The 60948-nt window shown below is 37.2% G+C and overlaps 1 protein-coding gene across 1 annotated transcript; it reads right to left on the reverse strand.

Annotated features, from left to right (window-relative positions):
• Nucleotides 1–31496: 31496 nt before the first annotated feature.
• CENPW (centromere protein W) lies at nucleotides 31497–39198 on the reverse strand. The gene is made up of 3 exons (XM_014876735.2): nucleotides 38975–39198; nucleotides 34168–34281; nucleotides 31497–32542 (listed from the first exon to the last, which is right to left on the reverse strand). The coding sequence occupies exons 1-3, from the start codon at nucleotides 39062–39064 to the stop codon at nucleotides 32516–32518; spliced, it is 231 nt and encodes a 76-aa protein (XP_014732221.1). The 5' UTR covers nucleotides 39065–39198; the 3' UTR covers nucleotides 31497–32515.
• Between the last annotated feature and the right edge of the window lie 21750 nt (nucleotides 39199–60948).

The following is a 60948-nucleotide window of genomic DNA, read 5'->3' on the forward strand; positions in this document are numbered from 1 at the left end:
GAAGTGCACTACTTCAGAAGAATAATTTTCCTCTCAGTCAGAAGTAGTATTTCATTGGTGACTTGAACCTAGTCAGCAGTAAGACAGGGCTATAAAGCAATAACAGGGACTCACATCATCTGCTGATGAGAAGGTGTAAACCCAAGGCATTTTCAGGAAGAGAAGAAATCAGAGGGGGAACCTGCAATACTCCAGTTTTTGACCCATAGCAAGGACACCATGATGAAAGCTGCTGGTCACCAGTGAGAATAAAACCACTTAGCCCTAAACATAGGTTCTGGCTTAAGAACTGAATATTGGAATCCTAGCATGTCTATAAAAACAGCAATATATTAGCACAACATCAGGTTTTCTTTTGTTTCATGGCTAAGAGGTTAGTGCTTACAAGGTCACACCTGTCAAACAACTGGACGTTAGCACAGAACAGAGATTAAAAGAAATATAATCTGCTGAAAAGAGGATTTTTAAAAGCTCTACAGTCTACCATCAAAATAAAAAAATATGCAATGTACATCTGCTACAGACATGTCATTACTTTTCTTTTTTAATCCCAGTAACTTTCACATCCTCTGCATCCCATCTGAGCAGAGGGAGGCACAAACTGTGTACCCAGAGATGGTAATACACTTATCACCACCTGCAATGTGAGACATACAAAGTACTGCATTTCAAACTGATGCATTTTTTTCAGAAGAGAAGCCCTCAAAACACACAAAATTTAATTAGTATTTGAACAAAATCTGGGAGGATGATTAAAATGAGAATCAAAAGGTTATAAAGTTAAATGCTTTTTCAGAGCCAATGGTTGTCATAGTAACCACTTGTACAACTTTTTTTTCTTGGAAACACAGAGTAAACACTCATTAAAATGGGCCTCAGTGATACAGTAAATACATGAATTTATTAGTATTTGAAGTCAAAGCTGGGTGAAGAAATCCAGGAGACATCATTTCAGAATTTGTTTTCCTTCTCAAACCAAAGGTCCAATGATGCAAAGTTGTTCAAGTGACCAGGGAGACAGAGATGCATGTTTATTTTCTGTTTTGGCCCATCATGGGGGCCCCAAGGCTGCAGCTAAGAAATCACCCTTATCTGGGTTAAACACGAAGACACAGATAGTGCACATAAGGCTATCATGTTGTGAAGAGTATGGCATGATACACAGCTGGCATAGCAAATTTTATTTAAAGAAACACAGTTTCTAATTGGTTTAGTTTTTTTCTGTACTAATTAGGTTGTGGTTTTGTTTGCAGTCAAGTTGTATGAGTAAAAAGTCTACTGGAAAGAATAACACATGATACAGGCTGGATACTCTCCAGGCTTTAGCTGGATGGGAGAAATCAGCATCCTGTTAAACAAGATAACATTAAAATTATATATAAAGTACTTCAAGGTGAATGGTTTGGGTGTGTTAAACCCAATGCTCTGGGCATTTACACTTTAAACTTTCAACATATTGGGTGCTTTGGATCTCTCCAAAAGAAGAAAAAGAGAGGATGTGCAGTCTCATGGCAAATTTATTCGATAAATACACATGCAAATAGCAAATTTTTGATTGCATGTGAAAACACAGCCTAATTAAGTAATACGAAGAATTAATGCTGATTTTAAAATTAAAACAAAAATTAAAACCTGCTAATAAATAATTCTTCTAAAAGTTTTAAAAGTATTTCAGTATTTTAAAAAATAAATTTGAAATGTCTATGACATCCACACTTTCTTTGTTAAACAGCAGCACTTGATTATAACTTTGGATACAGACACTCAGCATCGACCTTATCCCAACGTGAATAAGGAAAACAAAGGCAACTGATAAGCAGATAAGCAGGGGTGAAGTTTTGAACTCCTAGCCGTATTTATTAGAAAAATATTGCTGATATAAACTATTTAGGCGTGACACTGGATCTACCAAAGTCAGCATCCTCATGGTAAATAACAAAAAGCTGAACAGCTCTTCTCTGGAAGCACCACAAAGCCTGCTATGGCTAAGAGGGTTTGGATACTTAACTGCATCCCACTTTCCTAGGTTTTTCTTCAGTAAAATGAAGATGGACACAGCTTCCCATCCAACTCATAGCCAGAGTTACAAAGGTAGTGGAGGTAAGAGAAACTCCTACATTCAAAGTCTGTTTAAGGGGAATGAGACATGCGTTTCTGTCTTGCATCCCCATGACTGCAAGAAACAGAGGGATGATGTTGGAAGCAAGACCTGGAACATCAGTCTTCCCATCACATACTGATTTTTTTCTTCACTAGGCTGCAGGTCAGCCTTCTGCCTATGTATCTTTATGTTCTCTTTAGATGGAACAAATTCTCTGCGCTGAGATGCTACTCTAAAGAAACAAAAATTGATGATGACTGCCTCAGCTTCAGCATCTCAATTTCTTCCCCCAAAGGCTGTTTTGAGGTTTGCCTTGGGTTGTAGCATTTTGGGAACACAGACTGGTATTCCCTTAGGAATTCAGTCAGGAGGCAGCTAAGTATTTTACACCAGGATAAGGTAGGGGAGAGGGGAAAATGGAGAATTATGGACGGGCATAAAGTGTCAACGATAACTTCATTTTCTGAAAATCCCAACTTTGGAAAGTGTTTAGTCTTCTCAACAACACCTACTAAACTAAGCCTCTCTGGGAGACAGAGAAAACACATTGGCTACATATATACTAGTAAATCAAATGAGTGTGGGACTGTTTTCTGTCACTGAGTCCAACTGGCATGGAGCAGCATCCATGCTCCTAAAGTCTCATCTTTCAAAACATGCTAGAAGCAGCCAAATTGCCTGTGATCTCTGAATAACCTTTGGCCTCTGGAAATCCTTACTGTACTCAGCAATTGTTTAGGATAGTACGAGCTGGTCCAGGTCAAAATCATACTAGGAACCCTTCTAACAATTTAACAGTTAGATGACCGAGTTATTGCATCCAACATTCCCAACACAGTATTTATTAACATAGATGTAGCAATATTCATTCTTCCCCCAAAAAAGGCACAGATGTGAGTAAGGCATCAAACAGGCTGTCAGGATGGGTATAGATTTGGGAATGTAGACAATTAAAGTCAATCAAATTTTCGATTTGCAAGACAGACATTTGGATTTTGACATTCAGACTTCATCTAAAACTTCACGTAGGAATATGGTATTATCTTGAACTGACTTCATAGTTCTAATAAAGCAAGCACTTTCTGAATGACCAAATGAAAGCTTCTAGGCTCACTTTCCTTCATACAACAGCATGATTTCCCTCTCTTGAAACAAACAGCTGAACAGATGTTTCTCAGCTGCATGAAACTTAATACAAAATGTCTTCAGGAAAACATAATTTGTTCTGGTTTTTCACTCTGCACTAATTTTTCTACACAGCTCTATTTAGGACAAAATTTTAGTTTAAAGTACTTGTTTTCCATTTATTGTTGACTTGTGATCTTATAATCTATAGCTCTTTGCAGTATTCCTTTCACTATTCGTTCAGATTTTAAATGTCTGAAAAATAAACTGTAAAGTTCAGCCTGTATCATGATTGGTTGAAAAGGACTCCCAATAATATTTGCTAGATTTCTGATAAATCTACTGATTTATTGATGCAATGCCAACTGCACATACAGAAGTACAGAGCCTTGGGGTAGGTGTCATAAATCCAGAAGTGGCTGATGCAGAAATATGTTATAATTTTTCAGTTTTGACTTGAACAGGAAGACAAGTAGTCTTCCTACGTACTGTGAGGAAAGGGAATAATACCTAATACCTAATACCTAATTCTTTTGGAGCATCACAGCAGAGAAAACTGGTCCATTCTTACCACAGATCTCCTTCAGGACACGTCTGGTTGCTTTGTAATTGGACACAGAAACCTTCCAGCTCATTTCACAGAATGACAGTCCTATGTAGTAGGTTGTGATGCTTACTCTGCTGAGAGACTGTAAAAGCAGCAGGGTGCAAAATGCTTATTTCCCTCCATTTCCAAGGCTTTTTCCTGCTTTAAAATGTGAGCTATACATAATTTTAGGGATTTTAAAGCAGCCAAAAAAGTATTGGCCAAGTTCTTTTTGCACGGAATCAGGGACCAAAATACACTTTGAAGCAGAAACAAAGCCCAAGCATCTCCATAAAAATAATAGGAAGTGACAGGGAAGACAGGAAGGAACTGAGTCATCTGAATAAGAGGGAATCAGTGAAAGGTAAAAATTTAGATTATCGATCTCCCCTCTCAATATATATCACAGTTATCTAAGCAAGTGGAAGCTTATGAAGTTTGATTCTCACTTTCTTCCAGTGCCACAAACAGCAGTAGATTGTGTATTTTCTTAGTTCAAAGGATTAGCCTGATTCCTTCAGTACTCAGTGCACAAAAATAAGAAATAAGTAGTGTCTCTTTATCAATTAGAGAGAAGTCATCATCTGTACTCTTCCTTGTGCAGCTGAAGTAAAATCAACTTGGCAAGAACCATGGGATAAATTAGAGCTTAGAAAAGAATCCAGACCCTCAAATTAAAGCAAGTCAGGATATTTTTGTTTTACAATTTTTATGTGCACATATTGAAACATGCTACTTTAGCTAAATCTAAGTTTTCAGCACAAACATCATAATTTGAATTCTTTTTTAATGAAAGATTCTCACCTGTTGAACAGTATTCCAAATGTAGATAAAGAAAGAGAGGAACAAACCTAACTTCAGAGAAGCAAAGATCTATTTCATGTTCCCATACAGAAACAGGCAAAACTAAGTTTCTACATCTCAGATGAGTGCCCTAAGTCCAGGTCTAGTCTAGACTGTCAGTTATGCTACTGTCCATGAACCATTTAAAAAATTTCTGGGTTTTCCTTGGGGTGGAAAAAGTCCTTTGATTAAAATACTTTTTGCAAGATAAAAAAGCCTTTTTCCTACCCAGCTCTACTTTTGATTTTCACCCATTACACTGAACATTGCTACAACTGCCTGGAAAGCAAATCTTGACCACAGAGAGGCAAATCATTGCTGTGGCCTAGAGCTGATCAGTGAAGGAGAGAAAGGGAGAAATTAGGAAGATTTGGTTACGACTGTTTGATTCTTTGCCAGCACTGGCCACAGAGACAGAGTGTGTTAGAGCAACACTCAGGCTGGTCCAACTTACACAAGATGACAATGGTCTCAAGGCAGCCAGATGGAATTTTTCTGGAGTATAGTAGCACTCAGGTCCCATCCCCTCCAACCTCGGCTTTCTTATTTTATGGGCTGTGACTGTTAAGATTCAGGACCATGCCAATCTAATGTCTACTGAACACTCTCTTCTGCTGGGAAATTTTCATTTGGCCAGATACAACTGAATTCCTGAGGCACAGAGAGGCCAGCATATGGAACTGAATCTGTCCCAGGGTATTTTTGGTCTATCATCTTGTTAACTCATCAGTTAAGAAAATCTTCTCAGCTTAAAAGAGCCCTGCTGTGGTGTCACACTGTGGTGATCCCACAGCTTTATAGTACACTTTGCACTGGAACTCAATGTCACTGGCACATCTCAAAGTGAGAGGTCACAGTAAGGAGCACATCAGCCAAGAAATCTGACAAGATACAGATTTCTTGGTGCTAGTGGAGCCAAAGTTCGCAAAAAAAAAGGGCTGATTGTGAGGACTAAAAGATAGCAACATTGCTGGTGATAACCACGATCTCTTACACAATTGCTGCCATGGTTACAGAATAAAACGTAGCAAAAGGAAACAGGGAGTTAAATCAAGATTTTATAAATACATGTGTACGTGTAGGTGTGTTTACAAAATGACACAGTGAAAGTCTTTTACCCAAAAAATATTCCCCCTCCAAAACTTGTTAAAATAAAACCTTTAAAAAAAGACAAAAAACCCTCCTATTTCTAGTCAATATAAATGGTAGTTCAGATAAGAAGGAAGTAAGAACTATAAACTAACTAAAATTAGCACAAGATTGCCAAAAGTCCTTTCCTTGTAAGAAGAAATAGCTTTGATTACTAAACTTATCATTTAAGCTCTCAGTAATGTTGAATTTTAAAGGTTATGCTTCTTTGTAATGAGCTTATCTATGGTTCTTATCACTGGTATCTGCCCCCTAAATTGCTAGGAGAGAATTTACTTCCATGCAACTGAGTCATAGATGTAAAAGAAAACTAGCCATCAGTTTTTGGTGTAAAAATTAAGACTTTACTGGCCAATTTTTTCAATATATTAAGTATTGCGTAAGTCTTTATAAGTTGAAAGCACAGGGATCAAAGATTCCAATGACGCATATGAGGATTCAACTTTTCTGCAAATTAGAGCTTATGCTCTTCTGCCTAGCATGGAGAAAATGAGTCATGCATATGCAGTAACTACATGTAAAAGACTGGGGATAAATGAAACCTTCACCACCCTTTGCAGCAGATGCAAAAAATCCAATTCTTTATTGCCGCTTACACCATAATAATGTGAATGTGTTTATAAATAAAATAATAAAATAAAATAATTAATTAAATAATTAAATAATGAAATAATTAAATATGTTTAGCCCTTTCTACCTTCTGCTGAGATTGGGACTTTTAGGTAATCCCTATCAAGCCTGATTGATTTCCAGAGCTGCTTCACTCCGTGTATTGAACTGACAGTGATCTTCTGGAAAAAGGACGAAAGACAGAGGTAGATTAAGTGAATGGAGTAACTTGGAGAAATAGAAGGCTGCTCTAGTCTGTGAGAAAGTGCCTTTAGTCATGAATGAGAAGAACACTTTGCATTCAGCAGATATAATTGAAATTTCATGGCACAGTGTAGTAACAGAACCTACTGAAGTGCTAGACCTGCATGGTCATGCACATCACTCAGCCTTGGGCAGCTAACCCAGTCAGCAACTCCTTTCTAGTCAACTAAGGAAATTAGGCTCAGAGGTTTATTCAAAAATAAGAAAGGGCCTTAAGAGATCCCCTAGCTTGCTTCTTATCCTAAAACAAGATCAGCCATTACTTGTGCAGTTTTACCACCAAAATCTGTCATTGAAGGTGAAAGCTTCACGACCTCCCCAGGCAACCAAGTAGTTCATGGTTTTTAGTGCCAAAAAGTTTTCCTATCTTTACCTGCATTGCCATCAGTCCAACTAAAGTCTCTTTTTAAACCATCATTTGTGCCCTACTCACAGTGGTCGTAAGTAAAAGACTCTTTTGGAGTGTGATTCAGAAGAAGAGTGAGAACAGAGAGTTTAGAGAGATGTGCTCAGGAGTGTGGCCAGCTCAGGTCCATGCCTAGCTATAAAGACAGACCTCATCAGTCCTTCCCACTGGAACTATTCTAGTCTATTCTAGTCTAGTGTCGTCTAGTCTAATTATTTTTTAACAGTTGTATTTCCATTTAGAACAGAACTGGTTCCTTGTCATGGCAAGAATGAGAAAAAACCTCTGTGTTTTTCAGCTCTGAAATATATAAAACCCATGACCAGCTGAAAAGTAAAGAGCAAAGGGAAGTGAAAAAGGAAAGAAAAGCCAGTGGCACACAATGTTTTAATTAATAATAGAATGCTGGAACTGGAAATCATGAGAAAAGTCAATATCCTTTACCTCATAATAAAAATGGTCTTAAAACCTTTTAATATTATTAAACTAACAGTTTCAAATGCTTTAAAATTCTATTCCCCACTAGGCTGGAGATGTGAAAGCTCATGGAGTCTCTTTCAATAGCGGGCTGGCTGATGTGACAAAGAGCATAACTCTCTCTTTTTAATTCTTGACTTAAGTTTTTAGTTGATTTTCCTTTATTTGAAGTCATGGGAAATGAGATGCTTATAGCCTTGGGGAGAATTTGCTCACACCCTTCAGCAAGAGTACTTTCTAATTTAAATGAAATATATTAAGTGTGACCAAAATGATCTCAATACATACTGCAAAAAATGAAAATATTTCATGAATAGTGGCATGCTGGGACCACTGCCTCATGGGGCTTTGGGAAAACCTTGGTGGTCTTCTCACTTTTGCAGAGGAGATTCAGGCCCAAATCTTTGGAGATGCTGCACTCTAACACAAAGCCAAGGAAGGAAAAAACGGCTGTACCACCTAATTGTGGTAGAACTTTAAAATCCAAGTATCTGAAGACCTTTTATGCCAAATCAATAAATCTTATTATGCCTTTAATCTCATTGCAAAAAAAAAAAATGAAAAAAAAGTTAAAGGGGCTTTAGATTTCCAAAGCACTTGCAGTAACCATAATTTTCCTAATATTCATATCTCACCCTCATCACCAGTTCCCCACAAAAGAGCCAATGATATATTTATTCTGATGATGTTTTCTAAGGCCAGCTTTTCCTTCATTTAATTTTTCTCGTGGGGAAAAAAATGAGATCATTATCACTAGAAACAGCCTTTGGTAAGTTTAAGACTTGCTCTGATCTCATCCTTTTACACAGTGGCTATCCTCTGTGATGTCTAGACTGTTAAGTGATGTTTAGACTTTTAAGCAGTCCAAATACTGCTAAAATTCTTGAGGGCTTTCCACTTCTGTTAAGAGAGAGACAAATACCTTAAGATCTTATTCCAAAAGTCCTTTATATCTGTATTTCAAAAGTCCCTTTTTCAGCTCATAAAGTTAATTTTTCAGAGATCACCTTTTCGTTTGGTTACCATTAGGAAACAAAAAGCATCATTTCATTGGGCAAAGGGGAAAAAATATGCACTCAAGTAACAGTCGATGAATACACTGCTAAAAATAAGTTGCATTTGTTTTCAGTTGGGGACAATTTTGTGGTGTAGAAATATTTTTTCAAGTTTTCTCTTCTCACCAGGGAATAGATTTATTGACAATCAATTAGTGCTTTCAGATAAATCTCTCATGTTTGCAGCAATATTTCTGCCTCACTTATTTTTTAACTGTTTAGTTTTTTGTTCTCATAGATTTGTGAAAATTAGTTATTGAAAAAGCCATTTCTTCATCTTTTCCTTCTTGAAGGTCAGTGCCAGAGTCCTGCTTATTTTATGGTTTGAGAGCTTTGTTCAGGCTCTTTTTATACATCCCAAAGGATGGGTATTCTACCACTTTCCTTGGAAAACTTTCTACAGCCTAATAGACTTCATTATTAGCAAAAAAATCCCATAAATCAGCCTAATTTTCCTATGCCACATTTAAAAGTGTTTTTCTTGTTAGTTACAGTGTCCTGGCTCACTGCACAATCCTACATCCTTCCTTTCTTTTTAACATCTTTCAAAATTCTTGGCTTAGTTTTCTCCCTTATTAACTGTTGTTACTCGTTCCTTGGGATCAAACTCTTTTCTTGTCGGGAGGCACGCAGATAATGCTGGGGACATGCTGTCTACAGATATTTGAAAACGTCTTCCAGCAGTTTTTAGTTGTTTTAAAAGCTACATAACATCACCTAATGATATACTGTGGTAATTGGGAATAGACACACCCAGGCGTGCAGAATGCCTGCCTAGTAAAATGTGCTTTAGTACCATTTACTTCTGCTAAGGTGCCTGTGTTTGTTTAACCAGACTATAAAAACTGATAAAAAGCTGAGAGGCAACACCTTTCTCTACTCTTCCCCTCAGGATCTTCCTCTGTCAACTCTCAAAACACAAAACTGAACATCCTGCGGAAGACAGTGAAGCACAATTTTATTTCATAGAATCATAGTACGGTTTGGGTTGGAAGAGACCTTAAAGATCATCTAGTTTCAACCTCAATGTTATGGGCAGGGACGTCTTTCACTAGACCCGGTTGCTCAAAGCCCCATCCAGCTTGCCCTTGAACACTTCCAGAGATGGAGCATCCCCAGCTTCTCTGGGAAACCTGTTACAGTGCCTCACAGTCTCACAGTAAACAGTTTCTTCCTAATATCTAACATAAGCCAGCCGCCTTTCAGAGTCAATCCATTATTCCTTGTCCTATTACTACATGCCCTTGCACAAAGCCCCTCTCCAGCTCTCCTGTAGCCCCCTGTATGTACTGCTCAGTATTTCTGGTACTGAACAAACTTTCAGTTGTTTCACGTTTCTGTTCATGATGTGTGCTTGCAAGGTTTGAACAGATGCTGTTTAAAACCCTCAGCAGCGCTGCCACTGAGCAGCTAGAGAGGTGCTTATGGAACATGAGGCAGGACTGTCAAGACATTGTTTTTCCTTTCATCAGCAAAGCTGCTTCAGTGAGCAGAAAGGTAAATTAAACTAGTCTCTTCCCCTAGAGCTCAATATTGCTAGATAAATATAAGATCAATACATCACTACACTTTTGTGTACCTCCCAAGGCCAGTGCAATCCAACTCATGATACTTTAGCTTTGTCCAGTTTCAGTAGGAAAGGTAACTTTGCAAAAACAAAGGCAATTAAATTATTATGTGAAATGTATTGGTTTGAAAGAGTAAACATCAATGTTGTCAGATACCTCTTAAAAGACAGGTTAGAGCAAGCAGTTGGAAAGCTTCTACAGAAAATCTATTGCTGGAGGAATAGGAAATGTATCTGGTGGTGAGATATAGGAGCAAGGGGGGAAGAAAGCAGGGTCTTCAGCAGGAGTTTAACAACTAACATGTTCACTGGCTAATGAGAACAAATGCATTTGGAAAGATCTCTAATGCACTGGAAAATAAACTTTTAATAGGAGGCAGGGCGTGGGGAGGATGAAATCACAAGTTTATTTGGTATAAATAGTTTCTAAGATAATCAATTTTTTATATGGACCTTGCTATTCCACAAACCTTAAGAGGTTTAGCCATTTTCTCTGAGAAAGCACTAACTTTGTCCAGCTTTTCCTCAGATCAAAATTACCTTTTTTCTGTCTTCTCAAACATGAAAAACCTCCAAGACAAATGATGATACCAACTTTTTTTGTCTTGCAAATGCTGTTTGAGTAAGTGAGATAAATCTGTTGCCTATAAGATAATTTGGGGGAAAATCTTGTGATGAGACTCCATAGAACTTTATTACATATTCATATAACTGGGCCTTTATCCAACACTTATCATGGTGTTTTTCCTATAAACCCTCACGTGAAGATGATGACTGCAGAGATACAGCATTTGAATGGAAAAACGGAGCAACAAAGTTCTATAATAACCTGGAAACAATTCTTCAACGTGCTATTCCTTCCAATAACACCACTTATCTACAGTGCACTGTGACAAAGATTCCAGATTATGATTCGGTTGAAAGTCTGGCTTCCTGTATAGTTTTAAAACAAGGAGTTCTCTGGGACTTTAAAACAGAAGTACAAACTGAAGGTAATAAAAGACTTGTCTTTTATTACTTCCAGTTTATACTGGAGGTAATAAAAGACAAATTTCACTTGTCTCACCAAGTTCTTGGTTACACATTTTTTTTGCCAGGTTAGCAAACATTTATAGTTTATGAATATATCCAAGTGTAGCTGTAGAGTTTGCAATGCATGTCTGCTGAGGATATTTAATACTCAGGAAGTTTAAGTGTTTAGGTTCAGATCTTCCATGATACACGGGTGTCTGCATTCCTACTTACACATTTAAGTTACGTTTTGGCTTCTTTTATGTTCTTCAGCTACTTAACTGCCACTTAATCCAGGGAGGATCTAAATTTCTCCTGGTGTGTATATGTGCAGATGAACCACATCTGGTGAGCTGCTTGAAGCCCCTGCCATGCTCCAAGTGGAACATGAACTTGATCCCAAGATGCCTGGTCCCAGCTGAGAGAATTAACTGTTTGGGTAGCAGCCACTGAGGAGTGGATCCTTCTTGTTCTCTCCTGACAAATTTTTTCCATTTGTAGAAACAAATTTCTGGGCAGAGGGATGGAGTTCTGGCTCCACACTACTAATACAAAAAGACAGTTTTCCTCAGTTTTTATTCACAGTAAAATTGCCTTTCTGCTCGTCCAGCTACACAAGAGGCTTAAAATTCCCTGGAGGACGATTTTCACCTTTGTCCTCTCCATCCATCTTCTGGACATAGGACACTCCCTGCTTGTTTCCCAAGAGTAGTTTCTTGGGTGTCTAGCTGTGCCACAATGATTATAAAGTCTGGACAATTCACCTAGGACTGAAACTTCTACAACATGCAGTCCACTTGAGGGATAGGCAGTGTTTCACTAAATACTCCTTTACCTAGGTACTTTAGAGACTTGTCATAAACTCCTAAACCCATTAAATTCAAAGACAAAACCCTTTCAATATCTTTGAAAGCTCCAGTATCTGTGAGATAAGCAGTAAACCACTTAAATATTTAGTTTTAAAAGCAGTCTCTGAAAATAGATGCAAGAAAGGTCAGCAGAGCGACCTGTCACAGCTCATCATGCAGATCACAGCACTGCCTGGCATTTACCATCAGACACGTGGCTGTAAATTCAGTTGGTAAAAGGAGTGGTAGTGACAGCACCGCTCACTATTTTCAGCTCTTAGCAGAACCCTTCTGTCAAATTCCTGATTGTCAAGGGCAAACTGATCCTACTGAATTTTCTAGCTGAACCCATACAGCTCCAGAGCAGTGGATGAGAACTTTGCCGGCTCAGGATCAGTAGCACTGAATAAGCGAGCACACTGCCATGGACATGCTTTCATCTCCCTCTAAACCCAAGTAATAAAAGCAATAGGCATATGTTTTAAACACTTCCTTTTTTTTGTTTCTCACAGCTCTGCAGAGCACCTAAACTGTCTGGAAACACCAATAAGGGACCATTGCTCCTTTGAGACTAAGAGGCAGACTTCTCCAATATCCCAAAGGAATATTTCTGGTAACGTTTGAGCAAGCTCCTTTACATGACCACAAATGAGTACAACAGGTACATTACTGGCTGTCTTTCACTCCCTCATCTTTTATGGAAAAATTAGACCAGATTTTGTGTCTGAACATATTTTCATAGAATTTATTTTGGTTTATCCATCAAAATTAAAAGGAAAAAAAGAGTCAAGTATCAGGTTTGTGCTGGAGTCATGTTCTGACATGCCAAGTCCACCTGAATTCAGTGAGGGACAATTGAGACCTATTCTTCTCTTGAAATATATGGCATTTAAATAAATTATTACTCAGAATTCTCAAGCAAAAGAATTATTTTTTTCCGAAATTGAAGGTTCGGTATCTTCATAAATGTGTGCTTATAGCATTGCACTATGAATGTTAATTTGGATATCCAAAGAGATGTCAGTAATGCCATTATACAAAAGTTCACTATATACACCTTTCATTCCTCTATTATTGCCATTTCACCTAGTTTTACTCTGTTGAGTTCTTCAGAATTTGTAATTCACTAATGTTCAGTTCTTTCTCTAATATTAAAAAAAGAAAGAATTTTTTTCAAAAATAAATATTTTTGGATGAAAGTTTTACTGTATTTTTTTGCCCTCCTAGCAGTAAGTTCTAACCACTTGCCTACAAATCTACCAGCTCAAAATGCTCACATATAATAATAACACATAACTTCAGCTTTCAGCAGAGGATGTCCTATTGTTAAACACTGAAAATTAGCAGACAAAAGAATATTTTGTAGGAGAAGGCAAAACTCGTATTACTTCATTGTACTTTAGGAGTCAAACTTTTAGAAATACAAACATAAGAGTACCATATAAATAATTTAGAATAAAACATTAATTAATATTTGATATCTACCTATTAATTAGGCAAATCATCTCTGTCTTTTTTCCCTCATTATAGGCTTAACCTTTTCTACAGGGACAATAACTCAGCCTCAGTCCCTCTCCCTACAAACGTTAAACCAAAGCAGAAGGGTGGAGACTTGCTTTTAGAGATTGCAAAGTAACAGAACTTCCTACTATTTTTTTCCAAGCAATATGTAATTCTTTCCTTGGTTTCACCATGGCTACAACCTTTATAAACATACCATAAGATTTACTAAAGTCATACTGGGGCTTGGTTTCTAAACTTACTGGATTCCCATCCGTCATATCCTGCTTGATGGCAGCAGTGAGACTGTTCGCCTCTGGAGTGTTAGTCAGCAATTGATGGTAGAAAAATCCATTCCATCATTATAGAATGTATGGTTCTATGTACAGAGAACCTTATGTGCATCCTGTGTGGTCCAATCATCATCTTTCAAGGCACCATATAAATTAGTTCAGTAAATGTTTACTTTCACTGTTTTTAATGCAAAATGTGTAAAGAGTTATCAGTAAAAGAAGCTTTTTTTTTTTTTTTTATGAGCTATAATGCTGTGCCATGGGTTTAGCTAATTTGCACAGAGTATATATACTCATCCCATGCTTCTCCATAGCTGGAGAACTGGATATGATAAAGTCATAAACCTCAGTACTAAAAAGGACACAAATCCTTGCAAAAAGCTGACAGGAATTTCTCTGTCTTTACCTGCAAGTGATCAGTAAGGCTGAGACTTTTCAGCTACTACGCAGTGATGCCCATTGCAACATTCAAACTCTCTGCTCAAAAGATACCTCATGTGCCAATAGAAACAACATAAAATTAGCACAGGACTTCACTATGGTTAATTCATTGTTCTTTTGCCACTGTGTGTTCACAAGTTTCAGCAGCAGTGCTAGTTGAAGCAGTTTTTCTCCAATTTCTTTCCTAATCATACAAGTCCTTTTGATCTTTGCACTGCATTTACTACAGCAAATCAGATATCTGATCAGATTCAAAATAAACTAAAAAGGAAAAACTTCCCAAATAGAAATGGACCCTATGGTTTACCATTGTACAAGCGTCCTCTCCATGTCACTGCATTATCACACCAGGATAGACTACCAGGCTTCCTCATTTGTAGATGGCAGGAGGTGTTTTGGGCTCTGATGTAATCAAACTAGAAAGAAACTACAAGAAACCATACTTTTTTTTCCTTACATTCTGAAGAATAAATTTTTGCTTACATTCGGAAGAATAATAATTCAATTCAAGTTGCCAGGTGATTTGCAATTTTCAGTGGAACTTCAGAAAAATCTTGACATCATGTGATGCACAGTGAAGCTTTTCAAAAGCAGGGATGGAGTGTTTTTTTGTTGATTTTTTTTGCCCCTGGAAGTTCATGGAAGTCCCTAGGTAGAAGAATTTCCCACATTTTATTCTTCAGTCAAAAAACAATTCATCAGCAAATCTTTACTGCACAGCAAATTAAATCCTACTTGTTCCTTTTCTATTAGAAGAAAAATATTATCATTTTGCTCATCTACAGAAGGAAGCTCATCTTATAACTCGATGGATAAAATGTATGGAGGAAACAGCAGCTTAAATACTCTCTTGCTGATGAAATGACATCATCAGGATGAAATGTTTATGTGGTCTCCTCGAATAGGTGTGCACCCGGCCACTCTGACTCTTGCCATTTCCTCAAATTGACCCAAAAGGCTCACATTGTTATGTCTGTGCTAATCTGCATGATCCATCCTAGCACACTGACTTTGCAAGGACAGCTGTATTGCTGCAATCAGTTGAAATGCCTCTTTTGAAAGTGTGGTCATTCAATACATGTTTTTTAATGAGGTATTACTATAAGGGCTGCACTGTGTAGTCCCTTTAAGGATAAATTTACTCCAGATGAAAAGGATCATTTAGTTTAAAATGGTTAAGTTTGATTTTTTTTTCTGATTTACTTGCAGCTAAATATAACAGGAGGAAAGATGTGTAACCTTTCAAACACAGGGCCAGATCCTGCAGTCTGCACATTCTGATTGAAAGCCTTACATTTACCCAATAAATAAATATTTGTGAACTGTACCCACAAATTCGGGAAAGATAGACTGAAAGTTATAACTAAAATTTTGGAGATCTCTCAAGTCAGGGCCCTACAAGACGTTGTTGACTCACACCACACCTATTAGACCCATTGAAGCCTGTAATATATGAAGAAAATATCAAAGGAAAGGATCTCATATAAGATTTCCATACAAAACACCACATAATGCCATCACAGCAGTATTATCATATGCCTACTTTTGTCAGGAAGCAGAAGTGGTAATTTCAATTAAATGACATATAATGGTCAAAATAACCCTCTCATCTGAATTGGTATTTCTCATAACAAATCAATAATCTCTTCAAATGTTGTACAAAAATGGAAGTGAGGTTCCCCCTCATCAACTGCTTCCTTTGCCACACTCATTCCTCCCTCCTCTGAACTTCTGTAAAACCTATGGCATTAATTCACAGCAGCTTTCTCTTTCTGCTTTTCTGCTCTAAAACTCCCTTAAGAAAGACTCAGGACTGGGCCAGTTTCTTTTACTCTTTTGTTTATATTAATATACTGCTTCTGGAACCAAAACATAATTCTCATCCTTTGTTACTTTTTCCCATACCATTAATTCCTGAAACGTATTTTGAAACTTTTACTAGTTGCTTGATTGTTCTTCCACTATAGAAGAGCTGAATATTTCTGCAAAGAGAAGATTTATATAACATAAATAATGCAGTGTGTGGGCGACCCAATTATTTTCTTACATTTGTTTGGCAGAAAGTTTTCATTGTATTTGAAAGCTAATGTATAACCAAAATATTTCCCTTCTTGATGGGGAAAAAAAAACCAACAAAACATGCGCAGTGCATTATAAAGATACCTTCTTTTTTGACCTTCTTCAGGAAAACTGCGTTTGATTCAATTATGGAACCTTCCCACAGGTGAGTAGGTTAAAAAAAATTTTCCATCTGCATTTATATGATCACAGTTCCTGTTTCAGATGTTTAAATAATTCTAAAAGTACAAAAATAATGATCTGAATTATTTAAAAAAAACCCAAAACTGTAACGATAGCTACCTCCTGCCATGTTATAATCATTTTTTTCTGTATGCACACTGAGAAGTAATGCCAATGTCACTTCTTTAGAAAATAACATTATCTTCTGTTTGCTTCCAGCAAAGTTTTTAATGCATCTGCTCATGCTATATCTAACGTATTTAGTTACAGTAGCCATGAAAACCTCCAAATTAGTATAAGGCTTTGCAGCTTCGACATATCACAAATTTAGAAATCGCTGGGAATGATGAGCCAGCTACCTAAGTTTTACAATAGAATCCCACTGGAGTAAACATAGACATACAAGCTTAAACTCAAAAGCAAAACATTTTTTCAGCAGATTAAAAGCTAAACTAATCTCTTCTGACTTCACATCTGTCTCAATATCTAGCTCTGATTAAAAGCTTTCAAGTATTCTAGCAGAGCCCAAAAATGCAGATGTTTTAGAAAAGCAAGATCTGGAGCTCCAGTGCTAAGAACATCCAGCTACCTATCTCTTGCATAGCATAGAATCACAAGATGGTTTGGGTTGAAAGGGACATTCATCTAGTTCCAGCCCTCAGGCTGTGAGCAGAGACACTTTCCACTCAACCAGCTTGCTCAGGGCTCCATCCAACCTGGCCTTGAACACTTGCACAAAAGGGGTATTCACAGCTTCTCTGGGAAGTCTGTTCCAGGGCCTCACCACCCTCACAGTAAAGAATTTCTTCCTCATATCCAATCTAAACTTACTCTCTTTTCAGTTTGAAGCCATTTCTCCTTGTCCTGTCACTACATGTTCTTGTAAATAGTCTCACCCCATCTTCCATGAGGATTCCCTTCAGGTACTGGAAGGCTGCAATTTGGTCACCCCAAAGCCTTCTCTTCTCCAGGCTGAACAAACCCAATTGTCTCAGCTTTCCCTCTTAGGAGAGGTGCACCATCTTTCTAATAATTTTGGTGGCCTCCTCTGGACTTGCTCTAACAGCTCCATGTCCTTCCTGTGCTGGGCCCCCAGAGCTGGATGCAGGGTTCCAGGTGGGCTCTCACCAGAGCAGAGCAGAGGGACAGAATCCCCTCCCTGGCCCTGCTGGCCACTTTGCTTTGGATGCAGCCCAGGATACAACTGGATTTCTAGGCTGTGAGTGCACATGGCTGGGTCATGTCCAGCCTCTCACCCACCAGCACCTCCAAGACTTTCTTGGCAGGACATGCCCCCGTTTGCATTGATAACAATATCTTAGAAGAAAGAAAAGAGAGAGTGAGAGAGAAAGGGAAAGAACCATTACACACTGAGATTTACTGAATATTTTTTCTTTTTAAGTTTTATTTCATTAAAACACTCTTGCAATTTCTTTTTGTTTTGCTCTCGTCTCATTCCCCTGTCTTTATTGAGGAAAAAGAAAGTCATAAAATGAAAGGAATAAAACAAGAAGTTTTTGCCACACTCCAAATGGATTGTCAAATAAAATTTGAAAAACTCTGGGTGAACAAACCTACCAGTTCACCTGAGATGAAACGGAAATTGATAAAAAATTCAGGCCAATGAAAAAACCTTCCTTTTGCTTTGAAACAATCTTACCTAATAAAACTAATGTGTGGAAGTATAAGATTGCATGATTTTTTTAAAGAGAGATTTAAACTCAACAAAACAAACTAGAACAGGAAAATATTTTTAAAAGGGTAGAATTCATGCAAGTTTTTAAACTGGCTTAATGCTACAAGCTACAGTGTGAGATCGATCAAAATAACAGAAATGTAAATTGCATCACATTTACAGTAAGATGAAGAAATTCATAACAGAGCTTGCTCCATTGTAATTAATGTTTTGCTATGTCTGGACCAGCCTTCCATCATTTCTTTTCTGTACACCATGAATATTTTACTTAAACAACTGTAGTCTAGGCCCATCTTTAAAATGCCATGTTTGGGAAAATTCCACTTAATGTAACCAGAAGGTGACTTATGCACTTCACTGTTTTAGGAGCTGAGACTTAAAAGGACTGGCCTTTGAACCTAGATTCTCAATACATGTAGGACAAGCTCCTCATACATCTTCTCACAACAGACAATGTTCTTAGCCTTTCTAATATCTAGAAAGTGGGAAGAAAAAGAACAAGCTCTGTAACATAAACATTTAGAGAACCAGGTTTAAATATGAAACATTGAACAGCAAGATCTTCAAATGAACCAACCTAAAATTAAATATATGATTGAAACCTGGAACATTCAGTATAGCAATCTGGTAAAAATGAGTCTGATAGAAAATAAAGAAATACTGCTTTAGTCAGTTCATCTTTACAGAATCCTAAGATTTCCCCAGATGTTCTAGATATACAATGAAATAGGACGTGGACAGCATGCAACTATTATTTAATAGAGACGACTTAAAATAAAATTCGCCTGTACGTATTTGAACATAAGACAGTTTCCAGCACCTCTTATTGAAACCAATAAATTTTTTCTTTCTTGGCTCCACAACAGCAGCTGTGGTCCCCATAGTTAGCACAATTAAGTCATATTCCACAGAGGAAGGATGAGAAATCCTCTCTTCTAGACCATATCTTGCTTTGATTATGATTCAATTCAAAATAACATATCCAAGTAACATATCCTGGCAAACAAAGATATTTTACTCACTACCAATGACTGTAAAATCTTCTGGCACTCAAAAAATTCACTTGTATCAGGAGATGAAAAGTTGGAAGTATGGGAGTCAGGGTAAAGTCAGTCATCCTTTCCACAGAGTTTCTAATGATTCTAACTTGGATATATGCCAGATTTCCTTAATAATATCAAATAATAACATGGAGCAGCACTTCACTCCTTGCAAATGGCCAGTCATCACAGACCAAAATTTAGAAAATCCAATAAACCAGATCAAGACTTTTTTGGAACAAAAGTAGACAAAATGTCTACTGTTTCGCCTGAAAAAAGGTGAGGAAGGAAAGGGGACCTCTGGAGAATGTCCAGCCCAATATTTCTGAGGCAGGTAGGGAAATTTTGAAATAGTTCTACCATAGTCTGGATGTCAATAGTCTCAAAACATCATTCAGCAGTTGAGAATAACTACATCAACAGCAGCTCATACCTCACCCTATGCTAGGACTTTTAAGTGGGAAAGTAAAACCAGATGGCACAGATCTGGCTGTCCCAATGACCAGATTTAATTCTTTTTGTTCATGGAGTGACATACAAGGACCTCAGTGAACTAGAGAAACAGATCAAATATCTTTCACCTTGTTGTGTACAGCAGAAAGACTCTGGGACTCTGTGTTCTGCTTTTGAATTCAATATTCTGCATTTGCAATCTTGCTTTTTTTAGCTCAGAAGATGTTTACAGTTCTCAGCTATGAGAACAAAAACACAGGACTAGGATCTGAGGCTGTCTTGCCAGGACTGACATTCGATGGGATGATTCTTCATGCAGAAGAGTACCCACACATAGATGTGTCAGCATGTACATGTGAACTCAAGAAAACTTCACTTCCTCTCACGCGCAGGTTACAATATTTATGCATTTAATTCTGTCCTGGAAGAACTCTTCAGCAATGTTTCTTGGTAAGAGCAATTCTCTAAATACTTTGCTCTTGAAATTTTATTGACTTAAGGGTTATTTTTTTAGGACACATAAAGACCAAATTGGTTGAAAATGTTATGCACTAAGCCCTTAGCAAATCAAGGATATATGCTGCTGCAAAATTGATTATATAAGATCCTAAGAAATTCAAAATAAGTTTTTTCTTTTTAACATTAAATAGATGATTTTATATGGCTTGTGATACACTCCCATAACATACAATAAGTAATTAAAATGCATTTTTTTTGCTTTACATAAGAGAACTGTGTGATCTGAGACAAAATAATTGGTGTAAAACACTTAATGATTTATGCATTTTGATAGAATCCACAAAACAAGTGTATGTTTGTAGAATATGTGATTTCCAATTTATTTTTTAACAAGCAGGAAGCAAGAGAAAAAGCATTATATGTTCTCCTTCTACCAGCCTCTTGCAGGAAGGCAAACTCCCAAACTGGCTGGAAATGATCCAGAAGAGGAGTTGAGTTTTGTGTCTCTGAATTTGGGATGAGGCAACTGGCAGGGCTCTGTGCCAAAAAGGTGCTGGCTGCCATCATGGCTGTACCCGCTGTGGATTTAGAACAGGAAAGTGTTTCTATTTATTTTTAGTTGTTTTTGTACTCCTTCTTCTTTTGAAGAAATTCTTATAAAAACTTTTATCTTGTCATCATGTCTAAATTATAAAGTATATTTTCAGTATTAAAGGGTTATGTCCACCCCACTGTGGGTTATATATCAAGATTCCTGCAGCTGTTCTGAAGCGTACTTTACTCTGAAAATACTCCAAAGTTCTGGTCGACTTGAATTTGGACTAAGGGCTTTGCCATCATATGCTTTATGAAAGGGAGACTGGTAAATGTCTGGACCTTGGAACTGACTTTGTGATAGTTGGACTGTGAGTACACATCATGTGGTGAATTAGCATGTGGTGTTCTTATGCAAACAATAAAAACAAACAAAGCAAGAATTAAAAGTGCATTTAAGAAAATTAGTTTCAGCATACGATTAAAACAATCCCATAATAGCAACAACTTTGCGGTAAAGGTACATACTTGCCAAAAATATCTGCTAGTGTGGAAGCTGAGCATTTAAAACCCTCAATTTAGCAGCACTGCAGATGCTGTTACTTAGTTAACATTGAATATCACAGAAAAATTAGGCTCAGTCTGGAAACTGCTTCAGAGCAAGACAAAGCAGTCAAAAGTATTGGGGGAAAAACCTTGCTCCCATTCTCAGCAATATTGATCACTGTATGACTTTGATTTTACACCAAGCCAATGGGTAAAATTTGGCCCAGAATGTATCTACAGACAGACAGACACACACACACACAAAAGCTAACAACCTTAAAAAGAAAAAGAAATTAAAATCCTAAAAAGTAAAAATTATGGAAATTTCAAAATCTTCTCCTAAAAAGTTCTCTGTCTCACCCTATTGGTAATGTCTCTTCAGCAACTGCAATGCCCATCCAGCTGAGCCCCTAAGAAAATCTAATGCTTAAAGGCAGATTATTTATCCTGATTGAACATATGTAATAATATAGTGACAATAATGGCTCTCATTACTGGAAACAAGATACACAATTCTGCATTTTCTCTTAATGCTGATCTCTTAAATGTTCAAAACTTCTGTTATTTACCTCAGATGAACTGAGATTTGGATCCTGCTGCAGAGCAGATAGCAGATAAACAGAGAAAATAGATTGTCTCCCTAAATCATAACTGAGGACATAGTAATGCAAAGTTATTGTCTTCAAAATTTTAGTAGTTGGTTTTCATTCAAATCAAAAGGCTTCAGTTCTTAGAACTTCTTATATTGGAGGTTACATCTGTTCTTCCTGGATTTTTTGTAAGGGGAAGAGTTTTTCCCAATACAAATCTCTCATCTACTACGTATGTTCTGTACAAATACATTATTCCACTTCAACAACGAAAACATAGAGTATTTGGACTTCAACAAGGCTCTACTATTTACTACACTTATACATTTCTGCAGCTAAAACCAATCAACTACTGTGAAATATTTTCCAAAAGCATTAATTCAGATTTTTAAGAAGAGACATATATTTTAGCTCAGCTTTTCCAAAGTTAATGAAATTAAGTTTATCATCAGGAATATGGATTTAAGCAATTTAGGCACACTTCAGAAAGTGTTTACTGAAAGGCATGTTTATATCTGTCTTTTGCAAGCTTCCAGCTTAGAATTATTACATATGTTCAATCAGGATGAAGAAACACAACATGCAAACTAACTGGTTGATTACAAACTTTTGCCTTTCAAATGGCAGTCAGTGAAAACAGATGGCTGCTCAGTGAGCTAAAAACCAAGATTTACTAAGAATCACAGAATGGGTAGGGTTGGAAGGGACAGCTGGAGGTCCAATCTCCCTGCTCAAGCAGGGTCCCCTAGAATATTCAACAGAATATACCACAAACCATTCTGAATGGTGAATAAACTTGAATAAACTGAATTATACTTCGATAGTTCATGATAAAGAAGAAAAATTTTGTGTATTATTTGCTCAACGGTATTTTAGAGTACTGTTGAAGACAATTTTCAAATAAGATACACTTGCTGTTGAAAAGAAATATAATTGAAAATTATTGTAAATGATGAGAATTTCAGAGATGCTATAAAATTTGATCAATCAGCACCCAAGAGTTATAGGGTAACAATATCTAATTCCTCAGCAGATCAATTGAAAAAGATAACCTGAAATTGAAAAATATGAAAACTACTTTTTAGTTGCTTAAGATGCTTTCTGTTCTCTTGCTCTTCTGAAACTCAAGGAATATATTGCAATGTAGATGAGCCAACAATTCGAGCATGTTTCAATAAATAGACTACTGTGATCTAATAATTTAAACAATTTCTTGGAAGTCTCCATAGATTCAGTGTTATGTTCTTTTTTCTCTTAATACTAAGGAAAGTAAAGAAGGATTTATGCACAAATTTGCAACAGGGTTCCCAAACCCAATGATTTAGAAACCACATTATTTGCAAAATTTAAGCATGGCTAATCAAACTTTAGGCTGACTCATTTACATGAGCTCTTCATTGCTAGGAAACTATATTTACAGATTTTGGTAAATTTTTCAAATTTATCACCAATCATTGCGTTAGGATAAAAAAATAGACAACACACAGAAAAACATATATTAAGATAGTACATATGCTTTAAGTTACAGCAAATCTATTATAGGGCTGCATATTGTGGATGGGCAGAACTGCATCTTATTTACTAGAGTTCAAATCATGGTGATTCATTTCACAACTGGCTCCATACAAGCTCAGCAAAACTGGAGAAATAATACATTAAACTAGTGTAAAGGTACAGTTTCAAACCAGTTTAGGAAATTCCAAGGAAAAAAAAATGCTTCCCTCTTTATCAGTTATCTCCTGCAATGTTGACAAGGTAGGGAGAACACTGAATCTTACTAGAAGGAAAATACCAGGAAAAAACCTCACCCCAAATTCACTATTTCTTAAAAAGCAGACTTTTATCAATTCTGCCTCATCCTGAAAATGTGGGGTCTGGGTAGATATATGAATAGAAAACACTGTAAACAGAGAATAAATTTGACACTGCAATTCATTCGCATGCTGGCTGCTCCGCTTACATGCTGAATAACTCTCAGAGAAAATGTTTTGATGTGTTTCTTTATATTCTCAAGAATGTCCTGCTCCAAGAGCTTACAGGTCTCTGGTGTAGATTAGTTATGGATTTTTCATGCTGATGAGGTAATCCCCTTAATGTACTATACACCATAGGATATCCTCCTCCTCTGTTTCATGTTCTGACAATGCTAAAGGTCAGGAAAGTGTTTCATGTAGTGATAGGCTCCATTTAAAAGGGAAACTACAAGAACAGAGGAAAATGTCTTTCTTTGAGTTTACAAGGATAATATATGAAGCCTAGGTAAAAAAGGAATTCCAGTGCATCTTGTATTGCAACTACACTCATAGCATTGCTCAAAACACTATATTAACTTCTAAAGATGCATTTTCAATATAGTGATTGGTAACATGGTGGTATTGATAAAGGAAGATGAGATCCATACTATAACTGCTAAGTTTACTCATAGAAAATGTAGACTTCACATCAAACAGTCACAACATAAAAATAATTTATGTTGAATGCAAAAATTACGGCTCTAAACACATGACTTTTATTAAAAGTAGACTTCCTCTGTAAGACAAGCATGTAAAAATTAAATTAACTCAGAAATAAAGATATTTTGTTACACAAATTATGTCTCAAACATGGTCCACATTTCAAGAGGGATGCAGACGAGTTAAAATTACTAAGCTTTAAAAAATACTGCATACAATCTTTTTAACAGACATCATCATTTTACTTGGAATGTGCAAGAAAAAAGATGAAAAAGCTGATATTTCAAAAGTGTTTCTTTACAATTAGTTGTAGTTTGCTCCTTTGTGCCATAATTTCACATTGGAATTTTTTTAAACAAAGGTATTAGTACAATTTATAAAGTCCTAGTTTTGGTAGTTTTAAACATCCAGCTTCTAATTTTTAGAAATTTGCCCAAAAGGGTATATATTCCTCAGAGAAAAAAATATTTTTGAAATTAAACAAACTGGTTTTAAATCAATAGTACACTATATAATAAATTGTTTATGCTTACATTGGATCTGATGCTTTCTTTATTGCTAAGAAGGAGGACAAAACCAAAAAAGTTTATTTGAAGGAGGGGGGAATATTTACACAAGTTTTAAGCAAAGGCAACAGTACAGCTAACAAAGGTTCATCTTGTGAATTGTCTTCCCAAAGAATCATGTAAATTTGGTAAGGAAGATAAGAGCATTTCCTTCACATACAGTTCTCTCAGTTTAAAGCCTGCTACTTGCTGGCATTCTTGCTTATGTTCCAGTAGAAATGCTCTGCAGCATCACAATCATCCTATTTTCTTATTCTCTTTAGCATTGAACTTAGGGGTTGGAAAAAGAGGAACAGAAAATACTGGGAAGAAACTCTGCTTAGTCTTCAAAATTAACTATATTAGGAATGTTATGGAAACTGGAAGACTCCTCTGGGAGGTGAGTCATAATTGAATTTTCATACTTGAATAAAGAAATATGATATCAAATATTTAGCAAAAAAACCCTTTAATCTAGCAGTCCATGTAGTTAGCAAAAAAAACCCCAAAAAACAAAGAAAACAAACAAAAACCTCCAAAACAAAAACAAAACCAAATGGACAAAAATGTAAAATAATCTATGAAAAATCCTCTCTATTCTCAAAGAGAGAGTAGCCTGATATTTTACATTGATGGGTTCTTCAGAGAATAAAAGAGCCCCAAGTCTAAGCTCCATCTGGGTCTCATATACTAGAAAATAACTAGAATTTCTGAACCAAAGAAAACCCAAAGCTTTATAAAGAGATTTAAAATTTATATATATATACTAATCAGTATGTACAGAGGCAAACTTCATACATCAGAACAAATGTTTTATACTGCAGATAGTAGACACAAAATAATACCTTCTTGGTAATTTCTAAGACATCAATCTAGAGATGCATGGCTTCCTGCTTCACCAAGAACTTCAGGGAGAACAAAGTCATTATAAGAGACATTTTAAGAGTCTTCCTTAGAAGAAAAGTATGCAGCATATCCCATCCTCTCTTTTGAGCATAAGTGGACAAGCAAGAAGAAAGAAAAAAAACACATTAGCAGAAATATCCAAGGTACATTTTAGTTCAATACATGAGCATTTGTTTTGGAGAAGTTTAGTGTAATTAAGCATCCATTCTACCCAAGTAAAGATGATTTGGAAATGTGTTTTCTTTTTATTTCCAGAAAAACCTTGCAAAAGATGCTAGGTTCATGAAAATAACACGCCAAAGTAAAACTGCTGTGCTTGCACTTGTCTGGTGTTTTTAATATTGCATACTCCTCCAACTCTTGCTAATAGCTGCACTGCCAGATGATTAGCAAATAAGAAAAGTTCAACAGAAGTTACAGTGGCATGAAAAATAACATTGACGATGAAATTTCTTGGTGTTCACAGGTAGAAAGTTACAGTAAAATTAACAGCTTCTCAAGCCAGTAAGCTACTCCCTATTTCATTGAGGCTTAACTTCAAAAATTGCAGTCAGCAAGAAGTATCATTAAACCATAGATCTACTTTCACAGTCTCACAATGTTTGCGTTCATGCTACACATATACAGAACTATCTGTGCAGGGTCACTGCGGGTTACAGAGCACGGGAACAGGCTGCCCAGAGGTTGTGGAGTGTTCCCCATTCAAGAACCATCAGGACACGATCCTGTGCTTGGTGCTCCAAGATGACCCTGCTTGAGCAGGGAGGTTGGAGCAGATGTCCCACTGTGGTCCCTTCCAACCTTACCCACAATGTGATTCATTCTGTGAATACTAATGTGCTTCAAAAAGGATTGAAAGTTAATCCATCCTTTTGGCAGTACTTTTAAATGTTGGACTTTTAGATGCTGTCACTGCCCTAAAATAAACCTTCACTATGGCTCTCCATAATTAGAAATGAAAAGGGTAACAAGGAAAACATAAGACAAAGGAAGATGTTTCGTTTCAAGGTTTATTCCATATGAATTTATGGTAAAACTTCCAAAATAGGCTACAGGTAAAGTATCATCAAAATTAATTACTGTGTGGAATTTAGTAATATATTTCTCATCTTTATTGGAAAAAGTTTTAGAAGAATATTATTACTTAGACTACATGAAAGCTACTGCCCTCTATTACCGAGACCCAACCTTTTAACTCTGGAAAATGTGGGAGCCTGCAGTTCAGCATGAAACACAAATGATGAAACTACAGAAACAGAACAAATTATTATCTGGCCAACCTTAATTATGTCATGCACTCATCCATCCCTTTTCTTGACTGCTCTCTATGGCTTTTTGTTTTTGTTTTTTTCTTTTAATTACTGTATTCTACCTCACTTTTAATTCTAGTCAATCTCTAGGAATCAGTAATATTCAGACAGCTGACCAATTTTGGAAGCATACATAATTTTCTCTGATGAACTAAAGAATTTAAATATTTAAATGTAGCACATCATCACTGGTAACTTTAGCCTTTACTTACTATGTGAAAAACAGCTTCAACAGCTATGACTAGAGGCTTGCTTGTACTCAGATTTCAGATACACAACAAAATTTTAAAACCTAGCTTACCTCTCACTTAAATGTTTTATCTGGCTTATTTATAAAACTTGCAGCAATTCATTAAGAATTATTCATTATATAATACAATCTGTGTGTGTACTTACCTACTAAAGCTGAACAAATGAAAACAATTCATATTAGCCTGTGAATTTTAGACATCAGCACCAATCCAATTACATAAATTTCTACCCAATATAACGGACTGGAAACTCCAGCTAATCCAACTCTATCCCTGACTGCATTTATTTGGAAGTATTTGCCCTTTATAAATTTTGATTCAGGATCTGTCTCTATTGCCAACATACCTTTCTGTGTTTTCTACATGCTCAGGAAACAAAATAGGAGTCTTTCTGTACAGCCTGACCTAGTGCCAGAAGGTGAGCAAACCATTGATGGAGGAAGTGTTCTTGCTTTGATTTAACTGCTGCAGTCACGTTATTATCGGGTACTAAGGTTGTGTCTACACTTGGGGTTTTTTAAACCAGAAATTACTTTAGGGGTGTTTAGGTGTTTTCCTACACTCCACTATGTCCTCCATGCCCTGAAATCATTCCCCCAGGAAAGTGACCTTCTCAGTAAGAAACTTGATCTTACAGGTATCAAATAACCTGAAAAGATCTTTCAGCAGTTTGGTCAGGATAACATTAATAACCCAGCCCACAGGAGAATATTATGTATCAAAGCCCATGTAAATTTGATGAATGTGGATTGCAAAGAAATTGACAAACCCCCAACATCGTTCACCAAGCAGTATATGGACAAATTCCAACCGATTATGTCTGCAGAACCGTATCAGGTGAGAAGACTCTTCAACTTCTTCAAAAAGTTGCAATTCTATATTTAGCACAACAGAAATGCTGTCAGCATCTTCTCAGCCTAGAATTGAAGCTACTCAAACAGGTAAATTTGTTCTACTACCCTCTTTTATTATATCCAAGTAAGCTATGACAAGTAAGCAGCTTACATTACCGTTAAAGTACCACTAAAACACATGGGAGTCTAAATGCCAATACATATACAGAGTATATGATAATATATATATTGAACTGAAAAACAACTTTTTTTTTACATATATTGCTTTGAAACATCATAATGAACTTGAATTTGACACATATTTCACAGCTGTGAAAAAAGAAATTGTGATTTAATGTAATCAGCATTTTTATTTGAAATGCAAGTCACACCTTCTAAATACACACTCGTAAGTCACCTCAGAACCCTATGCATTTAGGAGTTACATGCCCTTAGTTGCTCTAAACTGATAAAGACTAATGGAATGCCGAGTCAGCAAGTCAGCCAGTACAAGCTATATGTTTCATGGTTAAGGCTGCTAAATAAGTAATGTCTCATATAAGAATTTCCTTCATAAGTCTGCACATAGAATATATCCGTTTCTAAAATTCAGACTATGTTGTACAAGTAACTATAGGCCTCTAATTAAGAAATTTACATGATACCTAAATATTAAGCTTTGAATAAAGAAAATCTTCAAGATCCTTCATATCTTTCACGTTCTCAGCACAGATCAGGAGAACACCCTGTTTTGGATGTGAATGGGATTTCTTTTCTTTTTAACATTAATTGCCCTACATATGTCAGCAGCGTCATCTTGGTAGTCTTCAAAAAATATCTTAAAGTGTCATAATCTATAGCATACTTTTTAGTAGGAATAATTTGAATACTTATTCCAATGGAAAGTTACCGCAGGGAAAAAAGAGAGTTTTTGCTCTATCCCCACCTTATGGCTAGAAAAAGAATTTTTCTATTACAGCATACATATTTCTGGATTTATTTTTCCTTTACTGTATGACTCTAACCAGAGAATACTAACTGTTTGTATTATGAAATTTTAGATTCTTTTTCAGCAGTCAATCACTTCTCCACATAAAACCACAATGAAACTCCAGGGCATGAATGTTCTCTAGCACCTGTGTTGATTTTTCTGACTCAAAACAACAGATACAACTTTATATCAAATGGAACAGTGATTATTGGGTCCTGACCCATTAAAGTATACAAGTTCATTTATTCGTGTTGACACCATTAGGAGTCAGGCCCATGGATCTAACCTTCAGTGACATACCATTCTTAATATTCACACTTTTTTTCTAAATATAATTATCTAGTGATTTACACCACTCAGAAAATATTAAACTTACATGCTCTACAAAATCAAAGCGCAATATGCATGAATGTATGGTGTTAGTGAGCTGGAATAGGGCATACAACCCCACCAGAAGACTTACTCAGGTTGGCAAAGATCAAATGCCCTCTCACCAGTCACTCCATAAGTGAGATGAAACAAAAACAGCAGCAGCACCACTATCTTCTCTCTCAGTTATCTGCTGACCAAGAAGCATTTTCCTTCTTTTGTGGCTTAATCAATTATGATACTACCCTGGACCAGGGTCTAACACTAGTTATCAAAAGCTGAAAACCAAGGTAAGGGCTACCAGAAGTACTTTTACCAAATTCTATTTCTTCACTACTTTACCCCCTTTCATTGATGGTCAGAGTGAAAGGGCAGGGTAGGATGTGAAACAGAACATGGGGAAAGCTGCAATGCAGAAAGAATAGAAAAAAAGGGATTTCTGGGTGTGCCTCTAATTTTTTAGGACATCCATCCTGCTATCTGAGGGAATTAGGAGTTTTAATTGTATTGACAAAGCACCTCTCCTACCAAAAAGCTCTTGAGTCTTATGCCTAAAACCAGAGGAAATTCAATATTGAGTAAGATGTTTCATAACTATAAATTTCTCAAGGTTTCATGAAAACAGTTGAGCATCACCATGACTCTTTTCTCAAAAATCCTTGCCTTTTTCCTCCTAATGGCAAAGTATCAACACAGGAATTCAAATAACACAACTTCATTAGGTCTTCTATTACAGATTTAGTTTAAAAAAATTATAGAACTACATAGTTTGATACTTTGTCATTAAACAGAGACATGACACAGGAATAAACTATTGCTATAGCCTCCAAGTTTATATTAATTTTAAGTATTCATGGGTATTTAGACAATACTGCTGTAAGCTTTAATTTTAAAAATCCAGTAATAAATACTGCATAAGATGAATCCATACGTATATACATGAAGGAGAATAGAAGACCTGACAAATAGGAATACAATTAACCTTATGGTGAACATTCAAGAAGCTATTAGAAAAACACAATAGCATTTTACATTTCTAAAAGCTTAAGCCCACTTCATTCGCCCCAATAATTTTAAGTACGTATTTATCTGAGGTTTAGAAGAGAAACCTGAAAACCTACCAGGTTACCCAGGTCTTCTTAATACCTGCCTGCTCCAGCTATTACAAAACATTCACAATGTACTATCAAATTCCCTCTCCTATTAAAAAGAGGCAGTTTCTTAACCATGAATACAGGCCAAAACCACTGTACAAAATATTTTAAAAGTACACTGGTGGTTGCTTTTAACCCTTTTTTGCTTCCCTTCCCCAGAGGTAGCTGATCAATCTACTACATGAGAATGAGAATATTCCACTAAGCTCAAAGTGGATCTGGCTCCTAGAAAAATCAAGAAAGAAAAAATTAAAGTAGGTATCAAAACAAGTTCCAAAAGAAGCTGCATCACTCAAACAATTGTACAGCAAGAAAGGTATATGATTATACAAGACTCTAAGAAAATATTTCAGGGAAAATTAGGAGAAAACATTTCTAAGGAAAATCTAGTGTTGCAATAAAATTGTTAAATCAAAGAGAGCAATTACAAATAAAAACATAAATACCAGGTCGGATCTTCCTTACTCCTGAGAATGTACTTCAGATTATTAAGTCCACATATCCTCTACATGTGTACGTTCTTGGCCTTATTTGTGGATTCCAAGGGAGTAAGAGAAGAAAATGCAGAATAAAGAATCTAGTCAACCCTTACAAGAAGCCAAATGTACTAAGCTCTGTGAGTCAAGAAAAGCAGGAGAGTAACCCTTCCTTCCTTTCTACATACTGGAAGAGGATGACTTTTCAAAGGTTTTATAGCATTTTAAAAAGTACATGGACATGATATGAAATTACTGACATTGCTACAGTTTCTTTAGACTACAAAAATACTTCTAAAATACTTTTTTTTTTGCTGAGTTTCTAGAATATACTTGGTAAGGGGTCAAACAAAATTAGACTGCTCAATACATTACACGTTTAAAGATTCTTTATTTTAAGAATAGCTCACTGAGCTTATCAAGGATCATCTACCACATATTCCACAAAACTGCATTATCAGCTCAAACTATAAGATTAATCTATAACTTTATTAAAATATTTATTAAGCAAAGTGTTCAGTAAATGATTACAAATATCAGAACAGGAACAGAATATGATCTTAAGTAGACATTTTTATAAAATGTACATTTCCAGACTTCTGACAAGTTAGCATGACACTCAAAAGAGGAAAAGAAATAGCTTGGCAATCATGCCAACTTATCTTTGTTATTTTTACAAGATCTAACTTCGAAAACATCAACTGTGCCAGATCTTTCCTTTCCTATAACCTGTGCATCTGTCCACACCAAGTGAATTACAGACCACCAAGTTGTCTCATACACCACATCAAACAAGTCAGCTTAACAGTTCAGACCATGATTTAACATAACAACTATGTATTCTTTCCCCAGAACACCAGAACCTCCCCAGAAGTTTTAACCTGCTTTACAAAATCATTTTAAGATTATCAAGACATTTATAAATAAACTGAAAACAAGGTATTTAATACACTTGTTCCTACAGTGAGTTTTTTGAAAGCCATGATTTTGTTTAGCTAGTAAATCGGCTTTGAACTCCACAGTCTATACTGGATTTAGAGAAATCTGTGGGGGCTTTTTTTAACTACTGTTTCCCTTAAGAAATTTCACACTTTTAACAATAAATGCCACATTGTACCCAAAGGGTATCTATGGTACAAGCATTCCTCCATCATTAGGGAATAAGGTACATCAAAAGTCTTAAGTGACAAGTGACACACATTATAAAATTATGCATGAAGTATATGAAAATATACATTCTAAGATTTATTTTTTTAAAAGAAATAGCAAAATAGTCAGGAGATAGATGTCAACAAAACTACACAGTTCCACAAGTGCTAAAGCTGACTCACAGTATAACTCGTTAGTCAGAAAATATTGATAAATGTGTTTTAAAATTCCAGTGGTCTGTTTTCTAGCCTCTGCTTTTCTTTAAAATAACCTGCAAAGAAAAAAAAAAGAAGTATATTTATCAATACAATTCAGGCAACAGACAGTTTCAAAATGCTAGGCTACTGAGACCAAAGGTTCACCTAGCCAATCTGTTTCCAAGAGCTGTGTTTGCCAAGGGTATTACTCTAGGGAAAATATTAGAAATAAAGCGAAAGGATACAGAAAGATTTCAAATTTGAGTGGGTTTTTTTAAGCAAGAACATTCATAAGAAAGAATCCTGTAAAATAAAGGCTTATTTTGAAAATTAATGCTGAGAAATGGCAATAGTGCTCTCAAGCCATCAGATGATTCCTTGAAGTTCTTACCCTGTTGGGCCTAGACACAAAGAAAAAATAAAGTTTGCAATAATACAGCTATTATGCTTGCAATGTCTCACTTCCTTCTGTATCAACAGCACACAGACCTTTGGAAGGACATTTTTTGGTTTGGAGCTTAAATTGAAAAATGAACTTCAAAGGCCAAGTGGGACTATTTAAGTGTTAACATTATTAAAATACAGGCAGTTTTTCCTTTCTTCTCACCTTAAAAAAATAAATGGAGGACAAAAATGTTTAAAAAGTGTTAAGATTGCAGTTAAAAAGAAACCATAAATGTGTAAGACTCCAACTGCAACATTCACTTGGCTACCCTACATATCCTGTATATGTTTCTGTCACTATAGTAATAGAAAAGTATCAAACTAAACTTTTCAGCAGAAGGAAAAAAATAGTAAAGATAAACAGAAGCCACAGGACAAAAATATCAGGTAACATCAAGTTTTGTCCTCCCAATTTGCTCAGCAGGAAAAGGTGGTTTAAGAGATAAAATAAAGAAACTGAATTCCTTTATGACACCAAGGTAAAGCAGACATATCCTAGGGAGTAGAATGAGCTACAGAATACAAAAGGATTTCAGTCATATTTTGACACTAATTCTTTCTAGGGAGACAAAGCTGCATAATCCCTTCCTTTTTCCCTTATTTTGCATGGACACTAAACTCACCACGCTCTGCAATGCAGTGAATTCCTTCTTCACAGATATTCATACAGCAATTTTTGTTAAGCTGAACTACCCATATATAACAATCCATAGTCTAATTCTCCCTTACTTCTTTCCTTGCCAAATACATCACACAAAGCATTCAAGAAGCAACCACACAATACTGCCAGAATCCACTATAAACTTATTTCAGATTAAGCAGGTAAGAATTGAAGACGTAAGAAAGGTATTTGAACCTCTGTGAACTATTTGTCACTTATTCCACAGAGCTTCACTTAAATCACCCTAAGACAGCATGCTTCCTTGATATAGTATCAGCTGAAATAAACACCTTCCAACTTTGGAATGCCTTTCAGGCCATGAAGGCTGGCTGGTAGATCATTTTGTAGACTTACTCATATATTGAAATTATACCTTTAAATAGGGAATAATCAAGAAAAATTGGGTTATATTTAATAGGGCAAGGAGACTTAATTTGTTGTCTTGGTAACAGTAAATTATGCCAATGATGGACAAAGAATATTAAGTGTCTAAGTTTTGGATTATAAATCAAATATCAATTTTAACACAGAAAGCTTCTGCATATGCTGTCATAATACATACAGAAATGAAAAATATTAAAAGTGTGTTACTACCTTTGCTGCAGATATGGCATGCTCAGGTTTAATTATTTTACTTTTGTTCTCAAAAGCATTTGTCCTGGCTTCTTCTGCTAGCCGATGGAGAAACAGTAAGAAGTTCAAATGAACCTTTAAAATAGAGAAGAAAAAAAATTATTCAAGCTGTTTAAACACAGTTTAATATTTTTAAAGATTCATTGCTTGCAACAGAAAATTTGTGTATTATACTGCTTCCAAATTCCTGAAAGGTGTTTTCAGAAAAAAAATTTATCACTCAGTTCAAGCCTCAGAACATTCTCTCCATGCAAAACTCTTGTAAACGGAGTTTAAATTTAGTATACTTAAATCATAAAGTGCTTTAGAAATGATCACATAAACCACAACTTATCTAAGAGGAATCAGATTTTTACTAGCAGTTTTTAGTAATAAAATGTAAACACAAATATCAAACAATAAGCAATCTTTTTGCTTGCTAGCAAATATAGCCAGTTTTCAGTGACTACAACGGCCAGACTTTTATGAACAGCAAATTCATTCCTGCCTTATCGCCAAATGGACTACAGACAAGTTCAAGGACTTCTGCCCCTTTCCAGTGTAAAGCGACACTGACATCAATTCCTCCAAAACTTGGAATTCTCCAGTGTCAGGAGCTTCCATCTATTTTTTTCCCAGCTCATCACTTAGTTTTTTTATATTGAAAGAACTGATCGGGCAGTATTCTGTTCCTTATGGAATGCTGTTCTGCTAATACAGAAGCAGGAAAAATTTGCAGCAGGCAAGCAAGGAACTGCTCCAGCTTGGACTAAAACTGCCAGCCAATAGCACAGTTGTGTAGTAATTAATCAGGGACCTATAATACAAACCGCTAGCATTATACAGGCATTATGTGAAGTATTTTAATAATCCAACCTGAAAAATCAATAACTGCGCCTTTTGTAAATTAAACTTTCAAACAACATTACCCCTGCTACGTAAAGAGTACAAATATACTTTTTCAATCAAGAGCTTGGAAAAATATTAGTGAAATATATTAAAATTTTATTTGCATGAATAAAGTGATGTATTTATTCTGCCGTACCTTATCTGTAAAGCCTGGAAAAATGTAATATGGAAAGTTACAAATTAAGAGTTTACAAGAAATACTTTGGCAGTGGGCTTGCAGCACAAAGAATCTATTACACGCTCCTGTCACAATAACTCTGTTCATATAACCAACAGTTTAGGTATTTTTTTATAATATCCTGCACCAAAGGAAGACAGAGTGCAATAGATAAATTTCCATAATATTTGACATCGTTTGGAAGCATCTACTACAGAAAAAGCAGATGTTCGTGCAGGTTTATTTCACAAAATATAAAAGCCGTTTTAGAATCAGTCTTTAATCATTCACACAGAAATTATCTCAAACAGAATCAAGCAGTGGCACTAAAATAATATTCAACATTAGAATTCTCTTTGTTAAACTTATCAACATGGAGATTAGATTTCTGGAAACAACCTGGAGGAGAAGTGAGAGGTGAAACAAGCTTCCATACTTGCATGTCCTTCTACTGAGATACCTAAAGGCAAAAGTGTTAATTTTAAAATTGCATCTTCTCTCAGAATCACTGTACCTTTATTTTCCTATTTTCAAATTGAATTGCTGCATGTGGAAAAGCTTCCTCTGTACTCCAAAAGAATTAAGCAGTCACATAACTAAAATCACAACATTCCACAACAGAGCACGCAGGTTAATAAATATTCCAGGTTATTCAAGACAATTGAGAAAGGCTAGTGAAAGGCAAAATGACTGAATACCATGACTAGGACAGCTACTGGCCAGTAACTAAGCAATACCGTATTTGTTTAAGGACATTGCTTTACTACATATTAAATTATTGTCCTCCTGCATAAAGTTTAAAAAAAGTTTTGAACTAACTTACCATGAATATCACCTCACAAAACAGAATGTTTACTTTCCAGAAAAGAAAGGCTGCATAATTTTAAGAACATATGTAAAAAATTCATAGCACTGTTTACACAGCAGCTTCCACACACCTGTTCAACAGAAATGAGGAATAGCATGGAAAATCACCATAATTTTGTTCTACTGCTGTAGCTTCAAAACAATTCTTTAGACTGATATTTCGCCTTCAATGTAAACTCATTAATTATTCTGTGGTGATAACAAATGAAAAAGAGGCCATTTCCTGCAATGGAAACACACACGTGCCCTCCTAGCATAAAGAAGCAGCTGAGATCCTGCTTTTCCTCTATAACTGCAAGCTAGAACAAAGCTTGAATATTTTCTTCTCTGACCATTGGGGGAATATCTGAACGTCAGTACTAAAATCAATACCTCTTATTTTTAAAAAGAACCTTGAAAAAACCTAAAACACTATTTGCATCTCTTCACTCGGAGAGATTATCATACTCTTTAAAACAAAAAAAAAAAACAAAAAAAAACCAACAGCTTCCTGAGAAAGGCTGATGAAATTTGATAGCTACACTGTGCAAAGAGATAGATGTTAACACTTAGGAAGCAGGCTCTGACAAAGCTTCACATTTTCAGAAGAGACTTGATGAAAAGTGAAGAAACATCATTCCAGTATTTAACAAAATTATCTGAATTCTTATTCCTTTCAAACTTGTTAGTTACAGTCATGTAAGAAGACATCTAGTAAAAATAATCACTGAAAGTCAGGGAAAAAAAGAAAGCAATCTGATTTTCTCCTAAGGCAGGCAGACCACTTTACTGGGATGGGCACATACTGCAGTAGATTCAGACATAAAGCATGGATTATTCTGGATGATAGCCCAGAAACTGAACTAACACTTTTCTCATACTTCCCTTGAGAAAACATAAGCTCTCAGCTCAAAATGTATATGGCTCCATCTTGGTAAGACAGCTACTATATAAATTTCTGATGTATGCAATTTAATCACTCTTACAGGGTTTGCAGAGAACAACACAGGCACTAGAAAACATACTCTCAAAATTGTTACTGGTCTTAGTACACAATAAACTCACCAAACCTTCTTTTTTTTTCCTAAAAGCGGCATAATTTCAGCTGTGTTGATTATTCAGTCATGGAAATAAAGAGCTAAAGAGCTGTTAGACAAGCGCCTAGTTGAAGAACATCATGGAAAACCACCACATCTGGACATTCTTGTTTAAAGGTAAAATAAAAAAGTCAATCCCTATACTATAAAAGGTTCTGTAATTTGACATCACCCAAAAAGATAATCTAAGTTTCCATCACATTATTAAAATTTATTCTGATCTCATCCTTTGTGTTGCAATGAACATTTGCACAGCCATATTTTAAGATGTATCTGATTGTTGTTGTTTAAAAGTTTCAGGGAATTCAATTCACTGGCTCTTGGCAGCTCAGAGGACTTTAGTGACAGGACCAGGAAGAGATGGGAACCAAAGGCCAAGATTTAGAGGGATGTCCCACTTACCCCTTTACAGACAGCCACACTACTTTGAAGCCAAATTTTCATTACCCTGGAAACAGACCAATTGTTACCAAGGATTATAAAAAACAAGTTGATCGTGTGCATTTGATTAGTTGACTACTACATTCCACTGAGTAAGCTTTGAGTAGGTCTGAGCATGAGTAGAAAAGGGCCAGGTTCTTATTCCACAAAAAAATCCAAAGGCAGCAAAAACATTAGGAAGAAATCATTTTTATTAGCTCCACTCCATTAGAACAATATTTCATGTTTACATTCAAATCTAAATGCTCTCATGTAATTACCATATTCATTCATTTTAATCTCACATTACTTATTTTAATTTTACAGTTCACATTTAACTTCATATATCCAGATACCAACCTTCAAGATGCTGCAAGACACAACTTTTATATAAATAGGAAACGTGAAGTCAGGGACCATACTAGTATACAGCATGTGTTAATGCTTTAATGGTCTGAGAGCCACATGCATTTATAAACAACAGGACACCACAGTCCTGGAAGTTAAGTCTACTAAGTTATTTCAGTGCATTTCTTTTTCAATACAGCAACTACCAAAGCTCTTTTGAGGTCAGGTTTCCTTGCTGTAGTCAAATAATTTCCAAATAATAACCCTACCTGCGCCACAAACTCCTTAGAGCAGGTCGGAAGCAATTCAGCTTTCTTGGCCTGCTTTTGTAAACTCAGCTCTTTTATCCCCCTCTTTTGGGCAGGCGTTTTTACACCACGATCAGGACCCCAACACCTTACTGGATTACTAACAAGACTTGTCATCCCACAGTTTAGGGCAGAGACTACTTAGATGGCCTTCTGAAAAGATGTGAGCACTCCAGCTTAGCAACTCATTGCTCACAGCCCAGCTGACTGCCTGTACACCCGAACTGATCTACACAAACACCTGCACCTAGCAGCCACATAATCCAAAGTGCTATTTCGCGGTGTGTCTACACCAAACTCTTTGAACATCAGTGTGTACACGGAGTGACACAAAAGCTATGCATCAGCCCGTCCCTGAATCCCCAAAATCACTGTCAAAGACATGCAGTACAGCAGCCACCAGTAAAGCGGAGAGCGGCAATCTCTGTTTATTCGTATTTTCTCAATCAGACCAATCGTCTGCCCCCAAGCTTTGCCTGCAGTCCCTGCAGTAGCACCATTAGTAGCAACTCGACATCCCGTCACACCCAAAGTGCTCCAGAGCGCACAGGCCAGAATATTTAGGGAGTAAATCCTGTCCCTGTTCGGGACCGGCTGTGCCCGGGCCACCAGCGCAGCTGCGGCTGCCGCCCACCATGGCCAACAGCAGGAGCGCTCCCGGGGCAGCCGCAGCCTCGCCTCGCCCCCACCCGTCCCTTCCTTACCAGCAGGTCGGCATTCACCGCCAGGCGTAACTGCGGCTTGTGCTTCCTTATTATTTTCCGCAAAGTGCTGCGGGGCGCCACGGTCTTCATCCTCCTCCTGCTTCCCTTCCTCTCCTCCTTCCTGCTCCCGCCGCTCCCTCCGCCGTTCGAATCCGCCGCCCTCGCGCAGCCGGCGCGCGCCCGCCGTGACGCAACTTCCTAACGGCCGCGCGCGGCACCGCCCCGCGCACCGCCCCTCCCCTCCCCTCCCGCCGCTCCCGGCCTCGGCGCTTCCCCGACACCCGCGCCGAGCCGGGCTGCGTGCGGGGAGGGGGTCCCACCGGCCACGCCGCCCAAGTGCCGCACGAGCCGGGAAAGGCGCTCCCCGAGCAGGTGCTCGAGGGACGGGCGGGTCCCGGTGGACCCTCGCGATCCCCTCCGTGTCGGTCCGCTTGCCTCGCGAGCGAACCGAGAGGTGGCTTTAGGCCCGGCTCTAGCGAGTTACCCAGATGTCCAGCCAGGCGTTTTTAGTGACAAGGACGGAAAGCGGAGCGGGCAGCTGCCCGAGTGCCGTTCCCGAGCTCTCGAGCGGCCGCGGCCGCATGGGGGAATTTCAGGGAACGTGGCGCGGTCAGAGGCACCGGCGCGGCGCTGCCTCAGCGAGCCTCGGGCGGTGCAGCTCAGCTGGCGATCGTCACCCAAGGGTGCTGGCGTTCCTTGCCGCAGAAGCCGAGGGAGTTGTACAGCACGCTTGTGCCCCCCTTTGATTGTGTGGCCCTGCTGGGAGTGGGGCAGGACTGCAGCGCCAGGAGCCTAATTAACACCATAATCTCACACAGAAACGAGCCTAGAGTGATAGATGTGTTCTGCACGTAAATCTGGACAAAATGCTTCTTTAGTACTTGTATGGCATTGATTTACTTGTACGCAGAAACACACAGTGGTTCTGAAATCGGCCACCACTTTACGTGTCATCCTTCTTCCAGCATCTGTCCCTGCGCTCCTGCTTTAGCTGACGGATGCTGCTGACTGAAATACGGGTTTCCCCACAGAGGGGCCCCTGTAGCTTGGCATTCTCAGTGTATTTGGACGGTGTGTACTTAGTTGGAGAAGGGGTCAGGACTTCATACTGAGGTATGGGGTTTTTCAGCATATTTATTAGGCTTTTTTGTTTTCTTTGGCCTATGGGACGCTTGCAAATTTAAATGTTGATAAGATAAATATATCGTCTTAATATGTTCGAAATACCAGCACCCAGATACGAATCGGTTTTATTGAAGTATGTTCTTACTCTTCTGTGTGATTTAGTATTTTAGTTAATTTTACAATATGCAGAAAATGTAGTCCAGATAGAAGTATGGTATCTGACAGTAGGAGAGAATTTAAGATTTGCCAGTTCTTACTCTCTCAAATACTTGAAAATGATGCTTTATTCTTTAAGTTTTGACTGTCACTTGCCATTAATCGTCAACAGCAATGTTGATCTTAAAGTCAGGGTCTTAACATTTTTTTCTGTGAAAGAATAAACACACTAACACGCAGAACTTTTTTGTACAGTTTAATAATAGTCACAGTTAATGGCTCAGCAGCACTGCTACAAGTAAACATTTGGGTTTTTTCAGTTAACTGAACGGCTCTGACTCAGGAGCTATATAGGGTCATATACTGTAATGCTTATAATATTCACACAGAAACTTGCATCGGGATCAACAGCAACTCAGCATGTCAACAGATTCAAATCTACAGCTGGGATAGATCAGTAGTTCCACTGGACCTTACGTGAGCTGAGAGCTGGGCCTTAGTATCTCGCACTGTTGGGACACTGGTATGGGCAAGCATTTTACAAACTGTAAAAATTGCAAAGGTGCCTCTACTGTAGGTCTTAAACTTAAAATACACCACACAAGTTTGAAACTGTGCAGTGACCTGCATAAAACAACAGATACTGAGACTCAAGACTAGTAACTATATCTTTTAGTCATGTGCTTGCTATGTAGACAATGACTGAATAATGAAATCTAGTATTAAGTGTAATACTGTTAGAGTTTTGTTGGTTCTGATGGTTTTATATTTCTAGTGGTCTAGGGGTTTTTTGGTGTTGTTTTTAGCTGCAGAAAATAGTAATTTAAAGTGCTGGCTCTAATCTACATATTTACCAGATTTCCTTACTACTTAGGTTTTGAAAAAATTATAACAGTAACTACTTCAAGCAATTGATAACAGAGGTCAAATGTGCATGTAATAAATTAAATGTTTGTAAATTATAGGTTATGATTTACTGAATAAGCATGAAATTCAGTATTTCATATTTCTCCTTGAATTTATATTTTAGGCTATTTATCAATAAATATTCCTGGAAATATGATTTTAGTAGCTTAATTTTAATACACAAATATTGTAGAAAAAGGAAAAAATTGTACTTCTGTGAATTATGCATTGCAGTGGACAAAAGTTGTTTTATAAGTTAACGAAATAAATTCTTTTAAAAATCACAACTGTTTCAATTATTTGTTCTTTATGAAACCAAGGATTAATGATTAGATTACAGTGAATCATGGAAAACTGCAGACTTGTTGTATTTCTGATTTTAAACATTAATTTTCTGTCTTTCTGATAGAATCCATAATGTCCAGTTATAATAATATGAAATATTTAAATAAGTAAAAGAATAATGAAAATTGTATTTTAAGTTAATTAATTGAAAGTTGAAATTGTTAATTTTCTCATGTTCGTGCAGCTTTATAAAAAACGCAATTCCATACCTTATAGGCAGATTTTCATATTTTACCTGTTCAAAATCTGCAGGAGTTTTGAATCCATTTTCTACAAGCAGTTGCCTTGTTTTCATATAATGTTTCAAGAATTTAATATTTTTCCACTTTCTTAGCAATTGCAGTTTTTAAATACACATTAGTTCATTTTGTGAACTTCAGCTGCAGCACAACATCCTCCCAGTTATCCAGCAATGCTGAGCTGTGTTTTAGAACTAAAGGCATAACCTGGGACCGATGATTAGAGCAAGAAATTTTCAGCAACTAAAATAGTACCATCCAGGTCTGACTTCTTCAGGAAAACAGTCTTTTCATATTCCTTTTTATTTTTTTTTTTAATAAAAGCAATTTCAGTGACATTATTTTATTCCCAGATCATGCGGGTTTCTTGAAAACACTTCCATATATTTCAATGGCTAAAAAGAGGCCAAGTTTGGGGCTGCAAACCAATAAACATTCAGCTCTCTTTTTCTGCAAGGAAAGAGATGAATTTAAAGACTAATTTTATCCACTGTTCTGGTGCACTGTAAGTTGAAATAGGGGAAATATTTGGAAATGAAATTAAAAAGCCATGTTTCCTTTCTGTCTTGAAACTTCTATAAGCACATCTCGACTTGCTACATTTGTTCTCCCAGTCTATACTTCATAACTATTACTTTAATTATTTTGTTTCTGGATTTTGATGTTATCTTCAGTCAAAATCTTCATCAGCTCTTCATCAAATCATAATTTTAAAATCAATCTTCCCTCCAAAAATGCTAAAGAATTCAATTTAAAGAGTGTTGTATCTTGAATTTAATTATCACATTTTATAAATTCTGGCTAAGCCAGAGGTCCGTCGGTTTCTTCTCTAGTCAGGTAGAGACTGTTAAATACTTTCTGGTGCTAATCCAGTTTCAGTGGCTGATGAAAGACTTTGAAATATATCCTGGATATGGATGTCAAAGCCTAAAATCTTTTGATGTTTTGTTCGGTGGTGAAAAGATACCTCTGAAACAGAACATAACAATTCAGCAAATGTAAACTCTTCTATAGTGTAGTTGATAGGTTTGATCATAGTGATTGGGTTATACAGACTGACTCTCCTGTTACATTTGTATATTCTTTCTGTTGGATAATTCAGGTGTGGTTGAATACTTTTGTAGGAAACAGGAAAAGAGATAATACAAAGGAGCAAATTGTATGTTTTCCTGTCCTCTGTGGAACTTAAGAAAATCTCTTGAAAAAGAAGGGGGAAAAGGCGATTTTAACAAGAAACTTTTGCCTTGTGGCTGTAACTATTGATTTAATGACAATAATTTAATTGCAGTAATAAATACTAGTCAAAACTCTGTTTGGCATTCACCTTTTATTGTCATGAAGAAAAGAGAGAATTCTCTAGAATCAATTATTTTTATTACTTTGGGGTTTTTTATTTAATTCTGTTTCTATCTGTGTTTCAGCCCAGAACACTAAAAAACAAGAAACGCAAAACATCATAAATCATATTTGAAATTGTAACTATTTGCTGATTTTAAGGTTTACAATTTAAGCTTCAGTTTCATTTTTCGGGACATTCTTTATATCAGCTCTCTATGTATCGGGCTCTAAGAACCTGTCTGAAGTCAGTTGACTTCCACAGGCCAGACACCATCTGTCTGTTGTGACTGCTGTGATTGCATTCGGAAAATGAATGTCATTCATACTGAAGGATGTAAATCACAGCTCAGCAGTCACTCTTACCTTCAGAGATACTCCTTGTGCACTTGACATGCCATCAGCTAGAAGTGTATCAGTTTCACTGCTTTTGAAGTAATTTGATGCAGGATCACATTCTTATAACTGTCCATTGCTTTGTTAAATTATGTAAGAGGAAAATGTTTATTTTAGGTGTTTTCAATGAAAACCATAAAGATTAATAAATTACACAAAAAATAATTACTTCAGATATCCACTTTATCTGTGTTTATGTAACTGTTCTCTTTTCTTTTTTTCTTTTTTTTTTTAGATTTGTACTTTATTTGCATTTTGCTCCTGGATCTAATACTTTCATTTAATACCAGTCCTATTTCCTCCCCCAGATTCCAGAAGGAGCAGAGTTATTCTCTTCAGATGTCATGCTTGCAATGACTACATACAAACCAGAACGATCTTCCAGCACCTCTGCTCTGATCAGCTTATCCAGACCTGCCAAAAAGACCCCCTTCTTTCAGAAGCTTTTGCAAACCTAGACAGTATTCTAACAAATGCTTGTTCTCCGCTTTAAAAATACATATTTTATGCAAATCTGTTACAAACAGAGAAGAAAGGAGAGCACAAAATTTAATGATATTTGCCAGGATTTTACTTTACTAAAAACTGGCCTAATTAGCATAACATCTAATAGCAATGGCCACCAATAAGGACCTCAAAGATTAATAGTTGGATACTTATTACTCAACCACCAACTTTCTAATTATATTTATCAGGGACAACGGGTCAGAGGAGTTTACCACAAGAAGGCCTGAGACTGATGGTTGTTTTTTCTTCACTTTGTTCTTCATGAGAAAGACAGCAACATCTTTTAGCTTCATCTCCCACAGGGACCATGTTTTTCCCTCTTGACTTTTTCTTCAGTAAGAAAGAAAGCCCTAGAAGTGTGATATGCAACAGCATTTTTCCTACCTCTTCATTAATTTCCCTTGAATTGTGTCAGGTCTGAATCACAAAATGATGTGCTATGGAATGGTTTGCTTAGCTATACAACTTTCTACCAGTTTTCTGGCCACAGCTGCAGAGGAAAATGGGTGATCACAATTTGAGATATCCACACCTGAAGTAAAAACTTAATCTCTTGCTGATGTTCAGATTGTCAGTAATCTTCAGCTCTCCTAAAGCAGAGGCAGAAGTGGTCATTAGGCCAAAGTAAATGAAAAATTATCACTTCTCGCCTGATACTGCCTACGTATCCCATAAATGCACTAAAAGAAGGGATGGATATGCATATTTGTCAACATTAAAGCCACTTAGAAAACTGATCACATGTATATCTCAGTCAAAAAAACAAATGCAGTTAATTTAATTTTTTAAATTAATTAATGGTAAGTGATAGCTAGCAGGATGCCTGCCTGCCACCTGGTTTGCCCCAGTAACCCTGATGATAGACTTCAGCAAACTAAATTCAAAGAGAAACAACAAAGTAAACAGACAGGTTACGTTTCAGATGAGGTGAATTGATTGCTGGCCACTCAAATCACACTTCTTGTGACAGAAGTCAAGCTATAACATTATTGTTATATGTGAACATGATAGAAAAAAAAAAGAAGAGTGCCCACTGAAGTGAAGCAAGAATTTAAAGCTTGCCTTGAGAGTACATGGAATACACATATACTACAACAGGAATTGCCATTAGTCCACAAAGTTGGCATGTGTTGTGCTGTCAAGAAGACAGGAGGAGAAAAATAAGTAATTTGCATTTATTTCTTTTCCATTGTAATTAATAAGGGAGTTTAAAAAGAGAATACTTCAGATGAAATGCAAATAATTCAAATAGGTTGTAATAAAAATGTGGTTTTTACCATAAATATTTTCAAAGTTATTTATTAACTGCTAAAAGGAATATACAGTCACTTGAGAATGAAGTAATATAATATATGCCAGTTTAATGCAAATGGTTCCTCAATGATCTGCTTTCTTTACTAAGCAGACATGAAATCATTTGTCTTCAAAATTATGTTAAGAAATTAATGATCTAATACAAACTATCAAGAGTGGGATGCAAAGTTCAACTACCTATTTTTTTCTGTGATAAGAAAAGTGATTGAAAACATTAGGCTTGTATTAGTGAAAAATAAGTACTCTAGAGAACTACAACATTACTCTTTAGTTTCCATCATTACAGAAATGCTTGAATTTCTTTTGAGTACACAGAAATCTTTAACTCGGTCATGCTTTCAGCAAATTCACAAACACCTTTTATTTAACAGCAATTATTAGCAAAATATAAACTCCTGTGAAATTCTTCCAGATTGTATTGAGAACCAGTAGTTTTCTGAAGGTACAAAAAGGAAAGTTTTTAAATGCTGCTGCTGTAGCATAAAGGAAGGAAAAGTACTCCTTCAGAGAATATGGTGAAGTAGAGGAATTACTAAATCCTTTTCCCTTCAGCTAGTTAACTGCTAATTTTATTCATGGTAATGTAGCTTCAGGTCTGGGTTGGTTTTTTGTCTTTTTTTTTTTTTTAATATCTTACTATATAGTGTTTAGAAAGAAGCTTCAAAGATTAATTATCTATTGAGTTAAAAATTCTTTCAGTAGCTTAGAATCATTCTGCCTTCTGGGGACAGTAACATTTGCAGTTTCAAATGCAATTAAATGGAAGTGCTAGTTTAGAGAGTGAAAGATAGTGTATATACTTCTTTGAATGTAAAACGCCATAAGTATTACTTAAATAAATGTAACTTTGACCACCGTTTTGTAAATAAACAGCTGCTGATATAATCTTTTTCTTTCTCTACAGAACAAATACACTTTCTTCAAACACTGCTTGACACAAAGGAAAACAGCGAGGGTGCAATGCTTCAGGTTAATAAAACTAAAAGATAGCAGCTGTAGCCTTGCACAGAGGCAATATGCTGCTCTCTGCTGTAAGAAACTGCATCGGAGCCTTAACCCACTACACCCAAGAATAACCGTAGTGACTGTGGGAATGGGAAGCCATATCAAGTTTTCTTCCCCTGCACTACATGACTGTGTAAGCCTGGTGTTAAGAAGTACATAAATGTATGTGGAAGCAGCACAGACAGTAGAACTGGTTTAGTAAACAGAGAGAGGTGCAATACTGATTTTTTAGCCACTTTGAGGCTCTCTACCTGAGCTTACATAGGGTAACTTAACTACCACAAAGCTAAGAAAAATATCTATTTTAAGCTGAAAGCCACACCTCTTGCATCAGCACAAATACAATTACAATAAAACTAATACCATAAAAGCACAGAGTGAATCATAATACAAATGCAAAAATTTTTGGAAGGAACATACTGTAATGTGACCTGACACTTGGAAAACAGAAATCAGCTCTAAGGTCTCTCATCTTTACCCTGGATATTTTTTCATTTAGGCTGCCTTGCCTGAATAGTGCCAGAGTTTTGTTTTTTAGTGTGCAGTGATGTTCATCATAGTAAGTAAGGTTGCTGTGATATTATTTAAGTACTTTCCCCTGGGTAGGAGCTGTGGCTCCTTAACATAACCAGTGATGCACCAATAACACCAGTTGTACTATGGAATCATTCCCTTGGAGCAGGTCAATAGCCTCACACTGCTGCTCATTGCAGCACTGACTGATGCTGCTTTGCCCCTGTACAAACCAACTATTCAGTGCTGCCATAAAACCACACAATGAAAAGCATAAAATTGCCGTTCAGGGGCAGCTCTTTGCCTAAAGATTTGGCAGGTGTATGCTTTTACAGTTTGTTGGGATTTTTTTGTTTGTTTTTAAGGATAATACATTGATACTGAATGATGCTCTTCCTTGTAGAGGGAATAAAAATATGCTTACACTTGTCATTGGGAGAATTTTTTCCAGCATGTTTTCTAACTGGTCTAGAGATACTTGCTGTTTTGAAATATGTGTTTGCAGTTCTGTAGCATTCTTCCCACTTTTATCTGATGATGTAGTGATATCACTATGTCGACTCTTGTCTGCAAAGTGTCCTGAAGGAGATCCAGGACAGGAGAATGAGGGGGAAAAATACCCCAAGCATAGAAAGAATATGGGAACTAGATGGCCTAGTTTTTGTGGGGGATTTTCTAATGTAAAAGTCATTTGGTGGAAGGCTTGTGCTCATTGGTATGTTCAACTGTTCTGCAGTGCTACAAGTAAGTGAAACAGGTATAAATATAGCCAAATTCTCCAACAGCATTTGTAACATCTTTACGATACCTGTGCAGAATGAAGTAGGTGGAGAAAAGGAGTCATTCTGATCCTAACCATCCCTCTTTAGGCTTTATTTAGCATTCTTTAGTCAGGTAAAAGTTAGCCAGTTCGTCTGAAATTAAATTTAGAGGCCTCTGAAGATTAAACAAAATAAAACCATAGAACATTGTAGTGGGTTGACCCTGGCTGGATGCCACAAAAGCCACTGTTGTCACTCCCCTCCAAAAATGGACAGGGGAGAGAAAATATAACAAAGGGTTCAGAGTTTGAGATAAGGACAGAGAGAGATCACTCACTGAATACTATCATGGACAAAACAGGCTTGAATTAGAGATAGTAATTGAATTTCTACTAAGAAAATCAGAGCAGAATACTGAGAAGTAAAATAAATCTTCCAATACCTTCCCCTCACTCCTTCCTCCTTCCCAAGCTCAACCTCCTCACCCAGCAGCAGAAGGAGATAGGGAATGGGTGTTATGGTCAGTTTATCACACATTGTTTTTGCCACTGCTCAGGGAGAGGAGTCCTTACCTCCCTTGAGAGAGGAGACCTCCAGCATGGGGTCCCTCCCACAGGAGACAATTCTTCACAACCTTCTCCAACATGAGTCATCCCATGAACCGCTGCTCTGGGGGTCACTTTTCCATGATGTGCAGTCCTTTAGGCACAGACTACTTCAGTGTGGATTCCCCATAGGGTCACAAGTCCAGCCAGGAAACCTGCTCCAGCATGGGCTCCTCTTTCCACAGGTCCCTGTCAGCAGCCTGCTCCAGCATGAGCCTCCCATAGGTTCACAGCCTCCTCTCAGGCACCCACCTGCTCCAGTGTGGCCTCCTCCAGGGGCTGCAGGTGGATCTCTGCACTCCCATAGTCATCCATGGTCTGCAGGGGCACAGCTTCTGCACCTGGAGCACCTCCTTCCCCTCCTTCTCCACTGACCTTGGTGTCTGCAGAGCTGTTCCTCTCATATGTTCTCACTCTGCTCCTTCTCTGGCCTCAATTACTTCCGCACAGTAACTCTGGTTTCTTCTTAAATCTGTTATCACAGAGCCATTAGTATCATTCCTGATGGGCTCAACCTTGGCTGAGCATGGAACTCTTAATCCCAGGGTCATGAGTTCATGCTTCACATTAGGTGTCAAAAAGGACTGCAGGGGCTTGATCTTGGCAGTGCACCAGGTGCCTACCAAGCCACACTATCATTCCCCCTTCCCAGCTGGACAGGGCTGAGAAAATACCTGGAAAATTTCCCTGGAAAAATGACTCCTAGATTAAATAAGGCAGTTTACTAAAGCAAAAAATTGTGCATGCACAAAGCAAAGAGAAAAAACATTTATATTCTCTACTTCCCATGAGCCAGCCAAGTCCAGCCACTTCCCAGGAAACAGGGCTTCAGCACCCATGGCAGCTGCTCAGGAGAGCAAATATTGTAAACAGCAAATAAGACCACCTCCTCCATTCCTTAGCTTTTATTCTTCAGCTTGTGTCATATGGTATGGAATATCCCTTTGGTTAATTTGTGTCAGCTGCCCCAGTTGTGTCCCCTCCTAGGATTTTGCCCACCCACAATCTGGTGGGTTATCAACCCCTTTCTAGCTACCAATGCAAAGCACAGCACTGTGAGGATTGTTATGGGAAAATGAACTCCATCTCAGCCAGACCCAATACAAACATATATTCATAGATGGATATCCGTTAAATGGTTTTTGTAACATTATATTTTGAGCAGATTAATCCAATTTGGGTGCTTTGTGAACTCAGTACTCTCACAGATTTCAATAATTACAGATTTCAATAATTACAGATTTCAATAGGCACTGTACTTGCCTATTACTATTTTACAAAGAAGTAAACTGATTTTTACTTCCAAAATAAATTTAACAATTGCCTTCTGCAATTTGACAGTTCTTACACTTGTAAATTCTATACATGGATGACAAATCTTTATTTGCCCTTAGCTACAAGCCTGAAATATGGTTTTGAAATGCATCTGTTTGTGTAAAGATCCACAGACATCAGTACCCAGATGTATAGCTCACAGCCTTACTCCTTTTCTGTGTGATTCCCAGCACAGAGGACAGTTTTAAATAGTTACCTTTTATACTTTTCTTTTAATCTGTTCTTTCTTTAGGAGTCAGTTGCCTCTAGCAGGCTCAGCAGAATCAGATTGTTCATTGAGAATAAAACGGCCAGGTCTGTACTTAAAAGTATAGTGTTAGACATAGTCATGGGTCTGAGAGCAAGAGGCATCCTATGCTCAGGTACTTATGGCAAAATTCTCCATAAATATAAGATGACCTAGTCAATCCCCACTGTTGGAGACAATGCCATGCACCAGCCTCTGGGCTGTATCCAGGAGTTGGCTGGGAGAGTGCTTGTTGTCTCAGACCAGAGTTGCTGCCTGCCAATGTCGTGCTATAAAGACAGTAGTTACTATTATTGCACTCCAGACTTTGTGCCTGGCCCACAGTTTGGTGTTCTCTACATGCAGGTGTGGAGTTATCCAGCAATGATTGTGGCACTTGTCAGTGGGACTGAACATTAACAGTCCTGAACAAGGAGTTGTATGTCAAAATTAGAAAAGCTCAATGGTCAGACTTAACAAGGAGTCTGGTCTATGTCAGGATTGTTTCTGGGTTTTATTTTATGCTCCAGCTAGCCAGGACCAAGGTATGAATCTCCACTACCCTTGGAGGCTGTCCTGACCACTAGCCTTCAATATCAGCCACTTGTGCTTTTTCTTTCTAGTCATTAATCATGCTCTGTTTGCTACAACAGTATTTCAACATGCAGAATGGGAAGTAGGCATCTCTGTGTGTCCACAGTCTTGTGACATGCTTCTGGGAGATGGGAAATGCAGTCTTCAGCCCCAAAATTTAATGGGAAAATGCACTGAAAATCCTCTTCCTGGGATAAATATACTGACCACAAAGGTATTGTAGAGATGAATATATACAAAGTACCAGTTAGCAATTGATTATGCAGAGTCTGGTCCATAGGTTCTGCTCTGTGCTTCAGCCATTGTAAAGAATTATTTTTCATTAATTCCTTGTTTTGCCATCGTTTTGTTTAGACAGTGTCAGTTGTAGAACTAGACTGTTCTCAGGTTTTAAGCAGAGCTTAGAATTATGTTGTCTAACACTCAGAGTTGCTTGATGTCAGGGAGCAAGCACAGGACAAGAAATTTATTAAATCTTCTATGAAACAGCTTAATTTCAAAATTTTATTTTTCCTTACTCCAATGGGAAACAGTGCAACAGCACAGCAACAAAATTAAACCTGCAAGTAAATGACTACAGGTCTGAGCATAAATTTGTGGGAGAATGTGTTAAATATATTTGTACAGCTGTACATACAAAAGATCTGAATTCTCCTAGCTGCAGTGTCTGGACATGAAGTTTTGATTTAGATTGTGTTCCTCTGGAGACTCTGTTCCATATGTATATAAAGCTGAATTTAGCAATTAAATGTGATTTCTGAATTTTGCGCCCATAATTGCCTACTCGTAACAAAGGTGGGGTTTGGAAGTTCTGTCTTGAGAAAGATTTGATTCCATATTTCCAGTTCTAGCATTTCTCTGGTAGCTTGAAGTCTCCAATATATGAATTTGCTGTATTATGCATAGAAAAAAACGTATTAGATATATGACTTGTTATATGCGTAACTAGGATGTTAATGTATTTTTATACAGCATTACCTGTATTCTGGCATATCATGAATAAGGTTCATATTCCTATTTTTCATAAATATGATTCTGGAATATCTTAAATACTTTTCAAGTATCAGCCCTCATTTTTCTATTGTCTGCTTGGATCCACAAACAATATACACATGACCAAGAAAATCTCTTCTTAGCATGCTTCCTGAAAACTGTTGCTTCAATCACATAGATTCTTTTCTTAATCTCAATGAAATTTTAATACTTTAACAAATTTTTCAGTACATGAAGAACATCATGTGATCACAAATATTTCTTTAATCTTTAAAGTTTAGTAAGTGTCTGAAATTGATTATTGGATAGTTTCTAATAATTTTCAGATTTTTTTTCATATACTTTTCCTCTTAGAAGCAAACAATTAAAACTATTAATGCAACTTAAGAGATAAAATACCCATGACTAACTTGGTGACTCAGAAACTTGGGCCTTTTCAGTTCTATAAAGCAATGCAATCATAAGTTAGTGAGGTACAAGTTTTGTACACAATCTTGTACACAATCATGTCTTGCATTTCTCATTAATAATGTTTGTGTTTGAAATACATCTTTCTGTTTACTCAACTTCAAAGAAATCTACAGTCTACAAAAAAATCAGGATATTTTGTAAATTTTGTAGGATTAGTTGCAAACTCAGCATTATCTTTGTAAACAAATATCTTCACTATGTCATGTGCTAAATAAATATATTTTGCCTTTTACAAGATGTCTTCCTATTGACTTCCAAATAAAGCACAAAAAAAATGCTAAAAAAAGAATCCTCAATAGCTGCATGAGTAGCTGTCCACTTACCCTAGAGATCAATAAAATGTTTGGAACTAGCACTCATTCACTTGTCAAAGCCAAAACAGAAAACATAGTTCATAGTGAAGCACAAGGACAAGAGCGCTGGAAAGGCATTCTTGCAAATATGTGCTTCAAAACTGTACCACACTCCACCTTGTCTGTTGTTTTCATGTGTAGCTCAACTACATTTCAGTAAAACAGTGCCCAAATGCAACTCAGGAATGTGTGTGGCTTCTGCAAACAAATGCAGAGCCAAACACCAGGCTCTGTATTAGTGTGTATTGCGCAGCTGGAGGAACAATTGCAGCTGCTATGAAAAAGTATGTGTTTTTCTTACTGGGTTATCTAAAAGCTTTATTTATAGGGTGAAACTGTGTTTTAAACATGATCTTCACCACATTAAGTTTTGAAAACTGTAGACAATGCGAATTTAACCGTGGTGTTTAAGTTTTCTGAAGTCTTAGCTTAGTAGTTAAAAGTGATTAGTTCAAAATCAAGTTGTGTAGAGATCTGTAAATTGCAGCCACTGCCTGACATGTGGATGCCCACCTACTGAGAAAAAGTAGTCTGGGGACTCAAACAATATCACAATCCTTTATTACCTGCCAAAAGACAAGTGAGGAGTATGTGCTGCACTGTCAAAATCTCTGTCTAGAGAGAGTCTGAGGTTCATAGGACAGGCTGGATTGGACTTAGAGCAGCCTGGTCTAGTGGGAGGTGTCCCTGCCCATAGCATGGGAGTTAGAACTAGATGATCTTTAAGGAACATTCCAACCCAAACCATTCTATGACTCTGTGATTCTATAAATCATGGAGGGACACAAAAAGAGGAAAGGAGGACAAAAGAAGATATTTCCTCACCCTCAGGGCACCAATAAAGCTTGACCTTGCCCCATATTCCACAACTGGAAGTTAAGCTGAAAAAAATGCTGTAGTTATAACAGGGACAACAGCTGACAAGCAGGAGCCTGTAAATATTTACAGTCTCTGAGGCACAAGTTCTATGAGTTTGGCATTCATTGCACTTGACCATTTGTCAGGGCTGCCTTGAGGGGTGTGAGGCACTGAGCAGGCATGGGAGAATATGCAGGTTCTAGGGACATGGAATTCCAGAAAGAGACCTTAGACAACCACATGGATAAAATCTACTTATTTTATAAAATTGAGAGGGATTAACTCAGATCTAAATTCATATGAAGAAAATATTAAAAATCCAGAATGGTTATTAATTCCTCCTGAAATAAGAAAAATTGAACGTGTTTCAATCCTTTAATGAAATCTAGTCCTTTTTTTCCCCAATACACACACATTGATGGCTTTACCACTTATGAGACCTTTGCAAGCAAGTACCCATTTACCACAGAACTACAGTAAAGTTGATAACAGAAATCATGATCCTTATTTTGTGGACGAGGTAAGTGACTCTAAGACATCAAGACCAAAACATTTCCCTAAAATCTGAAAACATGCAGGCATACTTAATAACAAATAGGTTATTGGGACTGAAAACCTCAAAGTATAACTTTAGGTCTGTGGCGATAGATGCCCAAGTCTGGAAACATTGTTTAAGTTAGTTTTTAGTTTCCAAACACTTGCAGCATTTAGACATTATTTATCTAAATGTGTTTAATGACACCCTTAAAGTTACTTATTTTTTAGAATATTTCTGCCATGAGACAAAGTTGTCTTTTTCAGTAGATTTGCCTTTTGCTTCTTCTACAAGCAGAGTTACTTCTGGACTAACAAATATACATTTAATAATTCATGAATTTTCCTTTTATGAAGCTAGATAGTTTTTCCATCACTTTTATTTCAGTTTTTCTGAAACCAGGTGTTAATTTTCAGGGGGATACGAGGTTTCCAAGCAGCTGCCAGGACTAATACAGCAGCTAGCAGTAAATGCTGAATAAGCTTAGGTACAAAATCTGTACCATCTGGTTTCAGGACTCCTTGGCCAAAAAATGTGAGACCAGTTCTTTTCATGTCCAGAAATCTTCCTGTTCATTGGAAATTGTGAAATGAATGTTACCTTTGCATTACCTTTTAATTCACATCTCAGAGGAAGATTCAAATAATGGTCTTAAGAAAACATTGCGTAACTGTAAAACAGGAAACTAAATAATGTGCTCAGGTTTCATAATAATAAAAAGATGAACACTATTTGACAAGCCGAGATCAAAGTGATTTCTCAGCTTCACAGCAGTCCAGTTTTCCAAGCTGCTGTTTCTCAAAGTCAATGACAGCTACCAGTGCTCAATGCAGAAACAAAGTCCCTCACAGGAATGATCTCCCTAGACCAGTGAGTCAACAAGAAGATACAAAATGAAGTCCAAAGGGTTTGATTTAAGACCAGGGAAGTAAGGCATGAGGTCCATTTTGGCTGCCAGTGAGGAAATACTTCTGGTTCCTTATGTGTCTGTAAAGATAACTATGTTCTACATAAAGAATTGCTATAGTGCAGTTGTTGATAAAATAATGACTTAAGAGTGGCTTAGTTCAAAGACATGAGTATGAAGCCATAGATATAGCTCAGGCCATTCTGAAGATAACTGAGGAGATCCAAGCAACAGAACTTCCTCTGAAGACGTGTGGAAAAAGAGTGTTTCTTGTAATTTTTAAGTCCAAATCATTTAATCCTCTCTCTCAGGCAGTCATTTACAGATATACATAATCCACAAGGTCACTATGTTATCAAATCCCTGAAGGTACAAGGCTATCATCCCATCCAAAGAGTCATTAATGTCTTTTAGCTTTTTATGTCTAGATTGCACATTAAAAAAATTGCATATCAAGAGAAACCATACAACCCTATTTTTACTATCACCACTGCTTTCAACACACTGATTAAATCATTGCTTTAAATGGATGATTAAACCCTTTTGAGAAGGGACTGACATCCAACTGTATTTGGCTAGAACAGAGAATTATGATTCCCCAGTCTATAGGTACTATCACAATGAAGATAAAACTGCAGTGGTAGTGCTGTTGTATTCCTGGTAACTGTGAATTTGTCTGCACTGCTGTATAGCAAGATTGCCCTGAGCTCCATAGAGCAAGTTTGAATAGCACTGTCATCTGATCTAGTAGTAGGTTTAATTGGAGACAGACTAGCTGGAGGGCATTCTGAATTAACAATTTCACATAGCCAGGCTATTTTATAATGTGGTGTAAGTAATCATTTCAGTAAAGGAAGTAATTTTGCCATGTTCATGCTCTAGAAGAATAATGCCAGTATAAATCTCAGGATAGCACTCAATGTACCTTAAGAGACAACTTTAGTTACCTTAAAAAAATTAAAAGGCTGTGGACCAGAGTTCCGCTTATCTCTGAATGTGTGATAAATGGTTGATCTACAGATAGAGTCTTCTGGTTGCATCCATGAAGCATTTGTTAGTGATAAGTTAGACAACTGTAGTGCACTGATATTTTTCAAAATGGCAACAAAGCACATATCAAAATACTGACCAGTCACTGGCTAACCAACCACTATATCCCAGAGCAGCTTTTCCCCACTGTCAAAGATTCCACACATAAAAACTCGAACTAGTCCACTGACTGCAAAACCCCTTGAAGAAGAGACATGCCACAAAGTTCAACCCAGTTCAACAAGCTTTCCTGTTACTAATTTTCATTTATTTCATTATTTCATTATTGCATTCATTAGAATCTTCCTATTTGACTATTTCTGGTCTTATGAAAGGTTCAGGGACTAAATAATACCAAAAAAAACATGGGTTTACATGTTTTTTGTTGCACATTATATGGCCTCGTTCCAAAAATTCATAAATCACTTTTGATACCAGAGAGAAAATATTTCAGTGAAAGGAGGAACATGTATAATCTCTGTCCAAGAAGGAGAAGCAGCAGAAATTTTCGCTCTCTTTTTCACTGTTAACAGTCAGGGGGAATACACTCTGGAAATCGATTTTCTTTTACTGGAACTTAATGTGGGTAGTTGCTTGATGTGTTCAGCTTCTGTATGGCCCAGGTCCAACAAGACACTTAGAAGCATGGCTGACTTTATTCATGTGGGTATTTAGGTATGTGCTTAAGTACCTTGTTGAATTGAGGCTTATGTTAGGTTGTAAGTATTTACTAGGTCAAGCATCCAGGCTAAAAATTTCTTTGTTTTTCCTAGTAACACTGCAAGTAACTCCAATCACACAATACATTTGGAAGCGCTTGTGGTGAATTTATCAGGTGATGTTACCCAAGGCAATGGAGAATACATTCTTGTTCTGTTGGAGAAACATTAATCTGCCTCCTCAGCACAAACTCTGCAGACTGCTGAGAGGATGTACATGGGCCAAACTTCAAACATACAGCATAATAGAGTAACATTTTATTTAAATATTTATGCTACTGCAGTATCCAGGAGTTGAAGTTAGTCTTATGCCCTATTGAATTAAGCACCATAGAGAAGCGTGAGGTCTCTGCTTCAAGCACTGCACACCAGGGATAAGTAGTTGGAGAACTACATATATTTGCCACAACAATTAGCAAGATAAATCCAAGAGCAGAAACATTAGGAAGGAAAAATAAAGTGAATGACTGCTCTTTCCTCCTGTAACTCTGGCTATTAGCCCAGACATTAGCCTATCTAACCCACAAGTGAGTAAGCTGTTTAGGAGACACAATGATTCCAAGAATTGAGGGAGTATCACTAAGCAAAATTTTTCTATTTTCTTGGAAGAGAAGATGTGGTTAAGATGGTGTTCTAGTCTGCTCTTCAGCCCTCTGTTACTGAATTGAAACTCCATGGCACATTTTAGACACAAAAGTATGTGTTGTTCAAGGCTCTGTGACAGAAGAAACTATGACTCTTGCAGCTGCTGGCTGTTGCAGGCACCATTAGGAAGTCATAGAGTCTGGCTGGGAAAACTGGTGCCTTGCTCAAGCTTTGACAATGTTTGGAACTCATACTCACTGTAAGTGAACCAGGTTCCTTTCCTTTCTCTACCATTTTCTCTGTATAAACCACAAAATCCCACTGCATTTTTACTTTATTGTCCTGACAAAAGAACTTCCAAAACGTTGAGTTAATACTGTTTCTGGCTAAAAGACTGTTACAGCTCCACCTAATCAATCTGTATATGTAGAGGAACCATCAGTGTAGACATGGCCATAGCAGAGCCTGAGCACATGGAAAAGAAAAACTAAGGAGGTATGAAGAGGGAGCTACAATTCCAAGGAGAGTAGAACAGAACCTGGGGCAAAATTCCTTGTGAAACCAAGTTTTACAGTTCCATTGCTCACTTACTGCATAATTGTCTTCCTTGACCTGCTTTTATTCAGCTGTAATCAACAAAAGTGTTTCTCAGTGTCTTGGGTTTACCTCAAGACTTCAGTCATTTGTTTTTTTCCAAGGCAAACTATTTTATGACTGATTGCTTCTAAGTAATTCAGCAAGGCTGAATGTTGGTCTTGTGAGTTGTGGTGTCTTTTTCTGGAACCAACCCCCCACAGTCAAAATAGCCCAATTTTAACTTTGTGAAGTGAAATGTTATGTCTTCCAATTTTCATACAGGCTTTCTGTAAAATTTGATTCAGAGTGTCAGTTCATATTATAGGGTTTATTCTCATCTTGGTGGTATGAAAAATCTTTGCTGTTTCAAAAAAGCCACAAATGTATTGCCATGGATTTTAACAGTAGTTAGGTACTGTTAACATTGACAAAAATTAGTGGAGACTATTTGAGCCATGTTTCTTTTTTAGAGTAAATTGGATACAATGCTGAAAAGGGGGAAGTCATCACTAGGTTAGAAAAACTTCTGTCTTACATCTTACCCATCTTCACTGTGTTTTATTTCACTAATGGGATCTATATATATTTTGAACTCTAAGATTAATATAAACTGTGAACGTCTCTTGAGGAGGGGGAGCACAGAACAATGAAATGATAGAACAGAAAAAGAATGAAGTTGAAAATTAGGCCAGAAGATTGAAATCAGGACAGATTTAAATCATTCTTTGCTGTTTTGTTCATCTTGGTTGTCTGATAAACTACCAACCAGGACAAAGTTCAGGAGACTTGATATACTGCATGTTAAGTCTTTGTTGTTATAAGGTGAACTCCTGTTCTCCAGCTTGCTCTCCTCGTCTCCCACGCTTGTTGTTTTAATACAGAGGAAAGTTCAACTCCCCCTGCTTAACTCCAGTACCTCTTAATGAGGCAACTGTAACACTATCCAGTCGTCTCAGCACACGTCAATCAGAATTTCATTGCTTTGCACAGCTTGACTTATGTCAAAAAGGATGGTTAAAATTCACCCAAGCCCTGGAAACCTCCTGTTGAGTTAAACAGATCACATCTTAGCTATGGGAGGATTTTTTTTGTTTGTTTGGGTTGGGTTTTAAATGGTCAAAGGGCAAGAAGCATTATTTGCAAAAGCTCTTTCACATAACTGGTTCTTAGGATGCTGGTATCACAAAGATAATTTACACATCATATAGTTAAAGAGGCAAAAGCAATAGAGTTTCATGTGCCAATGAAAAGAAACATCATTTACAAAAAAGTCTGATCATACAAAAGGGATCCTCTTGCCTATTGTGGTTAAGAAAATCTCTTAGAGCATCCTCATAGATTATCTTTGACAGCGTGGGCTTTAGATTTACAAATGAGTAAAAATCAGAGCAGAAGTCTCAAAGCCAGCAAACTTGAATGATGGGAGGCAATGTTATTTATGGGCAGCAGCACTTGAACCACCATTCCTGCAGCCTTCAGGACAAGCCTCACTGAAGGCTCACATACAGATTATATGGTTATTGCAATTGCTGCAGGAGAAACAACACAAGTAAGCATTTGCAGACACTTGGCTTGTGCTTACTGTAGCTCAAAGTTGTACCTTCCGGGAGTTTTTAGACATACTTTTTTTTCCCCTAGTTTGTTGCTTCAGTGAAACTGAAAACTCTATTATAAACTGTGAAATTATTGTATTGTGTTACAGGAAGCCTCCAAGTTTATAGAAATAGGAATGTCTCTGTGATGGCGAATAAAAGATTCATGTTATCCTTGTTCACAACACAGTTCAAAGGATACCATAAACTACTACCTCTGAAGTGACAGTGCTAGGCACATTTTCCTGTGTAGATAGAGTCAGTACAAGAAGGTGACATTTAAAAGTGGTGGCTCTACATCCGTAAAAGATTAGTTGTCTAGAGGAAGTATAAACTGTTTATAAGCAATAGCCCTTATATTTTTTAATGGTGACTCAGGTACAGGGAATGACTGAATAGGCCAGTCTTCTTTATTCTGAAAAATAAACCACCAAAGGAAAATAGGAGTTTTCATAATCATGAGAACCATCGAGGTGAATAGGGATCCGCTGCTCACTGTTTTCTCCAGTGAAAAGCCAAGAAGGCATCAAGTGAAGACTGCATATTCTGATCCAAACAAATGTGACAGAGAGGGTCTTCTTGTAGTATGGGCAGTAGTGGATATTGTACACAGATTGTACTGGATATTAGGTTTGAGGTGACACTACACCAGGTAATGGAAGAAAAATCCTTTGCAGAGTACTAAATGCATAGAAACTACACCCGATTCTGGAAATCTGTCAGCTGAGAGAGATCCATCCCAGTCCTGGGTTTTTTTTGACACATTTCTCTCTCCACATCTCCCACAAGTTAGGGCTCACACTTTCTGAGGTGAATGAAGACTCTGGTACTCATTAGCATGTCCAGTGGTGTCTATGAGGGAAGGGAGGAGGAGGTAGTACTTGTAGCACAGTGCACACCACTGATGTGCAACAAGGATAAATTCTAGCCTTCCAAATGGCTGAGATTTAAGGAGTGCAGAAACAGGCCAGTCTGCCTTATTCAGTCCGGGATCACTCTTTGGTGTATCACCAGGAATATCACTGTAGCCTGTAAATAAAAACAAAAATGTAGCAGCACAGTTCCAGCACCTCAGAGTTCAAAACTCAACATCTATACAAGGTTGTATGTGGATGTTTCAGGTGTTCTGGACTCTTGGGTGACCCTGGTTGCTGTCACTGGATATCACTTCTCCCAGCACAGCCTGGAGAGCGCCACGGTGGCCAACCACAGCAGAGCTCCACCGTATCCACAGACAGGCAGCCATTCTGAGACACTGGCCCCAGGTGATCTTGGAGAACATCCCAACAGGCGGCATCCCACAGCCTTGGTCTCATCACCTGGTTTGCCCAGACAGGCTGTTTGTGAGCCTCCTGTGAGGCAGCTATGTCAGGGAGCATGCCATGAGCATGGTTTCATGTCAAAGGTTGTGTAGATGTAGGCAAAGTGATTTACAAAGCCAAGTGAAGAGAGAGCTAAGTCTATTCAAATATCAGATGCCATAATGCATCCTGATTAGTCTGGGATGATTCAACAGCTGTAACCATTTAGGCTACAATTCAGAAAGGCAAATACTTTAATCTAATGCTAGCAGGGGATTGCCAAGGAAAGGGAGGAACTGAAAAGAAAATACATCAATATTGCAGTGTTCATCCTGGAAACAGAATTCCAAAACTTCATTAAAATTCTTATACTGAATGTATAAAAATCTAACTCATTTATTTAAAAAAAATTGTTCCAATTTGTTTAGAAGGATTGAGAGCAGCTGGGTTGAATGCAATGTAAACAAAACTTAGGTCCAAGAAAAGTGATGAAGAGTGCAATAGCATATACAGCAGTTCCTCATCATGGAGGCATCTGAAATTCAGTGGGCACCTTTGTTATGCCTTTTCATTGTCTTAAAGCTCCCTAAGTGCCTGCATAGCTACAGCAAGTCCTCAGCTGTGAGGCGTGCTCTCACTTATGCTCTACCATGATGCCGAAATTAGGATGTCTCTCTGCAGCTGCAGTCCATT

Source organism: Sturnus vulgaris, chromosome 3 (assembly GCF_052056855.1).
Source record: "Sturnus vulgaris isolate bStuVul1 chromosome 3, bStuVul1.hap1, whole genome shotgun sequence".
Taxonomy (NCBI): Eukaryota; Metazoa; Chordata; class Aves; order Passeriformes; family Sturnidae; genus Sturnus; species Sturnus vulgaris.

Coding starts and splice junctions, on each gene's coding strand:
- CENPW (XM_014876735.2), bottom strand. CDS start 39,064: ATGAAGACCGTGGCGCCCCGCAGCACTTTGCGGAAAATAATAAGGAAG. Junction 34,282..38,974: donor CGGTGAATGCCGACCTGCTG/GTAAGGAAGGGA, acceptor TCTATTTTAAAG/GTTCATTTGAACTTCTTACT. Junction 32,543..34,167: donor ATGCCATATCTGCAGCAAAG/GTAGTAACACAC, acceptor TTTTCTTTGCAG/GTTATTTTAAAGAAAAGCAG.